Raw genomic sequence first — 72,089 nt, forward strand, 5'->3', positions numbered from 1 at the left:
CTACCCCATCTTTCGAGCGCGGACAGAGCGCGCCCTAGTGTGGTTATGAGCGAAATATCAAATTGCCTGCGTGATGTTTCGATGGAAGAGCGCCTGCACCATATTGCACGGACATACTGCTGGCTCATGCCGCGAAATGTATTTCACGCGTGGCGGGTCTACCTGCTGGATGCGGCGGCATACCTTGTCATCGACTGCCCAACACTGTTCGAGTCTGTTGCAGCCACCCTGCACGTTCCTGGCTACACCGTCACCACGTCGTGGAGCGTTCTTAATGGTGTCTACTATGCCTGTCTGCTCACCCAAGAAGAAGAGGCTAGGCACGTTGAGTATAAGGACGTCTTAATCGCGATGTGGTCCGGACTGCCGTTACTGGCAGCCCGTACGGAGGAAGCCAGTACTGAATATAGCTTTTGGGCCGCTCTGAATGCAGGGCTAGGTGGCAATCGTTTCACTATACTTGAGGGAATTCACGACAGCCTGGATGCCGCGTTTGCTGCCGGACGCACGCATCTGACACTCTTTGGCGACCATCGAAGCCGAGGGCACCAGCATTGAGTTGTGTTTCGGGAGGGGCCCTCTGACAAGGACCAACTGCCCACCGACAACGTTGGCCCAGAAAGCGGTAAGGGTTTTTTTATCTCTCCCTGCGGCACATTTTTCTTCTTCGGACAGGCTATGTTTCCTGGAGGGCAGTTACACCACTCGGCTTTCGGGACCTCATTTCAAGTGGTAGCGTTAAGGAGCTCGTGCCACAGGAAGTCTGGCGTCGCCGTCGGCGTCGCTGACTGTTAGTGAGAAATCCACGAACAGTCACCAGCGAAGCAACCTAGGAAACTGATGCGCCACCCAGGTTAAGCAGTCCTGTTGTGTCATCACAACTTATCCATCGGATTGCGAGCAAGCTGCGCACAATGAGAGGCGTTAGATAAATTAATTTTTGTTTGCTACAGCTGTATTTTCATATCCTGCACATAGTGCAACCCTGCCCCTATCCTTTCTTTTTTATTTATATTTATTTTATTTATTGATACTCCCATCTTTTACAAGACCTTAGCAGGTGGGCATGCAATATAAAAGCAAACAGGCGCTGGAGACAATAAACACGTTCTTGAGATGTTAACATACAATTATAATTTAATCACAGAAAAGAACAACACAATAAATAGAAATGCAAAACACACGATACAAATGCAACAACAGTATCATGTGGTACTATCTCTCCCCCTTTCATTCTCTCTCCCTGTCATTTTATTCATGCTAGCTCCAGCTCAGGTGCTTCAGGATTTGATGGCGGATGCCGTGGCTACCAACATCGTTTCTTTCCATTTTTATTTTGATTAAAAAATAGCCCCTAGCAACAACAACGCTAGGGTTGCTCGGCAAGAGCAACTTGGGTCGTATAAGCCTGCCATCGCAAGGCACTGGCGCATCGCTTAACCGCTGCACCATATCGTCAGGAGTGGTATGAGTACTCCTAGGGATCTGGAATATAAAGTATAGAACAAAATGTTCTGTATATATTGTACAGAAGACCCATTGTATCCATTGAACTATCGCGTCTGACCTTGAAGGCGGAGCTCATGTCTCCCCACAAGTTTTTATTTCAACGCCGACTCCGGGTAGTAGTTGCATTGAAGCCGGCCTAGGTTGGAGCATCACTGATGGTTGCTTCCCTCTTGTTTTGCGCTCTGCGACATGAGCGACCATGGTTTCTCGGGAGCTGCTAATGTTGCGCGAGGATTAATTACTGAAAACAAACTGCTATTATCAAAATGCATGCAGGGCGTTGAATATGAAGATGGTGTGTTTGAATGAGCTTGCTTACTAAAAGGCTAACAAATGAAACGCTCCTGACCGAGCAGACGCGTTTGTAGTAATATTCATCTCTGTGTGCTGGTGTGTTTTAAGTTTTCATGCTAAGAGACGATGCATGCATTATTAGCATAATAAAAAAACAATCATTTCAGTGTTAATTAGGGCTCGGCTCACGATCAGCAGTAAAATCGTGCGCGTTTGATGTCGCGTTTATTTTGTTGGGACCTTTTTATGGTGTCTGAATATAAAAGTTGCTTATCGTGGTCACAGGTCTGCGGTTCCGGGGTGTATCGAACTCTTGGAACTGTTGTTTGAGTATTTTTCGCAGGTGGGCATCGTTTGTTTCCTTATAAAAAAGCCATGCATGTATTGTAACATTTTTCCCTCACAAGTTAAACGCTATAGGGGCCATTTGAAAACTACTGTACCGTACACACACGAACACTTCAACGCCAGCGGTATTTTTTGTAAAGTTTCGTGCACTCATAAACCGCCAGAGACAGTGCCTTAGCCTTGATGGCTCTCCAGATGCTTTCAGTTGCAGTTCAATTGGTTGTTTTTTCTACCTAACGCAGGTGCAGCGTAAAAGCGGACAGTATTCCGACTGCCCTTTGACTTATTGGCATAACAGCTTGACATCACTTTTTCGCCCAGTCTTAATAACAGACGAACCCGTTTTACTGCTGAAGCAGTTGAATCGTAACTCGGCACCAATGCCGGCGTGAACTCCTGCGTGGTGAAGCCTCCTACGCAGCTGCAGCGCTATTAAGAGAGAGGGGATGTAGAGTATGAAACGGCACTTCAAGCGATGAGCGAGCGGTGCACGTTGGAGCACATCTTTTGTTTTATGACTGTGGGCATCTCATAAAAAGCACTTATATCTTTAGAGCAGAGGAACAATTTTGTGCATATATTTATATTTGAAATTCTGTACAGCATTATTTCAATTACTTAACGCCCGATGGGTACATTACGAGGATGGTGTCTGCAATTTCTCTGGAACTGGAACAACTAAACAAAACTTTAACGCAGCTCTGAAATTGGTATAAATGCTACATAGGAGTCATAAATTTAATACTTCACTTGCGATAATAGTGTTAATTGTAACGTTGCTCTTGTAAATAGCTATCCCATATGTCATGCCCCGTTACTATGCACCGCCTATTGCTCTATGTAGATCGCTAGAAGAAGGAAATTTTCCTGGTACACGGGAAAATTTAATTCTGTTGATTGCTTACTGCCTTTAGCTTTATTAGACTTCGCGCTGGGTCCCACCCATAAATATAATGCTATTAGACTTACTGTCGATCGCGACATACTGCGTTCTCTACTATGGTTTCGCCCGACCAGTACATATACTAGCGGCCCTGCTCCAAACGCAGAAAAAGGTGGTACTTATTTTAGTAACAATTAGCTTCCTATACTGTAGCAAAAAGTTTATCAATACGTTTCAGTAAAATGATGCTCCTATAATGCGTATTACATGAGAACCAATCCATTTTTACCAGCACTTCTGATTTTTAGATTTGTCGAATAAGAACAACGTCGTGTCTCTGCGAAGTAACGTTTATATTACATTTGAACCACTTTCCACAGACAACCTGGTCACTGGCTTTGTTTATGTTCTGGTGAACATTCTGACTGCAGGGAGGGGCTTATTATTTTTATTTCCTTTGGTTGCCCCAACCTATACTTTTTATCGAAGGCGAGACCGTAGTGCCAACCGGTGGTGCGGGCAGGGCATTTTTCTTTCTTTTTTTTTCTCCCTTTCTAATATATGTCCTGAATGCGTTCCCGGAATCTTGACTTTCGTATAGTGAGGTTAAACGTGGACGTGCAGCACCAACTCTGAATTTAAAGGCATTAAAAAACTAAAGGCCTTAATCATTCACTGTCATTTACGCATGTGGCAAGGACATAAAGTGCTTCGATACGGCATTCAAATCACTTTCGATTTCACCCATCATGGCGTTTTATATCTGAGGAGTATTACTTAGCAGGTGCTCGGCACAGCGCTCAGATTTAGTGGCTGTTGAGCTCAGAAGAGAGCTGCGGTTGATGATGCATATCAGCATTGTGTTTAAGTCGCGCGTGAAAGTAGCATGCCTCTTAGGCCGGGCATGAAATGATATGTTTTGCTATTGCGTAATGTCTTTTTTCCACATCAGCAAAATGGTTGCTTTCGCCACATATATCGCCATGGCCAATTTCGTGTACAGAAGTTGGCGACCCTTTACCGCACATTGGCAGGGTCCCCAGTTAAGTCGCTCCATTTTAAGCCTTTTCGCTTCTCTGTGAGCATTGCTTTCAGGTTTTCTGAGCCTGTTTGAAAGACTCGTGTCGTGCTTTATCTCCCCCTTATGTAATTTCCTGAGTGAGCACTTAGGGTATGTCAATGAAGAAATAACTCATCAATGAATAGTTCAATCTCAGCTGACGTGCTAGTTCTTGGCCATAATGGCCAGAAGTAGCGGTTTTTAAATATATCTGAAATTATATCTTAAAGACTTGTTCATTCGTTTTTATTGAAATAAACATTATTACGTTTCCTCTGATAGGTTAAATGATTATGTGGATTGCGACTGTCACGCTGCTTTGTAAATAATGCCAGCTCTCAGTACTCTCAGGCTCTCCAATATTTTACGAATAATCCGGATGCCGCTCAACGTCATCTTAATGGGCGATAATCTTATATCCGTAATTTTGCAGTGAATACCACCCACAAGGAGTTGCCCAGTGTTCTCCAAGAGGAGCACAACCAGTAACAGCGTTTGAGACTAAGTGGCAGCGACATAACTGCCCATGACAATTTTTGATAATCGGTCATAGTACAGCCTGTCGGAGTTCTCTGTGGCTCCGTCTGTGAAAACAGCGTCATTGTTTTGGTACATAGTGAAAGAAAACTTCCGCTTTGATGCTGTTCTGAAAGACAATAGTTTTCTCAAGAAGGCCTGTACGAAAGGATCTATGTGGACTGGGCAAATGGCAGTCTCCAGAGCGTGCCAAACACGCTCCTGACATTGATGCACTCCTTGTATGAGTAGCTGTATTGTGGATCTTGATAGCATGGGAATTGCTTCAAGTTGATTGCTTACAAAGAGAAAAAAGCATCTGCGTTTTTCTTTTTGTACGAAATCGCTGTCTAGACATGTACTCAGGGTTCTGCATCTTTCTTTCTCAGAAAATGCAGATTTTTAACATAAGAAATGGAGCCGTGACAGTGCAAATCAAACACGGATTAAGAAACCACAACAGTGTTATTTTTCTTAGTGTATTTCCCCTTCTTTCGCGGTGTAGTGACGTCCTCGTTTGTTTCTTTTTCAGCAGCACGCTCGCAAGGCAACAAAGTGGCGCAGTTTTAAAGCCTTGCTATTTTGAAGCCTACGGATGGGACTGCATCAATGTGACGCCATCCAGCGCTCGCTTCCGGGAAAAGTCATCTTTGCTGCAAAGTGAAGGAGTCATTTCACATCCCAGACACGTCCAAAACTGCTCATCGAGAAGAACTTGCAGTGAGATTCCTGTGCCAGGTATCCCAAATGGGCGTCATCGGTGAAAGAAACTGCTACTCTGAAGCCCGCCAAGGGCCATGGCACGGCTTGACTGCCCTTCCTCGCGTCCCAGAAATGCGAGATAAAACAAGACCTGTCACACTACGCGGCCATGATATCCGACTCTTACTCGACTAGCGTTCAAGCGCAAGAGTCAGTAATGAAGAAAGAAAAGCATGGCATTGTGTAACTGCGATTTCATGTGCTATGTATACATCATGTTTTTTAATGTTGTGAGTGACTGGATCTATCAGCGCACCTTGCATTAGTGTATCAGCATGCATGAGTGAATTTATCTGTGCATTTTTGTACAGTCCTATACATGTCAATACATGGAATGAGCACTGTAATTGCTATACTTTGCTTTGTATAAAGGCTGTTTGTTTATTTGTCACTAACAGGTACTTTGGTTCTGATTTCTTTTTTTTTCTGCGAGAAGTGTTTCTAGCTTGACTGCCCAGTCCATCTCACAAGATATCTTTGATTGCTCAAGCGGGCTGGGAATGACTCCACAAAATAGTGAGGAATAAAACATTCTTATTATTATTAAACTCAAGCGAAGACCTGTTTTTTACAGACGTATTTATTAGTCCTTAACTACTTGTTAGAGAGTTGGCACAAGGTGCTTCCTAACGTTTCGACAAGAGTATTTCTCTTTGTCTGGGCGAAGCGTTAATCACTTGCGGGTTTTAAAGGGAAACGGCATTTGTTTTAGAAAGCAACGAGCTTAAGAGGGTCGAATATCTGAAACTTGCAGGTAAAGCATGCCAAGTCATTTTGGGCTAGCACTTAAAGTAGTGAAGTAATCGCCGATTAAGATCCGGACGCCGTTAAGGCTTCTCCGCAGTGCACAACGCCAAGTGGGGGGCGCATGATGACGACATCGAATGTATGGGTACGTTTCCGGCGCACGGACGCCTGCTGTGAAGAAAAAAAAAAACCAATGCCAGGGAAGGAAAACCCTGCCGAGAGTTGTTCGGCAGCGTGCGAGTCAGGGCAAGGTGTGGCTGACAACAGCGGTAATTTGAAATCATATCTTCCGTGACGTAACGCCGAGGTTTCCCTGCACTCCTCTGTTGCATTGAGGAGAAGCGCTAAGTTGAATCTTCGATTATGTCACTATTTTGAAAGCTAGTGCAAAAACACTTTGCATACTTTATCTGCAGCCTATATAGATTTGAATACTTCAATATCGCGAAATTCTCAAAAAAGCGCTGCAGTTGCCCTTTAAGTGGGGCGTTCATTCTGAGGAGGAATGCCTGGCGAAGAGGAGTAGAGTGTCAGGTGGGGAGGATGTTAGGATGGGTAGTTTGAATGGTGCTCAAATATGATGGCAGGTAAAAAGGGTTAACAAGTTAACCTAGGTGAAAATAAATACATCAGCCCAGTACAAAAGGAATGGCAGGGCTTTGGAGGGCGGAAAGAGGGAGAACATTGGCTTAGCTGTAATTTTCTTCCCTATCTCTAGGTGCTGTTCAGAGGAAGATATAGTGACGGTGGTAAAATTATGTAAAACGTCTCCTAGGTTCGACTTGCTCGAACGCAAAACGCGAATGAAGTTCGGGAGACAACTTTTATTTTATACCTAAAAAAAGAAATAAAACTGTACGGAACAACAAGAAAACTATAAAAAGGTGACTGCCTTGCCGATAGACGGGACGAAACCAGGCATCGATTCCCCCAAAACAGCCTCATTTGTTCTCTTTGTCCCTGCCCTCAATGAGGACAACAACCGATTGGGTGACTTCCAAACACTCATTAATTTCAAGTTTTAGGCAATGGACGAAACAGCAGATCGAAAACATGGGAAAGAAGACGTCTTCCGCATTCAGTACTACACAAGTAAATTCACTTTCCACTAGATTAGCAAACACTCTCACATTGCCACGCTTTGCGTATTTGTGGATTCATAAAAGACATACACAGTATATATATAAATTCGTCGAAAACCAGTCCCCAAGGCCGACCTATTAAACTGCCATCTTCAGACACCTCAGGTATCCTCGCATGGACAGCCAACGGGCTAACACTGCGTGTCCTACAAAGCGTGTCTCCACTGTCTCTACCGCCTGTGAGCCTCACTTCAAAATGACACGAGCCAACGAGTGCTTATTGTCGCCAGCGAGGCTGTCGTAAGAGCCGACTTCTTGACAATAACATAGGGAGGAATGCCGCAAACAACACCAGAATTCAGCGGCAGCGCCTTCGAGCCGGGACATAAGGGAGTAACACGGATCACTCGTTGCGGCAGCGCTTGCGGTGGGGAGATTTTAACAAAGACTGCCGAATACTGCGCTCCTCGAAGGCGTCTCGACACAGCGCCAAGCACGCTGACCAACCCTGTCCTCAGTAGGGCCTGATGCTTGTCTCATTGTTCTCCTGTCAGAGTTGGCCAAGGTACCAAACACACAACTGGTAGAAATATCAACTCAGAGAGTGGACGACGCAAGGGCAATACCACAGCAAGTGCAGATCGTGGTGTGCGCAGCACCGGAGGAGCAAGGACATAAGGGAGAGGTTTAGGGTTGTGGTGTGAATCTCTCCCCTCCGTTTGTAGATTGTGTTTGCGGATGTGGTTTACACTAATGTTTGGTCATGCGTTCTTAATTCGTTGTCTTAGGTCGTTGTCTGAATGGGCGCCTCCGAAAGCATGAAATGTCACTGGACGGTGGTTCGCGGCGCATATGAAAGGACAGCATTAAAAAAAAGAAGTCCGTCTGTAGAGGACGTTGAAGCCTGGCAACCTCGAACTTGAAAACGGTAGCAATAATTTGCTCTTTTTATTTTTTGCGCAGCCCGCTACAATCCGGGATAGAAACTCAGCTGCTGGCTGGCTGCAATGGTCGTTGCTGGACCAATAGCCTGTTTTGCATCGATCTCGCAGCCGATGGCGCCTCGGGAGTCACCAGCGCAATAATAAAATGACTACTCTTGTTATCGCTCTGCTTTCAACAGCATCATTTTATAATGAAATCAAAACAAGGTTGATCTCCGCGACACCTTCGACAGCGGATGACAGGCAAGCCCCACTGCAACTCCAGGCAACCGGCAGCTGCAAGGCGGGTGCAGAAAGGAATTTCCTTCTATTACATTTGTTATGTCTACCAGCAACTAATTACTGGCCACCAATCCCCAAAAATGATACATTTTTCGCATTTGGCAATGCCAGGAGTTACTATTTACGTCCAGAACAAATTATAGCTCTTTTTTTTTTACTCCAGCGGACGGTTCACTTAGACTGGCAGGCAGGCCGACCACAAGGGCGCGCCGCTGGGCTTCTAGACGTTGACGCTCCCCGCGCTCGCATTGGCTGCTACCGCCCGCCGGTGCAACGCTCCATGCGTTGCTCCGGTGATAGCTACTCGTTTTGACGCTAGCGGTCAGGGTTGCCAGGTTTGGCTACTTTGCGCCAAATTGGCTACTTTTGGGACCTCTTGGCGACAAAAATTTTAATTTGGCTACTTGGCTACTTTTTGGCTACATTTCAATTCGAAGTTAGTACTGAACAATAGACCTATTTTTTCGCCGATGATCCCAGTGCATCTTTGCTGAAGTGAAGTAGAATGCCACACGTAACACTATTATTCTACGGTGCCTACCCTGTTGTTGCAAATTTACCTGCCATCATCTCCTACACATAAGATACTTCTCGCTCCTGTGTTCACTTAATGCTCTTCGGACTTGGTCTCCCAGCCGAGACTCCGAAACTCTGGCTCTGCTATGCAAAGCGGATATGTAGCTTCCTTAGAACTAGCAATAGATGTCATATCTCCAGTCACTGAATGCACCTCAGGTTAACAGGGAAGTGTCTCGCTACTTAGCTGATACACCTGTGTCCTCAGTTGACTACTGGTTCAAAGCAAGTTGATCGGCCGCACATTCCAGCCTCTCAAGTCACTTGCATGATGCTGAGAATTACAGTCCTGATTGAAATTTTTCAAGACAAATGGTTTTTTTTTAGCCGATTAGTGGCGAGCGGGGCAGACCAAAAAGTTTTGAAACGTGATGACGAAGGATCTTCGTATCGCATAGCGATGTAGAGCTGGGGAGCCATAAGTGGCTGAAAAGCAACTCATTTCACCTGATTTGGCCAAGGCCACGTGCTTTCTGTGCCTTCAATACATATGAACTGCACGTGGTGATCAGTCTGTTTCGCAATAGAAAGCTGAAAAAAGATCGCAGGAGAAAAACGGAACAAGAAATAGGCGCATATGAAATCATGCCCTTGTTTACAGAACAGTGAAGAAATTTCATTAAAAAAATGCCATGCATGCTATATTTATATGGGAATGCAGGGTGTTATGGCAGTGGCTTAGGAACCCAAATTATTTCTCCTCTGCAGAGAAGAAAAACCCTTCTGGTTACTTTTCCCACACTTTCACTCCCTTTAGAAATTCCTCGCGCGTTTCCGTGCTCTTGTCCCATGATGTTCATGTATTTCCTTTCATTTGATTTGATGCTTTCATACTTAAGTTATTCGCATGTTGCGCTGCTTTTCTGGAACTTTGGCGCTTTTTTATCTACTTTTGACACTCCGGCGACACGTTGGCTACTTTTTGGCTACTTTTGCAATTTTTGTGGCGCTTTTTTGAGTTTAGGACCTGGCAACCCTGCTAGCGGTAATCATCTGTCGGCCGGCGCAAAGTTGCGCACGCGGCGCGCCGGGGTGGATTCGCAGCGATCCCGGCACATGTGTTCCCGCTGTAAGGAGGCGCAACCGGTGGGTGCTTGCAAAGGTAACCACAAGGACCCTAAGGCCGCCTCATGATTCATTAAGGACTCGCTAATTGTTTTTTAAAGGCGCACCGCGATGCTTTCATGAGCTTCAATTAATATAATTAATGTCATTCCTTTCAGAGACCATTGCAAAGGGAATTATTGAAATCTGAACATTCAAAGTTATCCCGCTTTGAAAATTAGAAATAAAAAGTTCAGACGAAAAAGCGTTTCACTCAGCCATTTTACTCAACCAGGACCGAGAATGGGCGCCACCAATCGGAACCGCGCCTTGCACACACGCATCGGAAGCTTGTATGCAATTCTTGCTTTGCCCGAACAGCCCACTGCCGCGAATTTTGACAGTGTCGTACACCTGTTTACGCGGCGCCGTAGAGAGGGTAGGGGTGACTAACACCAAAGGAAGCTCCCACAATGTTTCTTTGTTGATAGGAGTGGCGGGCGCGCACCCCTCCCCCCAATCTTGCCTCCCGTTTCCAGTCCAACCTTTGTCTTCACATTTTTTTGGGCAAAGTGCTTCGACTGGCTTCTTTTTTTGTTCGCTGCTTTGGTGGGGCTTGGGCAGCGCTCGCCCCCACCAAGGCTTGAAGCGGAATGAAAAGTATCGGCCCATGCTGTTAGTTTTCGTTTGATTTCACTGCTTTTTTACAGTCTGTGTGGCATGCGAAAAGCTTCCATTAGTCAGAGACATAAAATATTGCTTCCATTTCGCGTGCGTAAAGGAAGGGAATTCAAACCGGACGCCCAACTAATAAGAAAGGCAGCGCCCAATCTGGATGCCACCTCATTACAGCTGCCGAAATGGGCTGCTGCGTCGAGATACCATCAGCTCGAAACGAGCATTTCTGGAGATTAGCATATTAAATACTACGATTTCAGCGATCTGTTTGGGCGTTGAAGCGTCATAACGTTGTTTACTCTGCATACAAAGAATAAAATTCTCATGCTTTATCTACGTCGCAGGGCCCCTTTAAATTTCTTCAGCTTGAGGTCACTGCACGCCTCCACTCAACGCTAAGAGTTATCGAAGCTCCCCGCCCGCGCGTCAAACTGCAAACATACACAAATGTGCGGAAGTCATCGTCGGCCTAAACGGACTCTGCAACGAATTAAATGCCGCTTGTAAACTTCTTCAGGGCTTAGAAATGATGCTAAGAAGCATTCACACCAAGCATAAGTCTTCCGAACTGCGCCGGCAATTTAATATGAATTCTTAAAAGAAACCGTGCTTTTGAAATTCGCGGGCGATCATTGTCTTCGTAGTGACCGATTTTTAAACTGGAATCGTGAAAATAGACGCCACTAGTCCCGTGACGTCGGCAGGCCACCACACGCTGTCATTCGCTGGAGCCACGGTAGCCAAGACGTCACGGGCACATTTCCGGTAGCCGTGAAAATCGTCTGCTCCGGCGATAACGCGACCTCTTCGGCAAAGCACAAGCCAGGCCATTGCCTTCGCGCATATGGTTTCAGTTTGCGAAACTCTAGTCTGAACCACTCCGAAGCAAGATAACTTTTTACTAGGACGGTAGTAACCCTTAGAGAAGGAGAGTATGGCGGACCGCCTGCCAACCGAACCAGGTGCGGCTGCGAATGCCGACGCCGGAGTTGAAAAGGACGGCGCGCAGTGGTAGAACTAGCTGATGAGAGCTAACTCTGTAAGAAACAGGTGGCATATAAGCAAAAATCCAATGGCGCATAGGATGGCGTTATCAAACAGACGTATTGGATACTGCCTGCTTCCTAAAGTTGATAGTTCTGTTATAAGTAATAATGATAGAGTCTGACGTACTCATAACAGATTTTGGAGATATGGGAAATCCCAATCAGTTGGTATTAGCTCCTGCAACTGCGCTTTGAAACGTATCAATCTCGTGTAAAGTGAATCACGTGGAGAAGTTCACTAAGTAGGTCTCAGAAGTTATCTGCGAGATACCTCTATCTTGCGGGTTCGGTCAAACGTGCCGATGCGGGAGGAAATGGGCACGCGAAGAAAAAAGGCGATTTCTTTGCAGCGATTCCCGCCCTTATCTGCCTGTGCACTAGAAAAGCGGGGAAAGCTGGAGCTGTCATCAATGTTTTTAGAAAGCTGAAGTTACTGAGGCTCAGATGAGGACCAAAAGAGAAGTGAATGAAGATGGAGAAGCTCATAAGTCCCAGAAGTTATCTACGAGATATCTCCTCTATCTTGCGGACGCGTATATCTAGGTCAAACGTGTCAATGAGTCAGGAAACGGGAACACGAAAAAAAAGCGATTTCTTCGCTAAGATTCTCGGACTAATCTGCCTGGGCAGTGCAAAAGCTGCAGTTCTAGAAATGAATACTGAAATTACTCATTAACTGTCTCACATATCTCAGTAGACACTAGTCGAAAATTGTATTTGAGGAAAGGAAGTTGCGCAGTAACTGTCTCACATATTTCGGTGGACACCCGTCAAATCTCGCGCGCGGTGACGTCACGACAACTTGGGTTAATCTGGAACGCGGACAAATACGCCTTGCTCTTCGGTGAATTGGTTTTTGATGAAAGGAAATGTATCTGTCTCTCATATCTCGGCGCACACATAAACCTCGCCGTAACGGGAAGGGAGGAAGATGGGAGTGAACGAAGACACCGTGTTCACTAGACGCACCTTTGTTCATTCCAAACCATCGAGCTGGCATGGCGGGCTCCTATTAAGCAGCTCGGTAACTTGAGACGCGAACCAGTCTGATTGAGGTTTTCCTTCTTTCTACGGAAGTTCTTCCATGCAATAAAGAAAAAAAAAGAGCTGGCAAGGATTTCTTTTTACCGTGGGGATCGTACTGCTTAATTTGTAAACAGCCTGAAACAATAGACCATGTTTTTTTGCATTGCTGGGAAGGGGTTTACTTTTATGACGTGTTACAAAGGACCATAAAGAAAGAGCTACCACTTGACGAGCACGGAATTCGCTATTTAAGCACTGATAATGAGGATGGGGCACCTTTTGATCTCATAATGCTCTTGGGCCTCCGTTGTATATGGCGCTCCAGAATGGCAGGCTACCATTGTGACAGAGACACACAACCGGCCCGAATTTATTTTCGGGAAAGCATGGACTGGTTTCTTGCAATCCAAAAATTAGCTGCGGAGCCTCCCGAGTGGATCTCAAGACTAGAGCCGTTGTGTATGTTGCGGGAATTCTAAGCTGACGAAGCCAGTCTCGTGCTGGCTGACCACGACAGTGTCGTATGTATATAGCGTTATTTTTATTTTTGTTGTGCAATGTCATGAGCCAAAGCCAGGCAATAAAGAAAAAAAAACCTGGCATCGCGGGGTGGTAGCGTGCTCGACTCGCACTCAGGAGACCGGGGTTCGATTCCCAAGCTCGGCAAATTTCTTACTGTGTTTTGTTTATTTATCTGGTCTGAATAGAAAGTTATGACTAAATGGGTAAGTAGGGAATTAATTAAACTCAGTCAAACTTAATTGGAGCATCACTAAACGATTCCCTTTAATTGGTTGCATGGTTAGTAGCCAAAGTACAATTGGCCCCGTTTGAAATTCGCGCACTGTGACGTCGCGACCGTTTCGACCAATTGAAAAGCGTGACATTTCTGCCGACAGCTCCTGCTTACAACGATGAGGCATTAAAGGCTTCCGCCTTAAAAGCGCGCTTTGATCGCGGAGTCCACGTCGTGGTGGCACCGCCGCGGCTTGCGACGGCGCGAGTCGGTCGCCCTTCTCTTCGGCGTGACGTCACAAAGCACCTGTTGCGGTCCTAGCGGAGAGCGCAGGCGTTAGGCGCCGGTGGTGGTGGCACCGCCGCGCCACGCCAAAGGCTGAATGTGCAAGTAGTGAAGCTTTCGCTTTAAAATAGAAAATCAATATCTCGTCACGCGTAACAGTTACAAGCGAGCTCTCACGCTGAGGGGTTAAATACCACATAAAGTGCCGCCGCGGTGGCTTAGTGGCTATGGTGCTCGGCTGCTGGCCCGAAAGACGCGGGTTCGATCCCGGCCGCGGCGGCTGAATTTCTTTGGAGGAGAAATTCGAGGCCCGTGTACTGTGCGATGTCAGTGCACGTTAAAGAACCCCAGGTGGTCGAAATTTCCTGAGCCCTCCACTACGGCGTCTCTCATAACCTTAGTCTCTTTGGGGCGTTAAACCCCATAAAACCAAACCAACCTCATAAAGTTTCTTTTAATGAAGTTTCATCACTGTAGCTTAAATATAGCGTTTAACCTGCGCGATGAGATATGGTCGCATGAAGCCTATGGCGAGGTCGCGAAAAAAACCCCACTTGTCCTCACTTGATCACTCACCGCTGCCATGATTTTTAATATATCGGCCTGCTCTAGGAGCTTTAGGCAGCGAAATGTTCCATCTTTTAATAGATGTAAAGAATTTTACATTTGAAAGAGGCAAATTTTTTTCTGGCTATTTTCCCTGGCTATTTTTCTATTCATCATGCCTCCGCAGCATCGCCAAGAAACGTGTGGCGCCCTCTCTCGGAGCGTTTGGCTAGGCGCACGTCTACGCTTTATTTGCTTGCTTTAGGGAGATCAAGTCATGCCTTGTGAATGCGCGCTTTTATTAAAAGTGTCTCCACCGGATGTAGGCACACAAACATGGGCCGCTACAAAAAAGCGCTCGCCATGTATGGGTATTAGAGAGGATTATAAGGAAACTCTGCAGCTTTACAGATACATTTACTATTGCAAACGTATACAGTGGCTACTTGTGGATGAGTGATAGCGGAATTGCGCGCGCATTAACAATACAAACCACGAAACTTGGGTATTAGCGCAATAATTGCTACATCTTAAAGCTCAATAGCGGTCAGCTCTTCTAAAGTTTATTTATTTTATTTATTTATTTTTATTTATTTGGAATAATGCCAACCCCGGAGGGGTCATTACTGGAGTGGGATGAAAAAACGAGAAAAAAAAGAGAAAAAAATAGAATACAAATATACATGATGAAACAGGGTCAACAATGCGTATAAGAAAGAACTGCCTTTTCAGCGAGCGCAATAAATTTTTCAAATGTTGGCTGTGCGGTAATACATGGTTGCAAAGCGTTCGCGTACGGACAACGGAAAATAAGAATACCAGAACGAGTTGTTATTGCAAGAAAATTCCTGTATCATATTTGAGTGTATTTGTCTGGTTTGGCGCGTTTGTCTTAGATCTAGAAAGTCTGAAAAATTTAGTTGGAATGAGTTGTGAAGAAGATAGAGAAATTTCAAACGCTGCAGTTTTGCTCTACTTGTCAGAGTATGACGACCAGCGCGCTGTAAAAGCTCTGTGGCTGAATCGAAACGTCGTGAAGGTGTAGGTTGCGCAATCACAGGACAAACCACGAAGAAAGACACAGAGACACACACAAGAGCACTAACGACTGTGACACGTCCGTGGCTCTGTACGTAGCCGAAATCAATTTTTTGCGTTCGCGACTGCGTTAGCAGCCCTTGGCATGACTATTCTTGTTAAAGATTGCATTTGAGCATGCGTGGCCAGGTGTATAAGTATGCCTTCCCAGGAAGAAGTAAACAGTTGTTAGTGCGCTCGTGTGTGTCTCTGTGTCTTTCTTCGTGGTTTGTCCTGTGGTTGCGCAACCTACACCTTCACAACATCATGTACCAACTAGGCCCAACGCAAGTTTTATTGATTCGAAACGACCGCAGCGGTTAAATAAAAAACGTGCAGCTTTTCTTTGGACCATTTCCAGTGAGTAGATAGTCTTTTGTGTGTGGGAGCCATATAATATTTGCATATTATAAGGTAGGTCTGATAAGTGTGACGTAAGCAAGGCGTTTGGTTTCAGTAGTCGCTTGTCTCAGAACTCTCTTGATAAAAAACAATTTCTGCATCGCCGTGCGCACATGCGCATGTGCGCACCTTTCGCACATGCGCTTTCCAGGTAAGGTCTGAGGAGATTAGAACACCAAGATATTGATGTGAAGTGACACGGGATAGTGTGGTCCTGTTTAGGGAGTATGGAAAATCTAGTTTCTTTTTAAGCATGAAATGCTTTTAGCTCCCGTTGTCGGCAGTGTGGTGAAGTCACGCCGAGACCGAGAGCCATCATCCGGGCACTGAAATCCACTCATCCGGGCACTGAAATCCACTCATCCGGGCACTGAATTTCAGTCATCCGGGCTCTGAAACGAGAACATCCGGGCACCGTACGAGACTTAACGAGATTTAACGAGACTCCCTAAGCCCTCCTACGCGACCGGCATGCAAGCGCCGGTTGGTCTCCAAACGAGACAAAAAATAACTGCTGCCAGTGCCTTCTCAATGTTTATCAAGATATCAGTGGAGCTGTGGGTTTGATAATGCACGGAATTATAATTTCCGATTTCTAATAACGCGTGCAAAAAGCACATAAATGCCACGTTACACTTCGTTGTGATACGTGATATCTTAGGGGCTTCGCGCATCGAAGCAAAGCCGCGCAGGCGCACAGGGGCCCGGGGAAGAAGCGCTGCGTTCAAAGGGCAAGGCATCGCGCCAACTGGTAGTGGCGTTCCTCCGTTCCTTTACGGTGAGGTTCGGGTGTCCACCGAGATGGCAGAGAATTACTGCGCCATTTCCTTTCCTCAAAAAACCTTGCGTTCAAATGGCAAGGCATCGCGCTGAACGGGTGGTGGCGTTCTTCCCTTCCTGTACGGTGCGGTTCGGGTGTCCACCGAGATGACATTAGGCCCCTCGTAAACATTTCATGCTTACTCTACTCTCGTTTACGGGAGAGGCAGAGCTTTTTTTCTTCGTAACACACATTGACACTGTTTTATCTGCATTAATACACATATTCCATGTGTCGCACCATTGTACAACTTTCTTCGGAGCACTATTAAGCTTAATTTGGTCATTGATATCTTTGACTTCTTGGTAGAGCACGCAGTCATCTGCAAATAGTCGGATTTTAACGTGAACTTCATTTGCTAGATCATTTATGTATAGTAAGAATAGAAGCGGAGCTAAGACGGTGCCCTGTGGCACACCGGAAATAACTTTAACTGTATCAGAAGTATGGCTGCCAAGCTGTACAAATTGCATCCGATTGCTAAGATAATCGCTTATCCAGCGTATGATGGGCCCGTTTCCGAGGATATGGGTAAGTTTGAAAAGCAGTTTTGTGTGAGAGACCCGATCAAATGCTTTTGACAAATCAAGAAAGATCATATCAATTTGCGACTGGTTGTTAAGAGTCTGAGCTAGGTCGTGTACAATTTCCACTAGCTGTATAACGGTGGAAAGTCCGCGTCGGAAGCCATGCTGATTTTGGTGAAGTATATGGTTAGTTTCTACAAATTCTGTAATCAACTTTAAACTTACATGTTCTAACATTTTGCAGCAGCTACAGGTTAATGAGATTGGTCGGTAGTTAGTCACGCATGATTTGTCACCAGATTTGTGAACTGGGATAACTTTGGCTAATTTCCACTCATCTGGAAGGCGGCAGTCATGTATTGATTTCGAGAAAATGAGGTGTACGTATTTACTGACTGCTTCCGCGTATCGCTTTAGGAAAGCGTTCGGTATTCCGTCTGGCCCGGCACACTTCTCTGGATTGATATTTATTAACATGGACAGTAAACCAGATTCTGACACTCTAGGCAAACCTAATAGCTTTTACAAGGCAGTCAAGGCAGTATTAGCGCATTAATTGTTACATCTTAAAGCACAATAGTGGTCAGCTCTTCTAAAGTTTAGGTGATGTGGTCAAAATGCAGCAGGGATACGTTGAAGTCAGTGTACCTCTGTAGTCTCGTTATTGAATATAAAGCTATTTTTGTGAGGGTACAAGCCCAATCAAGCCGAATTCGTTTGGCTTCTTGCTGTACTCCTGTCATCTGTACATATATAGATGCCCAAAAACATGTACGTTGCAAGTGCTGCAGGATTCTATGCAAGGAATCTGGTGCTCCGTTTCGTGCCTGTTTCACTAACTGATTGTGCGCATTAGGCAATTTGTCCAGTGTAACAATTCGTAGTGTGGTAATTCACAGCATTTCTTCTAGGTTGTTAAAGTGCCTCCAATTATTCGATCATTCGCCGTCGCTAAGAGCCTTGCCATTGCCGTAATCGCTGCTAATTTCCGCGTTCATGTCAAAAGTGTGTGCAAACTATGAAGCGATAACGAATAGTTCATAGAACGGCATGTTGTGAGCTATTCTGACAAATTTTGTCATTTGCTGTGCAGGAAGCTACGCCTTTGCCCAAAGCTGCAACCCAGAGGCAAATCCAATTTAAATGTTATGATTATAATGTCTATTTAATTGAGAAGTAAACGCCAGCCAAATAAGTTCTTGTAGGATAACACGACGTTTCAAACTGGCTCTGTTTCTGCTTTAAGGCGGCAGATGGGCGCTCCAACCGGGCCACTTGCGCAATGCGCCGCTCGCGCTGTCCATTAGCGACAGGACGCTACGTGCACGCGGCCTTGAATATGCAGTGAATTTACGCGTGCTGTAAATGTGCACAAGAATGCTTAGGCACTAGCCTGCGAGCGGCACGAACTTGATACTTTTTTGTATTTTGTGAATAGGCCTCTCCCTGAAGTAAACAGTGTGACATCAAAAAGGTGTGCCCCGATGGGCAAAATCGTCGACTTTCGGTTCTGATTGAGAGGACATAGTAGTAGCGCTAGTAGCGCTATATCAGGCCCTGGACACTTGGCGGCACATTGCAAACGATGTAAGCATGATGACAAAAAATGTACCCTTTGTTTGAGCAGACACGTGTGATTTATGCCAGTGCAGATCAGAAAGAGCGGGAAGTATTGGAAGACTTTCTCATTCACTTGTAAAGGCAAACGTGCGTGACCAAACCAAATGTTTATCTGTGCACTAAAGATCTGAGGTTCTTGTATCGGGAAGTGCCATCACGCATGCGATTCAAATGTTGAATTTTTTTATGCTCCTGATTGTCGCCTGTAAATTCGTTGTTGTTCTCGTGAATAAAGTCAGTTGATGTCTAGCGCCTGTGTTGTCTTTCTCTACCCTGTCCTCCTTGTATTTTTTTAGCGCTACTACTATGTCCTCTGAATCCAAACACCAGCTAGCCCAGCTTTCTGCCTTAAAGGGGTAGAGACACCACATTTTTGTGCAGTACCTCTGGGTTGTAAATAATGCGTAGCGATTCAGTGAGCAAGAAACACCATATTAGAAGCATGAACTCGCACTATATAATTAATATTCATATTATTTGTACCCAGCAGTTTCGGTTTCGTTTTGCAGTTGCCAGGTTTTGCCAGGCTATTGCATAACGTCAAAAACCAGACAATGCGTTGTCACGTGGGTCTGGAAAGCCGTGACGTCGTTGTAGGCACGTCGTCTGCTTGACACGCACGTGGTGCGCGTAAACACAGAGAGCCGGGTGGAGGGCAAGTCGCAATGCCGAATAGCTCCGGGTCGGACGCTGAAGGAGAGTTTTATTTCGGCGCAGACACCGATTATGAGGAATCGCGGGATGACCCAGAAGAGGAAGAAGACGCCGCGGTTCGATCCCCGACAACCACTTCATTTTTGTTCCGCTGGCCAGCGATTCCGAAGAGGAGGCAGGCGTCAGGCCCGACTCAGCTCAGATTGTGCCAGCGAACGCCGATCGTTTAGGCAACGTCAACTGGTAAAGGCGCGTTCACACAAGGCCGACGATCGGCCGATTTCAGTCTGGCGATGGTCGGCGGCAGCAATTTTCGTGCCGTCGGCGCGCCTTGTTATCACAACAACAACAACAAGATCGCATTGTTAACAAGATCGCCTTTTTATCAGAAATACTGCTCGAGCAGCGACAAAGCATGCCTGCTTATGTTTCGAGCTTTCGGCAACGGCATCGCTCGCGGGCGCTCCGGTCGACGAGCTCTTCTGCTGCCTGGTTGCCGTGGTCGTCGCTAGGCCTATAGCCTCTTTCGCATCGAAGCCGCAGCGGCCGGCGCTTCGGAAGTAGTCTGCGCTATAATAAAAGGCCTACTCTACACATCGCTTTACTGTCAACAGCATCATCTCACAATAAATAATAGCATGGTAAATCTCCGCGACGCCTTCAGCAGCGAAGCGAGCGGGCGCCAGGCAAGCCGGACCCCTACGTCGGGCCAGCGGCAGCTGCGAGGCGGTTGTGGCAAAAAGTTTGCTCGTATCACCGTCGTTACCATTGCCAGCAGCTCAGTATTGGTCAGCGATCCTCAAAAATGACACATTTTTCACATTTCTTGTCCCAGGGTTTATTATTTACGTCAAGAACACACTTCAGCTCGTTTTTATGACGCCGGCAGACGGGATCCAGCTGGGCTGGCCGGCCGGCATGCTCGGCGCACTTCACGTTCGCACAAGAAAATACATAACATCCATGATACCAGAGAATGCTTCCTAGATTAGGGCACCGGCAATATGCCTGTGCAAAAGTGGATCTTTCGGAAACGGCACCGCCTGCGGCAACGCCGGGCGTAAAGCATCGTCGCACTCGCGAGCGTGCAGAAAAAAAAAGACTCGTGAGCACTCGTAACCAAGGTTGCTAGGCCGCGAAACCGCAAAACTTGGTCCCGTACTACGTCAGAAAACTGTGCAATGACGTAGGAAATACTTGCTTGTGTTTTCTTCTCTGTTCCTACGTCACATTGATGCACTAGCGATGGCTCAGACTTCAAGAGTAAGCATTTTCACAAACTTTAAAATGAGATTAAAATATGTTCTAGACCACCCTTAAATTTAATACTTCGCTCTTATGGTCCTCACATACAAAGGAAACATATGGCAGCCTTTGTACAACCTTGGAATTTGATGTCTCTACGCCTTTAAATTCGGTTCTGAACCGGTTTTTCTGGTGCCGAGCGCTCCCCCGCCACCTTTGTTCTCCGATTCAAAACTCCTCGCAGCCTTTCTTCTCTCGGTGTGAGCCTTCTAGGTACGGCGCATGTTTTCCCCATCGGACCAGAAACACGTGCGCTGATGACGCAGGTCGGGAGAGGGATATTGTGTACAAAGCTTTCCTGTCTTTTCTGCTAGTCGCTTTCCTCCGCACTTTTCCTCGCTACCCTCTCCCTGTAGCCTTATTTACATGGAGCCCGATGTTGCGGGTTGGGTCGGGGAGCGCCAGATGTCGGGCTAACCAGCCCAACCCCACACCCCACCGCGTTTTCATGAACCGGTTTTCTGTCGGGTAGAGATCGTCGCTACCCCTAGCGTCGAGCAAGCAAACCACACGCATGCTAGACGAGGAGGAACGTCCACCCGAAGAGTTCCCTTTCCCGACTGCTGCTCTTTCCGGTCGCTTGGTTCGCCCGTTCACGTGCGCGGTCTCTTCGAGGCCGGCAGCGGTTCGCTTTGATTTCCAATGGATGTCTCCGCTGCTGCGTTGAGCTTCATGTTATGTTTGAGTCAGCTGTATTTCATGGCGATTTTAGTTTCATGGATGAATGTGCACAACATGATGCTTGGCGTGCAGATGTACCGTCAAAACGTTCGCTTCCGCCGCTTCCGAAGCCTCACGTCAAAATGGTCTCGTTCAAGACTGATGAGCGACGACTGGTCCGATCCGAACAGCTCCTAAAATCCGCGAATAAATTACACGGGAGGTAACACAAGGACGACTTTTTCAATATTTACAAGCGTAAACCTTTTCGTCATGTTCTTCCAGCAGGTGCGCAGCTGTTCCCATGTAAAATTATTACCCACACAGCGCATCTCCCGCTCCAATTCTTTATATACGTCTTGATTTTGCTGTCACTTGCTGTCGAGTGCTTCGCGCACGCTTTTAGCCTCTATAGACCTTTCTCAGGTGCGCGCGGCCATGTTTCGACAGCAGCGCCATCTTGCGTCTGGCCGATTTCTCCGCCATGTTCGCTTGGGTAGCAGCCGCTGCAATATAGGCAGCGAGTACTCACCGCGCTGCTCAGCCTTATCCGAGTGCTGATTTTTGCATGATTTTGACCTGCAAAGTGTTGCACTCTATGCACTGAGCAACTGTGAGCAAAATGGCCCGTGCTTCGGCGAGCGGCGACGCAGATGTTTCCCTGCAAGTTGTGCCGAAAATCGACATTGGAGGTGCGCTTCTACGCAAGTGTGCGCAACGGCTTTCTGGTATCTATAAAGGAGACATTTATCAATGCGAGCACGAAACTTGCTGAGCGCTTCTATGTTGCTGAGCGCTTGCTGAAACTTGCTGAGCGCTCCGTTCCGAGCTAACAGCAGTGTTGCTGTCATGCGCTCACGTGATCTGCTCTGCGTTGCGCCGGTGACACCAACAGATTGAAACTGCGTTCGACCGCGTCTTTCAATACATTTTCCTTCTGCACTGTCCTAAAAAACGGTACTTCCTGTAGTGCTACATGGAGAAGGCACCGCTGGAGCGCATAAGCGCACAGAATTCTGTTGCGGCTTTTGGCTTTGCATAAATTTCTTGATTACTTCGCACTAACGGTAAAATAACTGGTGAAGCGTGCAAATGTAGGGTGGTCCACTCTTAGCGTGAACATGCGAGTGTGTGGCAGAGCTCTTCGGAGCGCCAGTGCATCCGTTGGCGCAGCGCGTCGAAGCAAAGTGTCGCAGGAACAGAGGAAACTGGATGTGGAGCTTCGCGTCGTCTGACATTTCGCTAAACTCGGAAAAAGATGTAGTAGAGAGGCATCTGGCCTTCGAACGCGGTGTAATTTATATAATCGAAACTGGTGCACATGTTGTGACAGTTCCTGAGGGGTGTATCTATTTGGTCCGTCTCGGGTGCGGCCTCTAATTAATGCCGAAAGAGCGAGAAAGCGCGTGCGTGTGGTCGGGTGTGCACTGCGTTCCTGCTGATTGCACGTCCCTAATAGGCACATTTTCTTTTAAACAATCGGCAATTTGCATTATGGCGTCAGTTGCAAATAGTATTTGGTCGAAGCATGAGGTGTCACGATGTCAGGAGGTTGAAGTAGCAGTAAGAGTCTAAATTCTCGGTGGACAGCGCAACCGCTCTTGAGTGAAGGGAGGCAGATGGGAGTGAAATAATGACGAGAGAAAGAGGTGTTGCAGTAGAGGCCTACGGAATAATTTCCAACGCTGAGCAGCCATGGCGCTGGAATGAGGGACGGAGAACAGAGGAAACTCGAAATAGCGCTTGTACATGACGTATAAACCACTCGGATTGAATTCTCAAAATCTAAAAGCAGATTGCTCAATTATATCACTAGAGCTAAAAAATGTTCACCTTTTTTTTACACAAGCACTGTTATTGCGTTGTCACCCTTGCTTGCGGAACTCACACGCATGGTATCTGGCACGCAGTTTACTGGCATGTCTTAAGTGTCCCAAGCCGGATGCTGAGGTAGATCTTGGCCACCTCTTGCGGACTTGGTCAGGAACGTAGGACTCAAGAAGACGACGATTACTGGAAGTTCAAGTTACGGCTGCAAGTGAGGAATACTGTTCTTTGTGGTTACCGGTGGTCCGAGGTTCGAACCCCGGACCACCGCTTCACCGGAGCAGTCGCTCTACCATTGCTTTTTCCTTTCAAGCGGCAGCCAGGAAGTATTTTCATTGGTCGAAATTATTTCAAACTTCAAATAATCTCCAAAATAAAATCATCTCGGATCCGAAACCCCGGACCAGGACGAATTTTTCTTTAACTGCGAAGTTTCTGAGCAAGCTGCATATCTTTCCTTTGTATCCGTATGGTTGCACTCGGGTGGACGTCAATGAGTAATAACTCCCTTATTAAAAAGCAATGTTTACTAATGCGTCCATGATTTTTCCCTAGGTGTTCTGCTATGTAATTTTGATGTAGTTCAGGTCGTTTTTCTAAAGCGGGGCTGTCATGCCTTCTGTGTAGAGCTTTGCAAGGATTATGAACAGGGGAGCGCCAGGTCTAAGACGGTCCACTGACGTGCTTGCGAATATCTCGAGGGCTAAATTATTTGCTCAGTTTCAGTCGATAAAATGGTCCAGATAAAAAAAATTGGACCACCATGCTTTGTCGCCAAGGTTGCGCCACATAGACCTTCATTTATCAGAGCTTAGAAACATTAAGAAAGACGTGGCATGGTGTGTCTTTTCATCCCACTGCACTGCTATTATAACCTGGAGCCGGACACTACATTGGAGCCATGTTTTCACTGGCCCCAAAAAAGCTGGTGTCAGGTTCACATTGAGAAGACTAAGGAACAAGCGGCTACAGAAAGCGACGGCGCTTTCAGGGCGTTCTGTACGTGAAGCTTTTTATCTTTTATTTTGTCTATCAGCTATAAAATTTTTATCCATCAGCCGCAAAACATTGAATGAGATAAGACATTATACTTTTTAATATATGCAAATACTTTTTTGTTTGTATTGTTTTTATTTTTGTTTCCTGCAAAGCGGCCTCTAATCTGAAGCAAAAATTTTTTTAGACTCGTTGATTGAGTTTTGTGAACTAAAATAACTTCTTGAAGTGAACGTGGAGGAAGTGAGACGCAAGTAGAGACAAAAACACACCGAGTAATCTTTCATGTTATTTGATTTCATGAAAACTGCGACGCTAATAAAGTCCAATATGAATGAAAACAAAGCCACAATAACATTAGTAACAAGTCCTGGATGATTGAGTAACAAAAATCGAGCATGCAAATGCCTTCATAACAACTGGTTAAAAAATTGAGCGTGTTTTTCTGAAGATTTCAGATCTTTTAGTGGATCTGATAATAAGGGTGATCGTGTCTACATGTCACCCATTGTAGACACATACAAAACCTGAATAGCTTCTCTTTTTGTTCTGTTTTTGACCTTAAAAAGAACTCAAGTACGTTAAAAAAATCCTTAGACAAAGCTGACAGAGATTTTTGAAAAGTTATCTGCTAGATATCTCAATCTTGCGGGCGGGTGTATGGAAGCCACACGAGTCCATGTTTCGGCGAGCATCTCCTTGAAGATAAATGATATCACCAGAGCGGTATTGATAATGATCTCCGCCTTCAATGCGATAGCAGGGAAAGCTTGAGTTCCAGAGCAGCTTTTTTAAAAAAATCAAGTTGTTTAAGATTAGGAAGGAAATTGGTGTGATTAAGGCCAACGTATTTCCAGCGAGCTTTGTCAAGAAGGTCTGGTCCATGTCATATTTCCGCGCAAAGCACTCGACATATCCAGAAGTGCACGTTCAGGGTTTTAATCTGCTATGACGTGGTTAAGCAAACGAACTTCGTATTTTGCGTGGATGCCTTCGGTCGTGTTATCTTTGTGATTGTGCTTTTGCTTGTAGAGATACTAGGCTTTATAAATAAGCCCCCTGTTTTCAAGCAAAACAATCAGTCGGGAGTCTCCGCTTTTGTGCATGACTCGACTTGTGTGCCGCCCTGTCTCCGTTCAGCCAGCTACTGGTTATTAGTCCACGAAAATCAGTTTGCGGCCCACGTCCTGGACACTTGGAGTTTAGCATCCCTTGCACAGCAGTCGGCATCATCTCTACCACAGATCGCCATATTTCACTGCGCTGTTGTAAGCTGCGTCTGCCGCCATGATAGCCAGAGACTTGATGGCAATGCGTGGCCACCTGAAGCGGCTGAATGAAAGAGAACTTCTCGCTTACTTCGCCGCGCAGCTACCCCATCTTTCGAGCGCGGACAGAACGCGCCCTGATGTGGTTATGAGCGAAATATCAAATTGCCTGCGTGATGTTTCGATGGAAGAGCGCTTGCACCATATTGCACGGACATACTGCTGGCTCATGCCGCGAAATATATTTCGCGCGTGGCGGGTCTACCTGCTGAATGCCGAGGCATCACTTGTCATCGACTGCCCAACACTCTTCGAGTCTGTTGCAGCCACCCTACACGTGCCTGGCTACACCGTCACCACGACGTGGAGCGTTCTTAATGGTGTCTACTATGCCTGTCTGCTCACCCAAGAAGAAGAGACTAGACACGTTGAGTATAAGGACGTCTTAATCGCGATGTGGTCCGGACTGCCGTTACTGGCAGCCCGTACGGAGGAAGCCAGTACTGAACATAGCTTTAGGGCCGCTCTGAATGCAGGGCTAGGTGGCAATCGTTTCACTATACTTGAGGGAATTCACGACAGCCTGGATGCCGCGTTTGCTGCCGGACGCACGCATCTGACACTCTTTGGCGACCATCGAAGCCGAGGGCACCAGCATTGAGTTGTGTTTCGGGAGGGGCCCTCTGACAAGGACCAACTGCCCACCGACGACGTTGGCCCAGAAAGCGGTAAGGGTTTTTTTTATTTCTCTCTGCGGCAAATTTTTCTTCTTCGGATAGGCTATGTTTCCTGGAGGGCAGTTACACCACTCGGCTTTCGGGACCTCATTTCAAGTGGTAGCGTTAAGGAGCTCGTGCCACAGGAAGTCTGGCGTCGCCGTCGGCGTCGCTGACTGTTAGTGAGAAATCCACGAACAGTCACCAGGGAAGCAACCTAGGAAACTGATGGGCCGCCCAGGATAAGCAGTCCTGTTGTGTCATCATAACTTATCCTTCGGATTGCGAGCAAGCTGCGTTAGATAAATTAATTTTTGTTTGCTACAGCTGTATTTTCATATCCAGTACATAGTGCAACCCTGCCCCTATCCTTTCTTTTTTATTCATATTTATTTTATTTGTTGATACTCCCATCTTTTACAAGACCTTAGCAGGGTGGGCATGCAATATAAAAGCAAACAGGCGCTGGAGACAAGAAACGCGTTCTTGAGATGTTAAAATAAAGTTATAATTTAATCATAGAAAAGAATAAAACAATAAACAGAATTCAAAATACACGATACAAATGGAACAACAGTATCATGTGGTACTATCTCTCCGCCTTTCTTTCTCTCTCCCTGTCATTTTATTCATGCTAGCCCCAGCTCAGGTGCTTCAGGATTTGATGGCGGATGCCGTGGCTACCAACATGTTTGCTTTGCATTTTTATTTTGATTAATAAATATCCCCTAGCAACAACAACGCTAGGGTTGCTCGGCAAGAGCAACTTGGGTCGTACAAGCCTGCCATCGCAAGGCAGTGGCGCATCGCTTAACCGCTGCACCATATCGTCAGGAGTGGTATGAGTACTCCTAGGGATCTGGAATGTAAAGTATAGAACAAAATGTTCTGTATATATTGTACAGAAGACCCATTGTATCCATTGAACTATCGCGTCTGACCTTTAAGGCGGAGCTCATGTCTCCCCACAAGTTTTTATTTCAACGCCGACTCCAGGTAGTAGTTGTATTGAAGCTGGCCTAGGTTTTAGCATCAGTGATGGTTGCTTCCCTCTTGTTTTGCGCTCTGCGACATGAGCGAGCATAGTTTCTCGGGAGCTGCTAAAGTTGCGCGAGGGTTAATTACTGAAAACAAACTGCAATTCTCAAAATGCATGCAGGACGTTGAAAATGAAGATGCTGTGTTTGAATGAGCGTGCTTACTAAAAGGCTAACAAATGAAACGCTCCTGACCGAGCACACGCGTTTGTAGTGATATTGATCTCTGTGTGCTGGTGTGTTTTAAGCTTTCACGCTAGGAGACGATGTATGCATTATTAGCATAATAAAACACAATCATTTCAGTGTTAATTAGGGCTCGGCTCACGATCAGCGATAAAATCATGCGCTTTTGATGTCGCGTTTATTTTGTTGGGACCTTTTTATGGTGTCTGAATATAAAAGTTGCTTATCGTGGTCACAGGTCTGCGGTGCCGGGGTGTATCGAACTCTTGGAACTGTTGTTTGAGTATTTTTCGCGGGTGGGCATCGTTTGTTTCCTTATACAAAAGCCATGCATGTATTGTAACATTTTTCCCTCACAAGTTAAGCGGTATAGGGGCCATTTGAAAACTACTGCACCGTACACACACGAAGACTTCAACGCCAGCGGTATTTCTTGTAAAGTTTCGTGCACTCATAAACCGCCAGAGGCAGTGCCTTAGCCTTGATGGTTCTTCAGATGTTTTCAGTTGCAGTTCAATTGGTTGTTTTTTCTACCTAACGCAGGTGCAGCGTAAAAGCGGACAGTATTCCGACTGCCCTTTGACTTATGGGCATAGCAGCTTGACATCACTTTTTCGCCCAGTCTAAATAACAGACGAACCCGTTTTACTGCTGAAGCAGTTGAATCGTAACTCGGTACCAATGCCGGCGTGAACTCCTGCGTTGTGAAGCCTCCTACGCAGCTGCAGCGCTACCAAGAGAGAGGTGATGTAGAGTATGAAACGGCACTTGAAGCGATGAGCGAGCGGTGCAAGTTGGAGCACATCTTTTGTTTTATGACTATGGGCATCTCAGAAAAAGCACTTATATCTTTAGAGCAGAGGAAAAATTTTGTGAATATATATATATTTGAAATTTTGTACAGCATTCTTTCAATTACTTAACGCCCGATGGGTACATTACGAGGATGGTATTTGCAATTTCTCTGGAACTGGAGCAGCTAAACAAAACTTAAACGTAACTCTGAAATTCGTATAAATGCTACATAGGAGTCATAAATTTAATACTTCACTTGCAATAATAGTGTTAATCGTAGCGCTGCTCTTGTAAATAGCTATCCCATATGTCATTCCCCGTTACTAAGCACCTCCTATTACTCTATGTAGATCGCTAGTAGAAGGAAATTTCCTTCATACACGGGCAAATTGAATGCTGTTGATTGCTTACTGCCTTTAGCTTTATTACACTTCGAGCTGGGTCCCACCCATAAATATAATGCTATTAGACTTACTGTCGATCGCGACCTACTGCGTTCTCTACTATGGTTTCGCCCGACCAGTACATATACTAGCGGCCCTGCTCCAAACGCAGAAAAAGGTGGTACTTATTTTAGTAACGATTAGCTTCCTATACTGTAGCAAAAAGTTTATCAATAAGATTCAGTAAAATGATGCTCCTATAATGCATATTCCATGAGAACCAATCCATTTTTACCAGCACTTCTGATTTTTAGATTTGTCGAATAAGAACAACGTCGTGTCTCTGCGAAATAACGTTTATATTACATTTGAACCACTTTGCACAGACAACCTGGTCACTGGCTTTGTTTATGTTCTGGCGAACATTCTGACTGCAGGCAGGCGCTTATTATTTTTATTTCCTTTTGGTTGCCCCAACCTACACTTTTTATCTAAGGCGAGACCGTTGTGCCAACCGGTGGTGCGGGCGGGGCATTTTTCTTTATTTTTTTCTCCCTTTCTAATATACAGGGTCTGTTCTGAAAGTAGTAGGACTGGTTTTTTCCTGGGCGAACGCGCGGATGAGAGGTGGTCTGCGCGTGCAGGGTCGTTGAAGAGGGATATTGGGAATGCTGGGGAAAATCGACAGTCGGCTCTCGGCCGTTGAAGAGAGGAAATCGCTTGTACTGTGAACCCCTGTCGAAACGTCTCGTCACGCAGAATCGTCGAGCGTTTACTGGATCAGCGATACGCGATGAAATTTTGAGTAAATCTCAGTAAAACGGGCAAAAAGACTCACTACTAGATTAAGGAGGCCTACGGTGACACTGGCATGGGTAGATCAGGTTTTTTTTTGAGTGGAACAAGCGGTTCCGTGAAGGTAAGGAAAGAGTGGAAGACGTCGACAGCTTCCGACGCCCTTCGACCAGCAAGGCCAACGAAAATGTGTAGCGAGGGAAACATTTACTTAACATTGATCGTAGAATGAGTATCGGAATGATTGCTGATGACTTGAGCATTCCTCAAACCAAAGTTTTTGAGATCGTGACAGAAAACTTATCCATGAGGACAGCGTGCGCGAAGTTGGTGCCGGGAGTGTTGTCAGAGGAGGAAATGGCCAACCGGTAGGATCTTCCTCATGTGAATGAGGACCCCGATTTTTTGCCCAGCAGAAGGCGGCAACGCTGCCTCAGGCCCCCTACAGCCTCGACTTGGCCGCGCCAGACTTTTTTCTATTCCCGAGAATAAAATCGACGCTCGAGGGGAAACATCACGGATCGGTAGAGGTGGTTCAAAAGGCCGTGACGAGGGAGCTAAACAGCATTCCGGTCCACGCGTTCCTGGAGGCGTACAAGAAATGTAAAACTCATAGGCAGCAGCGTGTAGGTGCGGAAGGGTAATACCTTGAAAAATTGTAATCGTTTGTACTATTCTCTTGAATAAATTTTGTTTAAAAAAATGAGTCCTACTACTTTCAGAACAGACCATGTATATCCTGAATGCGTTACCGTAATCTTGACTTTCGTATAGTGACGTTAAGCGTGGACGTGCAGCACCAACTCTGAATTTAAAGGCATTAAACAACTAAAGGCCTTAATCATTTAGTGTCATTTACGCATGCGGCAAGGATATAAAGCGCTTCGATACGTCATTCAAATCACTTTCGATTTCAGCCATCATGGCGTTTTATATCTGTGGAGTATTACTTAGCAAGTGCTCGGCACAGCGCTCAAATTTAGTGGCTGTTGAGCTCTGACGAGAGCTGCGGTTGGTGATGCATATCGGCATTCTGTTTATAGTCGCGCGTGAAAGTAGCACGCCTCTTAGGGCGGACATGAAATGATATGTTTGCTGTTGCGAAATGTCTTTTTTCCACAGCAGCAAAATGATTGCTTTCGCCACAAATATCCCCATGGCTAATTTTGTGTACAGAAGTTGGCGACACTTTACCGCACATTGGTAGAGTCACCGCTTAGGTCGCTCCATTTTAAGCCTTTTCGCTTCTGTGTGAGCATTGCTTTCAGGGTTTTTGAACCTGTTTGAAAGACTCGTGTTGTGCTTTATCTCCCCTTATGTAATTTCCTGAGTGGGCACTTAGGGTATTTGAATGATGAAATTCATCAATGAATTGTTTAATCTCAGCTGACGGGCTAGTTCTCTGCCATAATGGCCAGAAGTAGCGGTTTTTAATATATCTGAAATTGTTAGGAGAAGGTAAGTGACGCCAACCAAGTAAAATACAGGAAAAACACGACGTTTCGGGACCGGCTCGGCCCCTTCTTCACGGTGTGACTACGGGCGAGCGCAGCTTGGCTTTTTAAGCCCCTGTGTGGAGGACCTGCGGGTCAATGGCCGCAGCCCATGGACGTAGGATGAGGGGAGAGTCCCCAGGGAACGATTAACATTCTCTCGTGTTTGCTGTATGTGCCACGACTCGAGAAGAAGCCTCCTGCGTGGGTTAGCTTCCGTTTCCAATACAATGGTGCTGTCGAAGTCAATTGGGTGGTCACACCCTTCACAGTGTTCGGCCACGGCGCTGCGTTGACGATTCATGTGACGGACGTCCGCTTTGTGTTGGTTCATCCTTTCCGCGAAGTTCTTCGTTTCCCCTATGTACGACGCCGGGCAGACGGAACACGGAATTTTTTGTACACGACGCCCTGGGCCTTTTCTCTGGGCTGCCGGTTTTTTGGGCGGGGGAGAAGGCGACCGATAGTGCTGGTCGGTTTGTGCGTTGTCAGCACCCCTTCTTTTCCGAGAATGCGACCGAGCGTCTCGCTCACGCCTCTCACGTAGGGGATGCAAACACGTTTCCGCTTCTGGCATGCGTCTGAGGAAATAATAGACCGGATTTTGTTTTGCCTTTCTTGTTTCCTGATAATGCGCCGGATGAATGAGCTTGGGTAGCCGTTCTTTTGGAGGTCAGAAATGACTCGGTTCTTCTCCTTCCTTTTATCTTCACTTGAGGAACATATGGAGTCGGCTCTCTTCAGTAATGACGTCACGACAGATGCTTTGTGCGGGATGGGATGGTTCGAATCGAAATGTAGGTACCGTCCTGTGTGGGTTGGCTTCCTGTGCACCGAGGACTGCAGGCCTTTGTCGTGCCTTGTAAGTAGGACATCCAGAAAAGGCAGGCTGCCCTGCTGTTCGTGTTCAACAGTAAATTGTATGGCCGGTTCAACTGAATTTAGATGACTCTGGAGGTTTTCTATCTCTGAGGTTTTCACCACACAAAAGCAGTCGTCTACATAACGGAGGAATAACTTTGGCTTGGGATTAAAGGAGGAGAGGGCCCGGCTTTCGACGTCTTCCATGGTTAGGTTAGCCACTGTGACTGAAATTGATGCCCCCATAGCAGTTCCGGTTGTTTGCTTGAAAAATTCTCCGTTGTAGGTGAAAAAGGTACTGCGCAGACAGAGGTCGAGAAGGCGACATACCTCATCGACGTTGAGTGGAGTTCTCTCGTGCAGCGTTTGGTCGTTTTCGAGTGCGCGGCGAGCAACGGACACAGCAAGGGGAACCGGTACGCAGGTAAATAGCGACACCACGTCAAACGAGACTAGGCTTTCGTCTTCCTCCACGGTAAGGTTCGAGACAAGTTGGACGAAATGCCGCGAATTCTGTACATGCGTGGGTGTTCTGCCGGCGAGCGGCGCCAGTACCTTGTGCAGGTAGTCAGAGAGACGTCGCAGAGGAGACAGGGTGAAGTCTACAATTGGCCGAAGGGGGACGCCAGGTTTGTGAGTTTTAGGTAGCCCGTAAAAAACCTGGAGCTGAGCCGTTTCTGGAGATGAGGCGGAGGTAAAGCCATTTGAAATCAGGATGCCGCTTGAACATCTCTGCCAGGGTTTTGTTGAGTGTTGCCTGAGTGTTTGAAGTCGGATCCTTGCGAACCTTCTCATACGCCCCACTGCTCAAAAGGGCTGACGCCTTCTCCTCGTAGTCGCGTCGGTCCATCACCACTGTAGAGTTGCCCTTGTCTGCCGGGAGTATGACGATGTCGGTGTCGTCCCTGAGACCGCGTAGGGCTTTTCGTTCCAGTTGAGACAGATTGCTCGGAAATTTGGGGGGTACCTTGGCGATGACACCAATCGCTTTCAGGCGGACCTCTTCCCTGACGTGCGGCTCCAGGTGCTGGATCGCATCTTCAACAGCCGCGACTAGTTTTGGGAGGGCGGGACCAGATGATATGTTGAACCCATGTCCTTTTGCGAGAACAGAGGATTCGGGCGGTGTTAAGCGACGGGAGGAGAGGTTCTTTACAAAGCCAGAGTTATGGGGGTCAGGCTGTTTCTTCTGCCGCTGCTGTAGGGCAAACAACTTCTTGTTTTGACACTCACGATGTTTGTTGGCTGCAGTGGAGGCCGCTTCCATGGCAAAGGCGTCCACCCGCGGGAAGAGCTCAGGCATCCTGTGTTCTAGTTGGCGGCGCGCGAAGAACCGGTCCAGCTCCTTTTTGCGGAGAACGGAATGGCACTCGTGTATCCGCGCACTTAATAACTGTTGCTCCGTTTTGGACACCAGCCGTAGGCCTTCTGCGGTGGTTACAGGGCGCTTTAGGCGAAGGCTCACGGGTATCACATCCTTTTCCTTGCAGGTCTTGTTGAAGTTTAGATGTGTCCGGAAGACAGCAATACTCTTGGTGATGTTGACGTATCGCTTCACTAGCTGCATGGTCTCGATGCCGAAGTCTTGGCGTATAGACTCAAAAGAAAACATTCGACAGAAGTCTGTCTGGTTGGGAAATTTAATGTTAGGAGAAGGTAAGTGACGCCAACCAAGTAAAATACAGGAAAAACACGACGTTTCGGGACCGGCTCGGCCCCTTCTTCACGGTGTGACTACGGGCGAGCGCAGCTTGGCTTTTTAAGCCCCTGTGTGGAGGACCTGCGAGTCGTGGCACATACAGCAAACACGAGAGAATGTTAATCGTTCCCTGGGGACTCTCCCCTCATCCTACGTCCATGGGCTGCGGCCATTGACCCGCAGGTCCTCCACACAGGGGCTTAAAAAGCCAAGCTGCGCTCGCCCGTAGTCACACCGTGAAGAAGGGGCCGAGCCGGTCCCGAAACGTCGTGTTTTTCCTGTATTTTACTTGGTTGGCGTCACTTACCTTCTCCTAACATTAAATTTCCCAACCAGACAGACTTCTGTCGAATGTTTTCTTTTGAGTATATCTGAAATTATGTCTTAAAGACTTGTTCATTCGTTTTTATTGAAATAAACATTATTACGTCTTTCCGATAGGTTCAATGATTACGTGGAATTGTGACTGCCACGCTGCTTTGTAAATAATCCCAGGTCTCAGTACTCTCAGACTCTGCAACATTTTACGTATAATCCGGATACCGCACAACACCATCTATAAGGGCCGATAATCTTATGTCCGTAATTTCGCAGAGACGACCACCCACAAGGAGTTGCGCAGTTTTCTCCAAGAGGTGCATAACTAATAACAGCGCTTGAGACTAAGTGGCAGCGACGTAACTGCCCATGACAATTTTTGATAATCGGTCATAGTACAGCGTGTCGGAGTTCTTTGTGAAAGAAAGCTTCCGCTTTGATGTTGTTCGTAAAGAAAATAGTTTTCGCAAGAGGCCCTTGTACAGAAGGATGTATTTGGACTGGGCAAATGGCGGTCTTCAAAGCGCGCCAAACACTCCCCTGACATTGATCCACGCCTTGTATCAGTAGCTGTATTGTGGAAATTGAAAGCATGGGAATTACTACAAGTTGATTGCTTACAAAGAAAAAAAGCATTTGCGTTTTTCTTTTTATACTGAATCGCTGTCTAGACATGTACTCAGGTCTGTGAATCTTTCTATTTCAGAACATGCAAATTTGTAACACAAAAATGCAGCCGTGACAATGCACATTAAACACCGATTAAGGAACCACAACAGTGTTATTTTCTGAGTGCTATTTCCCCTTCTTTCTCGGTGTAGTGACGTTCTAATTTGTTTCATTTTCAGCAGCACGCTCGCAAGGCAACAAAGTGGCGCAGTTTTAAAGCCCTGCTATTTTGAAGCCTACGGATGGGACTGCATCAATGTGACGCCATCCAGCGCTCGCTTCCGGGAAAAGTCATCTTTGCTGCAAAGTGAAGGAGTCAGTTCACATCACAGACACGTCCAAAACTGCTCATCGGGAAGAACATGCAGTGAGATTCCTGTGCCAGGTATCCCAAATGGGCGTCATCGGTAAAAGAAACTGCCGCTCCGAAGCCCGCCAAGGGCCACGGCACGGCTTGACTTCCATTCCTCGCGTCCCAGAAATGCGAGATATAACAAGACCTCTCACACTACGCGGCCATGATATCCGACTCATACTCGACTAGCGTTCAAGCGCAAGAGTCAGTAATGAAGAAAGAAAAGCATGGCATTGTGTAACTGCGATTTCATGTGCTATGTATACATCATGTTTTTTAGTGTTGTGAGTGACTGTATCTATCAGTGCACCTTGCAGTAGTGTATTAGCATGCATGAGTGAATTTATCTGTGGATTTTTGTACAGTCCTATACATGTCAATACATGGAATGAGCATTGTAATTGGTATACTTTGGTTTGTATAAAGGCTGTTCATTTATTTGTCACTAACAGGTACTTTGGTTCTGATTTCTTTTTTTTTTTTCAGCGAGAAGTGTTTCTAGCTTGACTGCACAGTCCATCTCACAAGATATCTTTGATTGCTCAAGCGGGCTGGGAATGACTCCACAAAATAGTGAGGAAAAAAACATTCTTATTATTATTAAACTCAAGCGAAGACCTGTTTTTTACAGACGTATTTATTAGTCAACTACTTTTTAGAGAGTGGGCACAAGGTGCTTCCCAACGTTTCGACAAGAGTATTTCTCTTTGTATTAGTATTGTATTTGTCTTTGTCTGGGCGAAGCGTTCATCACTTGTCGGTTTTAAAGTGAAACTGCAGGGGTTTTAGAAAGCAACGAGCTTAAGAGGGTCGAATATGTGAAACTTGCAGGTAAAGCATGCGAAGTCATTTTGGGCTAGCACTTAAAGTAGTGAAGTAATCGCCGATTAAAATCCGGACGCCGTTAAGGCTTCTCCGCAGTGCACAACACCAAGTGGGGGGCGCATGATGATGTCATCGAATGTATCGGTACGTTTCCAGCGCACGAACACCTGCTTTGAAGAAAAAAGAAACCAACGCCAGGGAAGGCAAACCCTGCCGAGAGTTTTCGGCAGCGTATGAATCAGGGCAGGGTGTGGCAGACAACAGCGGTAATTTGAAATCATACCTTCCGTGACGTCACTCTGGGGTTTCCCTGCACTCCTTCGGTGCATTGAGGAGAAGCGCAAAGTTCAATCTTCGATTATGTCACTATTTTGAAAGCTACTGCAAAAACACTTGGCATACTTTATCTGCAGCCTATATAGATTTGAATACTTGAATATGGCTAAATTCTCAAAAAGGTGCTGCAGTTGCCCTTTAAGTCAGGCCTTCACTCTGAGGCGGAATGCCTGGCGAAGAGGAGTAGGGTGTGGGGTGGGAAGGATGTTAGGATGGGTAGTTTGAAAGCTGTCCAAACATGATAGCAGCTAAGAAGGGTTAACAAGTAAACCTAGGTGAAAATAAATACATCAGCCCAGTACAAAAGGAATGCCAGGGCTTTGAAGGCGGAAAGAGGGAGAACATTGGCTTAGCTGTAATTTTCTTCCTTATCTCTAGGTGCTGTTGAGAGGAAGATATAATGACGGTGATAAAGGGATGATAAACGCCTCCTAGGTTCGACTTGCTCGAACACATAACGTGAATGAAGTTCGCGAGGCAAGTTTTATTTTATACCTAAAAAAAGAAATAAAACTGTACGGAACAACAAGAAAACTATAGAAAGGTGACTGCCTTGCCGATAAACGGGACGAAACCAGGCATCGATTCCTCCAAAACAGCCTCATTTGTTCTCTTTGTCCCTGCCCTCATGAGGACAACAAACGATTGGGTAACTTCCAAACGCTCATTCGTTTTAAGTTTGGGCAAAGGACGAAACAGCAGATCGAAAACATGGGAAAGCAGACAAGACTTCAGCATTCAGTACTACACAAGCAAATTCCTTTTCCACTAGCTTAGCAAACACTTTCGCATTCCCATGCTTTGCGCATTTCCAGATTCAAAAATGACGAACATAATATATACATAAATTTGTGGAAAACCAGTCCCTAGGCGAGACCTATTAAACTTCCATCTTCAGAAACCTCAGGGATCCTCGCACGGACAGCCAGCCAGCCAGGCTAACAATGCGTGTCCTACAAAGCGTGTCTCCACTGGCTACCACCTGTGAGCCTGCCTTCAAAATGACACACCCCAGCGAACGCTTATTGTCACATGCGAGGCTGTCGTAAGATCCGACTTCTCTACGATAACGTAGAGAGGAATGCCGCAAACAACACCAGAATCCTGCGGTAGCGCCTTCGAGCCGGGACATAAGGGAGTAACACGGATCACTCGTTGCGGCAGCTGTCACGGTGGGGCGATTTTAACAAAGACTGCCGAATACTGCGCACCTCGAAGGCGTCTCGATACAGCGCCAAGCACGCTGACCAACTCTGTCCTTAGTAGGGCCCGATGCTTGTCTCATTGTTCTGCTGTCAGTGTTGGCCAAGGTACCACACACACAACTGGTAGAAATGTCAGCTCAGAGAGTGGACGACGCAAGGGCAATTGCACAGCAAATGCAGTTCATGGTGTGCGCAGCATCGGAGGAGTAAGGACATAAGGGAGAGGTTTAGGGGTTGTGGTGTGAATGTCTCCCCTCCGTTTGTAGATTGTGTTTCGGACGTGGTTTACACTAATGTTTGGTCATGCGTTCTTATTTCGTTGTCTTAGGTCGTTGTCTCAATGGGCGCCTCCGAAAGCATGAAATGTCACCGGACGTTTCTTCGTGGCCCATGTGAAAGGACAGTCCTAAAAAAAAAAGTCAGTCTGTAGCGGACGTTGAAGCCTGGCAACCACGAACTTGAAAACGGTAGCAATAATTTTCTCTCTTTTTTCTTGCGCAGCCCGTCACCATCCGGGATAGAAACTGAGCTGCTGGTTGGCTGCAATGGTCGTTGCTAGACCAATAGCCTATATTGCATCGATCCCGCAGCCGACGGCGCCTCGGGAGTCACCAGCGCCATAATAACATGTCCACACTTGATGCCGCTCTACATTCCACAACATCATTTTATAATGAAATCTAAACAAGGTTAATCTCCGCGGCACCTTCGACAGCGGATGACAGGCAAGCCACACTGCAACTGCAGTGAATCGGAATATGCAAGGCGAATGCAGAAAAGAATTTCCGTGTATTACATTTCTTATCTCAACCAGCAACTAAGTACTGGTCACCGATCCGCAAAAATGCCAAATTTTTCACACTTGGCAGCGCCAGGAGTTACTGATTACGTCCAGAACAACTTTTAGCTTTTTGTTTTTTTTACTCTAGCAGGCTGTTTACTTAGCCTGGCCGGCCGGCCTACCCCAGGGTCGAGCACATACACCTTTAGACGTTGACGCTTTCCGCGCTCGCATTGGCTGCTACCGCCCGCCGGTGCAACGCTGAATGCGTTGCTCCGGTGATAGCTACTCGTTTTGACGCAAGCATCGGCCCGCCGGGGCCGACGCAAAGTTGCGCACACGGCGCGCCGGGGTGGGTTCATAGCAATCCCGGCACATGTGTTCGAGCTGTAAGAAGGCGCAACCGGTGGCTGCTTGCAATGGTAACCACAAGGACCCTAAGGCCGCCTCAGGCCTCATTAAGGACTCGTTAGTTTTTTCTTTGAAGGGGCATCGCGATGCTTTCCTCATCTCCGATTAATATTCTTAAATATCATTTATATCGTTTCCAGACACTATTCCAACGGGAATTATTGAAATCATAGCATGCAGAGTTATTCCGCATTGAAAATTTCAAATAAAAAGTTGAGACGAAAAAACGTTTCACTCAGCCATTTTAATCAACCAGTACCGAGAATGGGCGCCACTAATCGGAACCGCGCCTAGCGCACACGCATCGGAAGCTTGTATGCCATTGTTGCTTAGCCCGACCAGCCCACTGCCGCACATTTTGACAGTGTCGTCCACCTGTGTACGCGGCGCTGTAGAGAGGGTAGGGGTGAAAAACACCAAAGCAAGCTCCCACAACGTATCTTTGTTGATAGGAGTGGTGGGCGCGCACCCTTCCCCTCACCCCAATCTTGCCTCCCGTTTCCTGTCCATCCTTTCTCTTCACATTTTTTGGGCAAAGTGCTTCGACTGGCTTTTTTTTTGTTCGCAGCTTTGCTGTGGCTTGGGCAGCGCTCGCCCCCACCAAGGCCTGAAGCGGAATGAAGAGTGTCGGGCCTTGAGATATTATTATTAGTTTTCGTTCGCTTTCACTGCTTCTTTACAGTTTGTGTGGCATCCGAAAAGCTTCTAGTACTCAGAGACATAATATATTGGTTTCATTTCGAGTGTATAAAGGAAGAGTATAGAAATCGGACGCCCAACTAATAAAAAAGGCAGTGGTATTCGCTCCTGCAACTGCGCTTCGAAACGTATCTATCTCGTGTAAAGTGAATCACGTTGAGAAGTTCACTAACTAGGTCTCAATAGTTATCTGCGAGATACCTCTATCTGGCGGGTTCGGTCAAACGTGCCGATGCGAGAGGAAATGGGCCCCACGCGAAAAAAAAAGCGATTTTTTTGCAGATATTCCCGCCCTTATCTGCCAGTGTACTGGAAAAGCTGGAGCTGTCATCAAGGTTTCCGAAAGCCGAAGTTACTGAGGCTCAGATGAGGACAAAAAGAGAAGTGATTGAAGATGGAGAAGCTCATAAGTCCCAGAAGTTATCTACGGGATATCTCCTCTATCTTGCGGACGCGTATATCTAGGTCAAACGTGCCAGAGTCAGGAAACAGGAACACGAAAAAAAAAAAGCGATTTCTTCGCTAAGATTCTCAGACTAATCTGCCTGGGCAGTGCAAAAGCTGCAGTTGTAGAAATGAATACTGAAATAAATAGTCAGTGAGGCTAGGGTGGTGGTGTAAACTTTATTGGCCATGACAAATTACAGGTGGGGGGCAGAGCCCCCCTCATAGATTGCGGGAGGGGCCCACACTGTGGGTTTCCCCCTTACAAATGGTGTACCAGACCCTGGAGGGCCAGCCTGTTAGAGGCACTGGTGAAGGCGGGTCGTTGGTCTTGGAGTGCTGAACTGGACATCAGCTGTTCCCAGTAAGCGAGTGCCACCCCTGGGAGGGGGGGGGGGGGGGAGGGTGCGGGTAAGTGGAACAGGTGAGCAGAAGATGCAGAAAGTCGCCTGGTTTGCCGCATAGTCGACAGGAGGAGGAGAATAGGTCAGGGAAACGTCCCTGCAAGCCGAGGACAAAAAGAGAAATGGTTGAAGCTTGAGGTCAAGTGTTTAGATTGAATTGTTCAGGCTTTCAGTCAGATCTGGCTCGTGGAAGTGCACCCGCGCTTGATGATTCATGCATGCTTCGGGGTGTGTCAGCTTTGTGACCCTGCATTCCGCTCTTTTGTTGCTGGGTTTATAAGTTTTCCGTCTGCTTCCAGCACGGCCAGTCGGAATTTTACGGTGATGTGTGTGGATCTGCGTCTCTGGTTCTTTTGGAAGAAAATTTTCTTGTCTCTACAAAATTCCAAGTTATTTAGATTCTGGCAGCTTTTGCGCAGCCATTCTGCATCGCCTTCGGCACAGATCCCCTAAATTCACTGCGTTCCTTCAGCTGCTTTTGCCGCCATGACAGCAAGAGACTTGCTCACACTACGTGAACATCTGAGCCTGGTGAGCGGAAGCGAATTGGCCGCCTTGCGAGACAAACTGATACCACAGTTTTCAAGCGTGCGCCTACTGCCACCCAACATGGTCAATAGCGAGATATTCAATTTCCTGGAGGATGACCCTTTCATCGACGAGCGCCTGTTGCGCATGGCCGGAACATACTGCTGGCTTATGCCACGCGACGTACTACGCGTGTGGCGGCTGTGTCACCTGAGTTCACCTGCAGGCTTGAAGTTCGACTGCCCATCATTCATCGAGCGCCTTGCAGCAGCTCTATGCTCTCCTCACTACACCGTAACAGTGCCATGGGGAACTCTGTCTGGTGCTTTCTACGCTGCGCTGCTCACTGAGGACGAAGAGAGTGGGAAGTTGGAGCAAAAGGCTTTGTGTATTACAGTGTGGGCCGGACTACCATTGCTGGCCGTTAGAATGGAGGGAGCCAGCATTGAAAGTCGCTTTTTGGCCGCTGTGAGTACGGCACTTGTCGGTAATTACTTCGGCATCCTGGATGGGCGTTACGGCAGCCTAAATTCCGCCTTTGTTGCCGGACGCCCGTATGTGACACCCATTAACGGGTATTGAAGCCTAGGACAGGAGCATTGTGGTGCGTTTCGAGAAGTGGAGAGTGATGCAGACCTGCTGCCAGCTGACGAGGTTGGCCGGAACGGCGGTAAGTGCTTTTCTTTTTTTTCCTGCCCCAATAAATATTAGCTTTTTTATGTCAAATGTTTTCTAAAGTGCAAATACACTCCTTGCATTAGTGGAACTAATTTCAAGGGATGCGGACAATGTTGTAGTTCTAATGAAGGTTGTATACTCCTTTTCGCTCGGCGTCATAAAAGTTCATAAAGTATAGGAAGCCGTTATATTTGTATTAGAACTACGAATTAAAAATGAAGTCTAACAGTTGAAACACGAAAGGAATTGAAAATGCCTGTGGCAATCCGCTTCTGTGGTCAAGTCGAATGTGACCAACGAATGAAACGCTGCATTTGGAATAGACGCAGCTTTTTTTTATTTAGATGCGTGTGCGGAAATGTTTTTGAAATTTGCTGTGCTAACAGAGAGTCCTTACACAATTAGCGTTAGATGCCAGTACTTGTGTTTCAGACCGCATTTCTTTCGCTTGAACCTGGAGTCTGCTTGTGAATAGAAATTACGCATAGCGCTGAGACAAAACTGCTGTGCCGGGTAATCTTGCAGATAAAATGGGGAGACTTCTAGCATTTTTTTTACCCTAAACCTTTTCTAAATTGTTTTCGATGTGAGCCAGTTATACTCTAGTCTGTGAATTCCGCTCTAGCTTTGCGCCTTCCTAGTGACGAATTGCGGCATTAAGTGTAAAAGGGGAAAAGGCGGCAAAAGATATTATCAAGTGCACAAATGTCGTGGGTAAATGCAAGGTTAGCGCTCCTTTGTTTAAATGCCGTGATTGTTTTTTTTATTGCGGTTAACCTGTTTGGACATTCTGGTTACTGTTGATTATCAGCAAGAAATACTGCATACGTTACATAAATGTGTGATGTGTTTGTGATCAAAAGCCATTGATTTTAGACATCACGTATATCACGTGCACGTGAGGACTTCTGCATTTAGTCTCTGATTCATTGATAACTTGCAAAGCTGCAGGAAAGCTGACTTACAGCAAGATGTTTTCCAACCAAAAACCGCCGTTCACACACGTGTTTTCGCTTCCTACCCTGCTGCCTGATGGTATAGTGCCTAGAATATACTGTATATTCTAGGAACTATACTGAAAGGGTTAGCGCGAGGGGAGATGAGTCAGCAGCCCTCCGTTGTATCCTTCTTCGAAAAGGTGTGCAGGGCTGCCCACAAAATCTGCCTGAACCTGAAGTTGCTCCTGACATTACCAGCTTTCGAGATAGAGGGAAAGGAATGTTGTGCGAAGGTTACAACTAATGCATTCCTTTGACGAGTACGTGCCTCGACCCGCTCCTTGGGTTCGCGCCCCGGCTCTACTGTGCCCTTCAACAATTTCCCCCTCACACAGATAAAGGGAGATTTCCCCCCTCCCTTTTCGAAGAAGAATGCGAGATTGCCATCTGGGAACGAGGGTGTTTTTGGTTGGAAAACTGTAGAGGGCCGTCCTCCTGTGGTTAGATAAGCGGTTAGAATGGACAAATTGCGAAATTGCGGCAAAGCTGACTTACAGGACGATGTTTTCCAACCAAAAACCCTCATTTACAGACACGTTTTCGCTTCCTGCCCTGCTGCCTGAAGGGGTTAGCGCGAGGGGAAATGAGTCAGCAGCCCTGCACTGCGTCCTTCTTCGAAAAGGTGTGCAGGGCTGCCCCCAAATCTGCGTGAACCTGAAGCCCCGCCGGACATTACCAGCTTTCCAGGTAGAGTGTAAAGGAAAGTTGTGCAAAGGTTACAATGGGCTTCTTCGATTATCCGCCTCTGGCAGCCCGTGGGTTGCTTGCGGGCTGCCCGAGCGCGCTCGATTTTCTAGGATTGCTCCGCCCACTTCCGGTGGCTGCCCGGAACACGTTCGTTTTTCTCTTGCTAGGCAGTTTCGGGCTGCCAGCCGGCGGCCAGACTCGCCAGGACGATTTTGTGCTGGCAGCGCTCGGGCAGCTAGCAGACGACAGAGCGGGAAGCTCGCGCGGCCAGAGCTAGCAGACGGCGAGCGGGAAGCTCGCGCGGCCATTTTTATAAGGACTAGAAGGACCGCGGTTCTTCATGCGATGTTTTGCGCGATGCAGGCGCTTTTTTCGACTAGGCCACGGTGCATATCGACTGTGTCGCCTGCAATGACATCTTTTGCGGTAGTTCTCGCTGTTTATTGATATGTTTTGCGCGCGTATGCGCGATCATATTTCGATCGTCTCACCACCTCGCAAGCACAATTGCTCGCTTCATATTATGATCGCATACTTCTGATTCACAAAATATTTCGGCTGTTAATTTCGTGCGCCCGGCGGTTATTGCGATGGTGTTCGAGGCCTTTCACGAGAGCAGCCGGATTCCAGTTCCGAGTACGCGTTCAGACGCGCGCATATATGCATGTGCTGAACTTGTTTTACGAAGTGTTGGTTGAGCGCGATACGGGAGCGTATGCATCTTCATTGCGTTTGGCGCAGTGCAAAAGTGGATATGCTTTGAAAAACGCTTGACTGAAACATGTCCTTTATTAAGAGGAGCACGGCACGGCACCTGGACAATCGGCAACATGTCTAAGCCTCCGATCCTGCTGTTGCAGGTCCTGCCGTGGATTGTTGCCGCAAGCATTTCCACCTGTGGAACGGATGAAGCACCATTTTTCTACGCGACCCATCACGACAGCGATATCGGTGATAACCTGTTCAAGGGGCGTCTTCCGTCGATGACAGCGACGTCACCAGTGGCTAGCCTACAAAAGGAACTGCGCGACGCCGGAGCATTCAGAGGGCACAGCACCTGGACAATCGGCAACATGTCTAAGCCTCCGATCCTGCTGTTACAGGTTCGTTATTTGACTAATATTGGAAGTGTTAGGAGTGACAACCGCTTTCTGTTAGTTCTGCCGTGCCCTGGAAGATTGTTGACTGCTTTGACTGTTTTGAGTGACACTTGGTCTATGTTATTGTCTTTGTTGGTTTCTGGGGCTATTGAGAAAAACCCGGGGCCAAACACTTCTGAAATGTTGCAGTTAATTCTAGAAAACCAGGCCAAGTCGGATGCTAAAATAGATAAACTGAGAACAGAAATGACCGAACTTAATGCAAAATGCGATAGGATGACTGGATTTCTTGATATTATCGATGAAATGAACAAACGAATGCAAACTTTAGATACCCTTGTTCGTCAGCAGGCAGATAAGTTGACTGAATACGAGAACAGGAGCAGAAGTAATAATCTTTTGGTTTTTGGTGTCAAAGAAGCAAAAGACGAATCAGATTCCGATCTGAGGGACGCTGTGGTTCAGAAGATATTTAATGAAAAATTGGGCGTTCAGGCGAAAACTATAGACAGAATTCATCGTATAGGCAAGAAAAAAACTGGTAGCTATAGACCTGTCATTATGCACTTTTTCGACTCTAGAGAAAGAGAGTTGGTATTTAAGAATTGCGGGAAGTTGAAAGGCGGCCCGATAAGTGTAAGCCCAGACTATGCGAAGGAAACAGTAGCAGTACGAAAAAAACTGTGGCAAAGTAGTAAAGCCGAAAGAGATAACGGAACAAAGGTCAAACTGATACATGATAAACTTAAGATTAACAACACCATTTACGCATGGGATCATGAAGAGCGTTGTCTGTACCGAACCCACCAAGATAAGATAGGACGACCCAAAGTTAACGATGAGTCTGCTGGTCACAGTTCGCTATCCCCGACCAAATCAACTGCAGATTCTGATGATCATAGCGATTGCTCGCAAATATAGCTCAGAATTATTCTGTTAAACGCCCGCAGTGTAGCAAACAAAACAACTGATTTAGAACATTTGCTAATTTTCGAGAATCCTGACTTATTGTTAATAACCGAGACCTGGTTACATGAGGGAATTAGTAACGATAGCATTTTCCCACCAGGCTACCATGTTTTTAGATGGGATAGAAATTCTAAAGAAAGGGGGGGTGGCTATTGTTATGAAAAGCACAGTATCTGCAGTCGCTCTTAACTGCAGCCTTTCTGAAATGGTGTGGTGCAAGGTTTCTTGTGGGAACCTTGTACATTTAGTAGGTGTTGTGTACAGGCCGCCTTCTACATCTCCTGAATTTTTGGATGAATTGTTTTTGTTCCTTAACTCTCATGTAAATAAGAGCACCAGACTGATAATGGCTGGCGACTTCAATTTGCCACATATTAATTGGGAAGCTTTGTCAACAGGTAATGTAGAAATAAGCAGTGCGAATAAAGTAATGGAAATTATGTTTACTCATAACCTTAAGCAAATAGTAAAAGATTTTACAAGGGTTACATCAAAGCCCAGTCATTGTTGGACTTGGTTTTCTTATCCCCTAAAGTGGCAGACCACACTATATCTGTCGAGCCGGGTTTATCTGACCACAAGATGATCTGTTTGAATGTGCGATTGAACACACAAGTCCGCAAAAAATCGCATGTTTTAATACGGGTCAAAGATTACAGCCGGGCAGACGATACGTCTATCTTAGACGTCTTAGAAGAAAACTTGAATCAGTTTGAAACTGCATCACACCATGAAAGTGTCGAGGAATTGTCGCAACGTTTTAAGGGCACACTAAAATATTGCATTGATAGGTTTGTTCCCACTCGCTCAAAGAAATCGAAGCAGCTCAATCCTTGGATCACTAGAGAGATCATTCAGCTAAAGCGCAAGGTAAAAAGGCTACAAAAGCAATAAAATAGAGCGACAGAACTTTCAAACACCAAAAAGAAGCTCAAAAAAGTGTTATTAGATTCGAAAAAAACTTTCTTCAATACAACACTGACTAATTTTCTCACAAGCTCACCACAAAAGTTCTGGCGATATTTTACAGCGAAAATGAACGCAATCACACAGGTAATGGATGGGGACGATGAGGTGACTGATAAAAACGATATTGCAAATCTGTTTAATGATTTCTTCCAGTCGGTCTTTAGTAGGGATGACAATGACATTGAGAGTGATCATACAACAATTTACACGTTGCCATACTCAATGCACGAGATTCGCATCAATAGGGAGGGCATCTGTCAGCAGCTGCTGTCTCTGGACCCGAAGAAATAGAGCGGTCGCGATTAAATACCCACGGAATTCCTTAAACGGTATGCTGAGTGGTTATCATATTATTTGCAAATTTTATTTGAAAAGTCATTGCGGGATCATTCTTTACCTCGTGACTGGCGCAGCGCAATAGTAGTTCCGGTATTTAAAGGCGGTAATCGACTTCTTGTAAAAAACTACAGGCCAGTTTCACTCACTTCCGTATGTTGCAAGGTTTTTGAACACATAATAGCTAAAAACATCCTTCATTTTTTGGAAATAAATGACCTATTGTGTCCATTTCAGCATGGTTTTCGGACCGGCCTTTCGACAGTGACGCAGTTAATTGAAACAGTGAACGACTTTTGCAAGGCTATAGATGAACGTCAGCAGGTAGATGTGGTCTGTGTAGACTTCTCGAAGGCTTTCGACAATGTTCCGCATCATAAGCTTCTTTTTAAACTACGCAGATTAGGAATCGCAGAAAATATAGTACTATGGATTCAGGCATATCTAAGTAACCGCTGTCAAGTCGTTAAAATAGAAAGTGCAGTATCGAAGAGGCGTGAAGTTCTGTCGGGGGTGCCACAGGGCTCCGTTTTAGGTCCGCTTTTGTTTTTATTGTATATAAATGATATTTCTGCTATCGTCGAATCGCCTGTCAGAATGAAACTTTTTGCCGATGATTGCTTAATTTACTCTCCTGTGGCTTCCCCGGCAGATCAGATGAACATAAATAGGTGTCTTCAGTCGTTAAACTCGTGGTGCCTGAAATGGGGTATGGAAATAAACTACCAAAAATCTACTTACATGCAAGTAACAAGGAGGCAGAATGTTATGATGTTTCGATACAATATCGATGAAAATTCCTTAGATCAAGTAAAGTGTCTCAGGTACTTGGGAGTGACATTAACAAGTAATCTTGACTGGCGCACCCATATTGAAAATGTCTATTTAAAAGCCTACCAGAAGCTCTGTTTCCTGAGGAGGAAGTTGCCGAATGCGACTAGAGAAATTAAATTAATTGCGTACAAGACATTCGTGCGGCCAATCATAGAGTACGCAAGTGCAGTGTGGAGTCCTCATCAAAAGGGTTTAAAACGGAAACTGGAAAGATTGCAAAGGATGTCAGCACGTTTTATATGCTCTAAATACCGCCGCACTGATTCAGTCACAGCAATGCTAAAAGAGTGTCAGTTAGAATCACTAGAAGTAAGAAGAACAAAGCAGAAATTGAAAGTTTTTTTTCTGATAATGAATGATAAAGTCAAAGTTAATAAACATCACTATGTTACACCTCCCCTGAAGCGTTGCCCTCGGAAAAAATCACAGTAAGGTATTACAGCCTATTATTACACGTACTGATGTCTATCGCTACTCCTTTTTTCCCGATGCTGTAGAAATTTGGAATCAACTACCAAGTGACGTTGTGGACCAAACAGATGTAGACAAATTTGTGATAGGTGTGAATGCGTTCCTGGAAGATTGCTGTGCAAATCTGTAATTCTGTGCATTTGAGTGTTTCTTTTTTTAGCGAAGAGAATTGCACTTGTGTCTGTATATGTTTCCCTCCCTGTAATGACCCTCATGCAGAGGGTTAACAGTATGAATAAATAAAAAAAATAAAAAAACCATCACGAGCACATTGCTCGAGACATCTCTGCGGGCATATATGTGGCCACACAGAATTGTCGCGCCGACGAAGTGCTGATTCTGTCGTCGCCAACTGTTGTACAGCTTCATGCTCGGGCCTTCTGCCACATATGCTCAAAATATCTGAGAAGTACCGCAGGCATGCACCTCCTCGCGTTTGGATCATTTAAAAAAAATAGATAAAAATGAGCTCTAGCGCTGATCGTCATGCAAAGTGTCAGTCGCTGGTCGCCTTGATCGATCACACCCGTTACAACTGAACACGTTTATTGAAGGCATTTCTCGGATACATGATCTCCATCACATGACGGTCGGAGTCGCTCTCCTCCTGCTCCCCTCTTTCTCTGCCGCCCTCTCTCCAGTCCCGTCTCCGTTTTCACCCCGCCGCTCAGGTCACGCGCGCGCGCCGATCCAGGTGGCCGTGGTTCTCACCTTCTAGCTCTCGAGATATCGCCTAGCTGGCGCTTGGCGTCCGGTGATAGCGGGAGACTCGAAGGCTTACAAAACACACGCGGAACGTGAGGCGCCGACACAAAGGGCTTTATTGTAGCGCCTTTCATTCCAGTGCCAGTTCTCTGCTATAAAGCTGTATTATTACAGAAACGATACGCAGCTAAATTTATACAGTGCACCCGCTTGTTCTTGGTGGACGTTCAACAAGCTGATATGCGCTTTGCCGAGATTATGCGTTCCTTGCCCGCAGAAAAAGCCGGCGGCCGACAGACTACAGTTGAACGAACGTATGCCGATTCTGTTCTGCTTACAGCTTACAGGAAGCAGGTTACGAGCGTAGAAATCGCAACGACCACAGCAGAGTCCACCAGGGTTGATCGTCGGCGGTCATACTTACTGCGTAGTTAAAGCAAACACGCAATAATCCGAGAGTACGGCTTGTCGTTTGATAAACAACGCACGGGCAGTTTTTCCGTCCTATGTGGTGTCGACTGAAACACGTTAGATTGCGATTGCTCATCGCATGCTTTTGATGATTTCTTGAAGCTTACACAGTGCACCGAAGGCACACGCTCGCGTTGTCGTTGCCGATGTATACGAGTGCGAGCTTGATCAGCTGCATGTTCTGCAGTCTGCGGCACGCAGCCCTCAAAAACTGCAAGTCGTTGTTTTCGATACCAAGCAGCCTATTTCTACCGTACGCGTGCGTAGCAATGAGACGCAGAACGCGAAGCTAGAGAGAGCATCTGCCCTCCGTGATCCGCGACTTGCTTGCCGCCGTGATCGCCGGCCGGCTGGTTCGGGTGGCCGCCAGCCCACGTGACCATGATGCGTTTTCCTGTCAGAGACGAACTTGCGGGCCTCCAGCGGGCTGCCCGAGCGCGGTTAATCGAAGAAGCCCAATGATGCATTCCCTTGACGAGTACCTGTCTCGTCCCGCTCCTCTCGTTCGCGCTTCGGCTCTGTTGTGTCCTTTCAACAATTTCCCTCCAATTCAGATAAAGGGACGTCTCTCCTTTCCCTTTTCGAAGAAGAATGCGAGAGTGCCGTCTGCGTACGAGGGGTCTTGGTTGGAAATTCGTAGAGGGCGCTCGTTATTCTGCAAGGGTTCCATTGATGCGAGTGAATGGCAGTTAACGAATCACACAGACAATTTATGCTAATCGATTACAGTATAGCGCAGGGATGTTGAGCGATATTTCGCCAACAGTGTTTTTTTTCAACTGTTCTGATGAAAGTGGTACCTGTGACGTGTTGCATCGTCTCAAAACTACCGCCCTGACATTCAGCTTCAAGAAATGCGTGCTGGCCAAAAGTGCCGGGAAGAAAACGGACAGGTATTCTCAGCAGATTGCGTTCTTCAGGACGGGGTCCATGTTTTATTTCTTTTTTTATTTTAAGATTATTTTTCTCGATATCCTCCGAGCTGCACACCTTCGGTTTTAAATTAAAAAATACAGGAGGGGATACTTAAGCTCCACCTGAGGGTATTACGCATTATAGTCCGGGGTTAGACGGGACGTCGTTCCTTCCGCTACGTCCGAAAGGACAACTAACGTTTTGCTTGGTGAGTGCCCGAAGATTCATTATATTATACGATACTGTTAATGTGTTAATGCCATATTCTGAATAAATAACCAACTTGAATTAAAAGAAAGAAGCACGGACAACTCATGCATATTACTGAAAAAGAAACCAAGACAGGTATTTATTGAATTCATCGTGGCATCTTTCTTTGTCTGTCTTTTTTTTTCATGTTCGATGAGTGGGAATCCCTAAGCGTCTTTTTAGCTCTTCCTGTCTGTCTGCGAAGAGGCTTAGTTTTTTGTTATTTTTTTTCCGCAGGTGCAGTTTCGCAAGCCATCCCCAAACCTGCCCTCTATTGAAATTACTCTACTACCAAGGAAGCAAAAGCGACCCGACTCGAAGTAGCGCCCTGTACTGCTCAACGCTCAAACTTCTGCACGGCAGCATCCCAGGACAAGCCAGGCTGGCTGCTGTGTCGTGCTGTCAGTTCGCTCCCCGTACAGCTCAAGAACCGTTCAGTTCGAGCAGTTCGTGATCGTGGTTCCGGTCCTCACACGCCGATTGACAATGCCCAGAAAGAAAAAAAAAATGCTGCTGCTCCGAACACACCACAGTCCATGAAATGGCTTTCCACCTCTTCTTCGCTGACCTCAAGTGCCAAAAAGAAAAACAGCCACTGCTTTGTAAGAACATTGTTCCTGGCGCCTAAGATAGGCGTCCATATCTCTTTTTATTCCGAAATAAATGCTTTCGTTTCCGTAATTGCTGTGATACTTCATGAAAACGTTTTTTTTTGCATGCACTCGTATTTGGAATAGTTCACTAGTTACGCCTTCTCACTTCGGGGAGCGCATTCAACAAGTTTGAAGGGCAAATGAAACTATAGAATATAAAAAATTGATATCACTTTCACTGCACAGATAGACGCCAGCGTAAGAGAAAATAAATAGACTGCATAATGTGTGGCCGCTCTGCGTTTCGGTAATGTGCATGTGACTTGCAATCCTGATTACTGCATTTATGCTTTCCCACCACCAAGCTACCATGGTAGTTGTTTAGTTCCTTGGTAATGCCACTCTTGATTACCGTTTTGGGCCAGATGTTCATTCTTTACAATCTGAGTGTGTGAACGGACATCGCAAATTGGTTTCGAATTCTGCTCCCTACACACAACACATTAAAAAATATCAAGAAATTTTTGGTGGCTCACCTTTCCTTGTATTAAAATTTCATTCTTACAGCACCCTCCTGCGAATTATAATTATATCTCTTGCACAATTTTATTCTCCACTCATAGTTAGAATCGCACACTGATCACAAATTTTCCCACCTTAATGTCGTTTTTTTACGTGTTTCTGTATTTGGCGCTTCTTTTGCGAAGTTAGCTTTGCGCGTGCCGTTTTTACCGTGATTTATATGGCAGAATTTCGATTCCCACTGTGTTGTTCTAGAATTGGCTTTAATTCTCGCACTTACGTGAAAAAAAAAGCATGGTTCGCTTTTACTTTCACATTTCACATCTGTAAGGCCACGCTTCAATAACGTCCCCATTTTTCTTTACTTTATCTTGAGGCCACTGCGCACCTCCGGTCTACGCGGAGATTTCTCAGCAAAGCCAGTAGCTCCCCAATCGCGCGTCTCCCTCAAACATCCACAAAAATGCGGGAGTCTATTGTCCGCTTAGCACGGTCGTCAGGGTTGCCGACTCCTAGCATTGTTGACCGCAGGCATCCACCGGGGCTCAAGAAAGCCCACCAGCAGATCCCTGTAGCACTTCCAGGGAAACATGCAAACCTGCTGAAACTTCCGCGTATGGTCCTATTGTTTGCTGGCATTATTGCCAGCACCGAAGCGTCGCGGGGATCGTTTCCTACCTCTGCCACTAGACACTGCCGCGATAATTCAGAGAGAAACTAGCCCTGTCGTTTACATAGAATTCGTCATCCTTGGAGAGGCGACTCGCGGCTGCGGCGGCGAGAGTGAAAAGTGGAGAGTAATATGCGGAGAAGGTGTCCTGCATGTTCCATTTATATGTTTATTTTTTTTAAACCAGGCCATGGGCTCGAGGTTGTGCGTAACCTTGCACGGCTGCGGTTACTGTATATTAAAATTTCATTGGCTAGCGAAGTCTAGGGCGGGCCTTGAAACAGGGCCGCACTGACTTGTTTATGTGTGAAGCATATAAATATGCAAGCAACAGCACTGGATCGTAGTCTCGGGAAGGACTCCGTGCTTGGCAGATACTTCAACATTTTTTTTTATTTCATACCTCAAAGGTATGGGGCCTTAAATGAGGGATGGGCATGGCAGTTAAACAATAATGGTCTTGATGGCGTTCTTAAAATGGATGGCGTTGATGTGATGCATGGTGTCCTGTGGTAGATCATTCCAGTCCCGGTATGATGTGACGAAAAAAGATCGAGAATGAGCGGTGGTTATTGCGGTGGGGGCGCAGACGGCCTTATGGTGGTTAATACGGCTTGAGAGGCGATAAGCAGGTGATATGACCGATGACCTATTCCGGATCGATAAGTATGGTCAGGTAGAGTGCTTTCTCTGTTCGAGAATTACTGATTACCTTATAGTGCTATTGTGAGTTTGCTTCTGTAACTCAGTTTGCACTTGTATGTACATGTCAATATAACCCTTTCTTTGACCTTCAGCATCGGCTAATTTTTCTTAATGATTGTGGAATCATCGACGATTGGAAGGGTCTGACCGCTACCAAAGAACTCACCGAACCATCAAGAAATTGCTACATCATTGATCAAGTTGGCCGATCGGCTTGCTCTTTTAGGTGACTGCCCTGTGAATTGAATAAAAATAAAAAGTACATTTCAATGACGCTTTTACGAACAAATACGCTGCAGCTGCCGCAAATATCTACGAAAGTTGCGCTAAAAAAATCTCGCATAATTTTTACTAGCTTTACAGCAATATTTAGGTATAGTTTTGGATGTTCGTATGACCGGGCCCAGGTCATTCTGAGAAGGCGTCAGCGGCAGTTAGCAGGCAATTTTCCGAGATCGTTCTGCCTCTTTTCTACCTGGCTCACATTTGCATGCTCTGCCCTCCCTCTTCACTGCTGTGTTTCGAGAACGGCGCCTAGGGCTAGATTCCATGTCTTGTTCTTTGTGCATTCGGTCCATGGTCACTGAGGTATCTCCGCGGCTTTCAAGACTGTGTGGGAAGCGAGCCAGTCATTGGGCGGTTGGCAAGTGGACCTCGCTATTGGCTACACATGACAGCCAATGACAGGTAATGGTGAGATCCGGTTACCTGCCGTTGACAGAGCGTTGCTATGCGCCTTACCAGTGGCTACCATTGGCTACACATCGCGGCCAATGACAGCCAGTGGTGAGGTCGGGTCGATTCCCACAGACGCTTGATAGCCGGGGATATATGTGAATGCCCGATGACACCTTACCAGATCAGCAACGGACAGTGATATAATACAGCCCCCGGGGTCTGCTAAGTGCATGATCACCTTAACATCCAAGAGCGAGAAAACAGGAAGGCATCGGTTTAGAAGGGAAGAAACAGCTGTCCCGAGTCTCATCCATGCGACGGACACGACAGGGTTCTGCGATAAGCGCAGTGCACAGTAAGTGCGTGCAGTAATTTTTCTTACAGACACCGCATATCTCAGCGCGAGGATCAACAAGTAAACAAGGAACCGGCGATCAAATGGGAGGACGAGCACTTCCCAGTGTCACCCAGGAATGGAGATGACAAGCTAAGAAGCAGAGCGCCGAAAAGGCAGCGCAATAATTTTCCCTCTTGGAAGAGAAAGGTATTATGGTGATTTCCCACCAATATCCGCAGAAGGAAGCGACAAATTGCAGATGCATGTGTAAATATAAAACACACCGCAACAAGCAGTCGTCTTTCCCTTGTTCTTAATACAAGCGTCTTGCGGTAACCAACGTAGCACGCATGCAACAAAGCTTAGAGATGATGTGAGAGCAACAAAGTAAAGACTGCATACTGGTGTGAAGCTATAGTTAGGAATATGAACGTAGTTATTTAAAAATTCTAGTTATTTCTGTGAATAGAATAATGCGGGGCGATGTGACGCACTTCTCATTCCTTTAGGAGACAGAAATCTTCAATCACTGCTACTCGCCATTGCTCTTATCTTAATTAAAACCTATCAAGTGTAAATACAGTAATCATGCAAAGCCAGGGAGTATGTCTCAGAAGTTATCTACAATATACTTTTACCTTGGGGGCGGGTGCATAAAAGTCAAAGGAGCTGCTGCTTCGCCCAGCGTCCCTTGAACAGGACTGATCCCCCGGAGCTTTACTCATAGCGATCAGCGCCCGCTCTTCAAACACTGAATTTGCCGCCGCGGTGGCTCAGTGGCTATGGTGCTCGGCTGCTGGCCCGAAAGACGCGGGTTCGATCCCGGCCGCGGCGGCTGAATTTCTTTGGAGGAGAAATTCGAGGCCCGTGTACTGTGCGATGTCAGTGCACGTTAAAGAACCCCAGGTGGTCGAAATTTCCGGAGCCCTCCACTACGGAGTCTCTCATAGCCTTAGTCGCTTTGGGACGTTAAACCCCATAAACCAACCAAACCAACCAATCAAACACTGAATGGCGGTGCTCTTGAACAGCTTTTAAAAAACACGAAACTACTTTCTAAGCCTAAACGGTATAGGCAGATAAGCAATTAGTGCCTATAAATTTGGAAATAAAGCGATGTGTGTGAACTAACTGAGAGAGTTTTACACAGAGTTGGATTTTTTTATGGACCAGGATTTTTTTATGGCCACGCTCAGAGCTGTAATCAGCTGTGATTTCAGCGCGCTTGCCCTCTAATTGACGCCTCGTGACCTGTCAGCTTGGCGATTGTGCTCTGTCCTGTCGTGTTTTGAGCCTTATAAGTCGTCCGGTTTCATCAATATGATGAGTCGAAAATCTTCGATGTTGCGTGTTCCTTGACTCTCTCTCACTTTGTCCCCGTTTAGAGAGAGTAGTTTTATTAGTCCACAACAATACATTTTCCGCACAGCATCCTAGAGAATTTGAATATAGCGGCCCTTCCATAGCAGTATGCACTGTCTCTGCCACATATCGCCAAGGTCTGCTGCTTTATATCCCGTCACAGCTAGAGATGTGATGAACGCTAGAGGCTTGTTGAGAATGCGTGACTATCGGACACAGTTCAACCAGAGCTAACTACTTGCTCATTGAGTCATGCCACTACCCCAGCTTTCAAGCGCGGACAGAGTGTGCCCTGATTTTTTATTGAATGACATATGGAATTCCCCGTTCGACGTTGTTTAGACAGAAAAGCGCCTGCACCGCGTGTCACGGATATACTGCTGACTCATGCCACGCAACATTTTATGCGTTTGGCTGGAGTGTGTGCGTTAAGTGAAAGTGCAGACCTGAAGGTCGGCAGCCCAACGCTGTTAAAACGCTTTGTAGTTGCCCTAGCGTTTGGGACTACACAGTCAGGGACACACGAAATGTTCGCAAATGTGTGATATATGCGTGTCTGCTCACACCAGAAGAAGCGACACGGTTCTTCGTGCACAAGTTTTTCTAACACAGACCTAGACGATTAACGTGAGCTGATCGTCAGGGCAACCGAAACAGGTACGAACAAAGGGGCCTAGACTAAAGACTTCACCCTCTGGGAGCTTGCCACCATTCTTTGCTCAAAATAAGGTTTCTTCTCGCTCTCTCAAGTGCCCTGTCGTCTGTAATACCGTTGCTGGCAGTTCTAGCGGAGAGAACCAGTATTCAACGTCGTTTTAGGTCGCTCTGCAGGCGGGGCTAGTGGGTGATTCTTAAGCTTTTCTGACGGATTTAAGGAAAGCTTGGATAGTTGAACATAATGGCGGCTTCGCTAATGACCAGCATTGAAACCATCCGCGTTCCCCGTAGTGATTGGTTTTTTGGGTCCTGGCCACAAGGTTTGGTTATAAAAGACGCTTGTGTGGTGACAAATTTGCTGTGTCAGGGCGTCTCGCTACTGGAAGACTTGCTTGTGCATTGCTCTATTGTAGGCCTAGTTTGACTGCGCACGCAAAGCTTAGCTATGAGTCGTGACATCTTCTGCTCACATGCTATACGGTACGGAATAGATTTGAAAATATACTGTGCCGTACATAAAGCAACAGTTCATTCCTCAAGCACTGGTTTGGCTTGGCTTTGTTCCTACTTGTTTGCAGTGGGACTTTGAGGTTATTGCATTTCCTGTTGAATGCGGGTGCAACGTAAGGAATATAAGCCATTTTCCTCGCAACCACTTCACTGAATGGTACGCTAGCCTATGATTAATACTTCATCCCCCTATAATTTTGTAATTAAACTGTATAACTGCAGAAAAAGCATCCCCTCTTGCTGCCTCTATGGCTGTGCGAGAACAGTCGACGGAGCCGCCTCTTACTAAACGTGCGCTAAAACATGAATATTTTTCTTGCAGAGTGGAAAAGTGGTGCTGCCGCTGCTGGAACACCTTTACGGTGTTTAGTCCGTGTTTAGCTATGGCTTGGCCGATCTAATACTTTTTGTCTAATGTAACGAATCGAATATGACCGAAACTGAAGCAAAGCGAGAATTTGGGCATGTTGGTGCTGATTCATCTTGATTGAAGGAGAGCGCAGAAAAACATGAGACACTTGAAGAAACACACGACCAGCGCTAACTCAGTAAGCGCTCGTCGTGTGTTCCTTTAAGTGTCTTGTCTTCCTCTGCGCTGTCCTTCAATCAAGACGACCGAAGCTATCGTATGGATTTTTGTACTGAGCTGCGCATCTGAATTTCGTAGGCGGGCCTTGTAGGAAAACGTTTTACTTCGAACCATGCTGAAATTTTTTGAAGGTTTGGCGGGTTATTCCCTGGCTCCAGTGCCATGACTTCTAACCCTAAAGTCCGATGTCCAGTCGTGACCATCACGGCTGCGTGCTTACGGAAACAAAATCATGGCACTTCTCTGTACAGAGATTTTCGCACAGGGTGAAAGTAATTGTGTATTGCGCTAATGCATCCGGAGGCCTCTATGAACCTATGCTCCCAACTCACACCACTATTTTGGCGCTACAAAAGCCAACTTCAGTACATACTAAGCTTGCATGCGACTGAAGTCAAGAGCGTTCTTTTGAAACGTCGCTATAATGTAGCTGCAACAGCGTTGTAACCTGGACAAAAACTGCTCCGTTTTTTGTCGCTATCATTCGCAAGAGCTTGCGCTGTATAATGAAATAATCCCTCCACTATAATCATTCAGCAGTTTCTTTCTGCAGCCTTCATAAGTCGCTATTAAAATATTTTCTTTCTTTGGAGCAGCCTTCAGTTACGTTCTAAGACCCAGGAGTATTATTGTGGAGCGCCGGATATCTGCAGTTGCAGGGATTCATAGATGTAAAATTTTCTCAGTGACTAGACAAAGGATTAAACTAGCCATAATTGTAGTCACTTGGTGTGTTATCGAATCCTGCTCTCTAGTACTGATCTGTTACCTGAAGATGTACCTTTCTAACAGGCTCCTTAACAATGGTTATGCTTCCATTTTTGTTCCAAATCACCATTCATCAATGGCTGCAGGTTCCTTTGCCTGGACTTCTTCTCTTGGGCCACTTTTCTTTTAATGGTTTGCATCAACTTATATGTAATAAATCGAGAAGAACTCTTCAGGCTTGATTTCAGTTTGTCCTTGAGTTCCGGGCAGTTTACTTGCACTGAGCTTTTTTTTTTCTGAGGGGGTAGGGGGGGGGGGGTAACCTCTGTTACCTTGTTTAGTTCAGTGTAGAAAGAGCATCGGTACTGGCTGCAGCTGTGTTTCCAAGGATGTAGGGAAGTCACGGGCTATGCCACAGCTATTGTTCCAAAGCTGTAGCATGGAAAATGCGAGAAACGCACAACAAAGCAATGTGCATTTTATACATTCTTGCTGTTGTGCCCGAAAGTTATTTTCTCATGCTCTATTATTCAGCCCCAGTGTAACGAAGTACACCTGTCAAGAATGCCGCATACCTCGGGCTCTAAATTTCTTTTTTTTCCTCGGTCCCACAGCAGCGGCAAGAGCCCCTGATTAAACATGCTGTGCTGCATGTTGCATAATTGAGATTAATTGATGTAGACGACAGCTTTGAGCGAAAGTCGAAATAATTACTCGCTCCTTACACTGTGCCGGTTTCGATGGCTATTGCTTTTCTCAGAACTCTGACGTTAGGTATGCAGGGTGTACTTCAGGCATGTAATCAATCCAAGAGTGACACACAATGTATGCGGCACATCGTGAGTTAGGAGAAGGAGAGTCGGCGGCTATCTGTTTCGTCGCGATTATGCACGCCGACTCGAGAGGAAATTTATTTATTTACTTATGGAACACTGCAAGAATCGGCCCAAACAATAGCGGCGTACAATGCCAGAAAATAACCTATATATAAATAAAAGAGATGCTGTGAGCATTCTTAGTTGCTGAAAGTACAAGAAAACTTTTACTGATATTTTACGCTTTGATTCGGCCTGAAGCAAATACTGGATACCTTTAAAAGGGAACAAAGTGCAGTTTTCCAATACTGACATGATATGTTAAATCAACTAAGCCAGGTGTGTAGAAACACTTTTCTCCACAACACAGAAAAAGGAGGAATATGGAAAATTTCAAAAGAACGAGCACTTATTGTATGTTTCGAGACTAACATCGGCTTAGGTACTTTTTCCTCAAGATAAAATTTATTTATCGCGCTCATTGGTAAGCGTCATACTAAACCATAAGCTGTGCAAATATATAACAAGCTAAAGGATAAAGCCGATTTGATTACATGTCTGCCTAGGTCATTTGTATTGGTAAGTAGGGTCTAATCTCCCGAAGCGAAAACATTTGCTATGAGAGAAGGTGTAGTGGAGGGCCCATGAATGATTTCCACCCATGGAGTTGTTTAACGTGCTCTGGCATCGCACAGCACACAGGCATCTCTGCATTTCTCTTGCTTCAAAAATGCGGCCGCCACGGCCGAAATTCGATCGCGAGACAGAGATCAGATCCGACCACGAAAGTCACTGAGCGACCAAGGCTGGTCGTTATGTGTTAAAATTCAGGGTATGTGCGACTATTTTCTTTGAGGGGCATTATATTAGAACAGTCGATTGTTTTCACTGCGATGTTGGGCTGGCATTGTTCGGCCACTTGCCCAACACCACTTATATATTAAAGAACGTATTGCCATACAAGTGGGCTTAATAATTCTGATTGCATGATTGCTGATTTTTGGAGCTTGGTTTGAGCTAAAAAGCAATGATAGCAAGGTAAACTATAGCTTTCATTTCGTCTTTGGGCATCATCTGTGCTAGAAAGGACGTACAGAATGCTCAGAAACTTTGGTTGCAAGTTACAAACCCCCGTGAAGTTTGAGTTGTGTGCTCGATTTAAGTGACATTTGTTTTGAAACACGCCAAATGCCAGGAAATTTGAAACAAATTGCTAATGTGCTTCAGTCGCTATAATGTAGTACGGTGCACCTTCACTGAACAACGCATAATCAAAATAGAATGAGCACAAAAAAGCAGTGAGATTAACTGAAAATAAATATTGGCACACCTATTCCCCTACTGGTCTTCAAAATAGAGCTGGCACGCTTAAACTACAGACAAGAGACAGGCGAGTCCGCCTAAGATTCGTGCACCAGCTACATCATAACAAGTTTAAATCGAACCTCATAATGCATTTCTAGAACAGACAGTAGGCCTACGAATCATAAACACTCGGTCACACAAGGACTACTCATTCAAGACCGACTGCTTAAATACTCATTTTTCCCTGTTAGCACACGTGGGCGGAATGTTCTTGACCCGCTCACCACAAGTGGCCGATCACTAATTAACTTTGTAGCTCTAGTAGAACGCCCCTTATGGACTAATAATTTGAACTGATTTGTAGCTTTTGACCACATTACGGGACAATAAGCTGATCGTTATCTGTTATGCATATTTTAGTGCCCTTGTTATAACCTTTGTGTCATTGTCGTCTGGTTGTTTGTCATAACACTGATACATTTGCAGTCAGTATTTTGCTTGCAAAGCGCGTTAATAATATTTACATATACGGTCTGGGCCGTTGCTGTTAAATTTATCATAGGATTGACTGCACGTCTTGTAAATTAATAAAGGTATGCATGGACATTCGGCCTCGTATCTTGAGGAACACTAGCAATGTTGAAACTAACTGAGGTTGCGGCATAGGAGTAGCTCATTTTGCCAAATCACTCCTTGACACCTGGGCGCATCTAACACCGCCGTGCTACTTATATCTAGAGATGGCTCTGACCAAAGGAAAACAGACTAAAAACAACCTTAGTAGGAAGGGGGGAAAATATTCCATCAGCAAACGCGCATGCTCTAGTGCAATACAGATGTAAGAACCTTCTGTCGTGACTAAAAATAACCTCTTTACTTTCGGTCACACGACCGAAGGAATGGCAGATTACAATCGTTAATTAGTGTCTATTTCTGGAACATTCAATTACACGCTGGAACCGAACCTCGCGTAAACAAGGCGCCTGATGAATTACGCGGAGAACCGGAAGCAAAACGAGGGGAGCAGTTCCATCGAAAGGAATCACATGCGGGCGTGGCAAGAATACAAGGGGCATGAACGAACCCAATTACATACGGAAAATTTACAAAATTTAATGCCGGAATGAACTACGAAACTGTGTTGTGCACTGCGTATGTGAGCACATTGCCCATACAACTAAAAAAGAATAAAAGGCAACAGTGGGATGCGAACTCCTGACCTCCGTATTTTGCGTCCAGTGCTCTCCCAACTCAGCTATGGCGATGGATGTCGAATCATCTGGTTTCGGTGGTTTTTATGTGCAGTGTAACTGAACCCTGAGAGTGTTCACCAGCGCCTCTGTCGCCCATAGCGGATGACGCAGTACATGCTGTATAACCGCGGGTGCCACTTTGGAACGTTGTCGAACAGTGGGGGCGAAAACTGTGCGACAAAGTACTTATGCGCCCTATGGCATCGAGACTGCCAGAACCGAGACCGTCGTTAGCTGTTGCGTAGGCAAGGCACGAAAAAGGAGGAGCTCGTTATGACATACATGACGGACGTGTTAAGAGCACCGGACTTGAAATTCGGAGGTCGTAGGTTCGCATTCTACCTGCTGCATATGGTTAATTAAAAGACTAGCGCATAAAACTAGCACAAAGACAGAGAAGGAGGAATTAACTATGAGACACCAACTAGCCCAGCTTTCCGCCTTGATTGCATGTGGTTGTTTTTCTGCTACTTTCTAATCAATTATGTTTGAGAGAATATCAGAAAATAATTATCATATTATTCTCCCATTGACGAACGCCACAAGTTAACAAAAACCATCCCTTAGGTTCCTTGGTTTCAGTCACTGTTGGCTTCCGTCATGATTGCTACACAGAAGAGGAGTAGATAAAGTCTGCGGGCCCACATTCCCAGCGTCAAAGTGAAATTGTACAAAGTATGCTCGTTGTGGAGGTACCTATTGAGCGAATACTTCCTCGTGTGCAGGAGTAATTGTACGTTCTGACGCCTTTGGACTACCATGAGGAATAGAAACTCAGAAAAATAAAGCACGCCGCAAGCGCCTGGCTTTTATTACGCATTTGGATTTCTATCGCTTTGGGCGCTAGAAGACATCGCTAACCAGTGTACACACTGCTACGCTATATTTACTTTTCAGGACTGTCACAGATAGGGGACATACATACAAGGTGACAAAACTGTAGCAAGAGGTACAATAAATAGCAAACCTGATCCCTGCCAAATCGAAGGTGTGTTTCTTTTTAAGAAGGAAGTAGAGAAGAATAACTAAAATAAGAACCACGGACTAAATGAAAAGCTTTCAGGTATGCAACCTGGAGATGGGAAGAAATGTGCAATTACAATGAAGGAATGGAGGGAACTGATCAGGGAAGGATAAAATAAAAAAAAACATAAACAAGCTCTTATACTTGCTTGGGCAGGAAGCGCTTTCCGGAAGAGATTTCTCACACAAAGCAGTATTGATCTGATCGAAGAAACATTCCGTAGCCACCGACGTGCAGGAAGTGTCTGAGCGAAGCGCTTCCTGTCATGTGGGTGGTGAGACAGAAGGATAAAATGTTTACCTGCGAAAAAGCAGAGCAGATACGCTGGCAGGTCGATAGCTAAGAGCAGTTCGCTTTAGGCGACTCACTGCTTGTGATGTTTTTGCCTTGCGCTGCTCTGTTACTTCGCTTTACTCTTTTTTATTAAAATATTACGGATACACTGCTCGCTGCATTAAGATGTTTGGTTACCCTCAACTTGAACATGTTGGAAATTTTTAAATGAAGTGAATTCAGAATTCCTCACGGGATGGTCGCCTTCTATATCTCGGTCGTAAGGGGAACAATTTTTCGAGGAAATATTCGCGTCCGCACTCACTGCATTCCTTCTCTTTTTATCGTCTTTGAAACCAGATATTGTAAACGAATAGCTGAAGAAAAGAGGGATATTTTATTTCAATGACTGCTTATTTCGCAAATGAGGTGTCGCAAAGCGAAATCCAGGATAAAGCGAGCTTGTGTCTCAAGTACTTTTTACTGGAAAAATGGGCGCGGTATTGTAATCTGCTGAGGCGCACTGGGGATGTCTCTGGAGGCATGCTGTCATGCTGGCCGTGCTGGACACAACTTTAGGCTGGTGATATCAAGACTCAAACACTGTTTCACACATATCTTTTCGATTGTCCTGGCGTACTATCTTAGGTGTCGCATGATAACGAGTCTTGACCTAATCCGGCAAAGTCAACAAGCAGCTGGCTCCCGGAGTTGCCCTGTTGTTATGTTGTCTTGTTTCCGTAATTCAACCGGACTGCGAGCAGTGGTCGTGATTGCCTGAATATATTCCTTGAAAAAGCCTCCATTCGCTAAATCCACTGCTGGTAAAAGTTCTTAAGGGAGATTTCTTCGTTGCTATTGGCTCGAGGATGCGTGCGGGAACCGCTTTGATGACAGGGCAGAACTAAAGGAGATGGTGAGAGAGAAGTTTGTGTTGATAATTCCGGTAATGTGTGTACAAGAATTAATTATATCGACCAATAATAACTAGTTGGGAAAGCAGACGGTGCTGTCGTTTATCTACCATTGACAGCTGCGGGATGGCGGGGAAGACGAGGTTTCCTATTTGGCGTGGCCACTTTTGGCAATGAAACGTGGATTGAATCATAACAATGCGACCCCATCTATGAGAAACCTCGAAAAAATGCTGTGAAGGCTTCGATACCTGCATAACACTTGTCTTATCGTTAACGAAAATGTGAAGACTGCACTCATAATAAATTAATATGCGCGGAGAGGAGAGAACCGTGGCCAAGCACAGGTACACATCGGTGACGCTGCCAGTCTGAGGCGGAATCCATAAATTCGGCCCAACAATTTCCAAGCCGTATAGGAAGCCTCGTCTTCCGGCATTCCCGTGGTGAATTTAGTGCTTTTTGCGAAACTCGCAAAGATGACGGCGCCATCTTTCTCTGCAAATAATACTGGCAAGCTGGATGTTATGGACAACTCAAGCGGTGAGGGTTCCTCGGCATTTTGTACTTGCTTCCTTGCATGGACCAACTACGAGATTATCCCCGTTCTCAGGCACTCTAGCAGATCAAGACAAAGGTGCGGTGATGGTCAGTAAACTAGCCTTTTCACCATTAGTTGCGTGTACACTCATGTATCGTGATATCGTGGTATCTACCTCGCATCTCTCGGTGGACAACTTAACCTCGCCGTAAGGGCAGGGAGGAAAATGGGAATGAACGAAGGTCCCGTATTCGCTAGACTCGCCTTTGTTCATTCCAAACCATCGAGCTGGCATGGCGGAGTGGTTAGAGTGCTCGTCTCGCACTCCGGATGCTCTGGTTCGATTCCCCAACTCGACCAATTTTCGACTCGGTTTTATTTATTTATGTGGTCCAACTAGAAAGGTTAATTGTGGCTAAATGGTCTTTACCATTGTTGTAATGCCATCCATCACGTCTTGTCACTCACCTGTCAAGTGATCGAACTCTCTAGAAAGTTCGACACAATGTCTATGAAAAGTCTATTAGTGATGGTTAATGGTAGTTAAGCATGACTTGCATTTTTCGTGATACTAGTTAATGTATGGTTAGCGATAGTTAACGCGACGTTAAATAGTACGTGTGAATAATTAGTGTTAGTAAAGGTACAGGCGCAGCGCACAGTCCCACATGCCACTTCTTAATTACTACTAATTATCAACTAGTCATTTAGTCATTAAGTGCAATGACATAATCACGAAATCCCTTTATATCATGTTCCGGTGTCTTTCGATTGCACCCGATTAAGTATCGATTGGCTATTGATTGGCATATGCCCATATAAGGCATGCATCCGAAACGCGGACACATTTGCTAACACGTCTTGGTCACGACAATATGAGGCCTTAAAGGCTTTCGCCTTAATAATGAATGAATGAATGAATGAATGAATGAATGAATGAATGAATGAATGAATGAATGAATGAATGAATGAATGAATCTGCGAACCAGCCCCCCCCCCCCTAAAACTTTATCCATTCGGAAGCTCGTATCTTTCGCCGAATACTATTGAATACGATCCATACACAAGCCGAAACTGATCTCTACTGGCACACGTAGTTGTCTAAACTGTTCGCGCACCTAATAAGTTACGTAAAACTGGCTTTCACAGTAGAACACAGCTTTAAAATGTCCTGTATATGTTTAACGCACCCCCCCCCCCCCCCCTCATGGCCCATGTCACCTTGGCCCATGGCCCATGGCCCTTTGTCACCTTGGCCCAGGGCCTTAGTAGGTCCTGGGCCAGATATAAATACTTCAAAAAAACGTGTCACATGAGAATTACACGTGCCCTGTCCTTACGGCGCTGATGTCACAGGACCAGGAATTGAATGTTTGGCCGTCATGCAAGCAAACGTATTCAATACTGCAAAATAAATAACATTTACCCTTACAATGAACTCAATACATGAATTAACATGGACACGCGATTGACTGGTGTGAGACCAGTTTAGATGGGGACAGCAACATGTCGTCAGTGGAAGCATTAAAACCAATCGCGACGCTTCCTGTGACGTCCTAACTCATGTGGTTCTGTAATCCACGCACAAAATTATTTTAGACAATAAGCGGTGAATCGAAGTGCCGCTCTATTTATTTCTTAATGCGCCGTGATATAGAGCATCTAGTAGAAATGGACTGAATTTAGTTCTTGCGAAGTTTATTAGCAAAATAAACAAGCTGCAGTAAAGAACACGTTTGCATCATTGTAGGCTCTCTAAAGCGCTTGCTGAAGTGTCCTGGAACCCTCCTCAGTTCATAAGAATAAATTTAACAGCACTTTTTAAGATCTACATCTTACACCACACACTAAAAAAATAACATAAAAATGAAAAAAAAATGCTTTTTATTTAAATCTGAGACCACTTTGCAGATCGGTTCAGGAAGCAGCAAAACACTGCGATGAATGCCAAAAATAAGGTAAAATCCATAATTACTTCAGAAAAGAGCCCTAACACTTTAAGTAAAATAAATCACAATAACCACGCTTTTCCAAAAATAAAAGCCTTTGGAAGCCAACGAAATAAAGTGCTAAAATGACGCTCGGTATTCCCCCAAAGCATCAAAATCTCCGCTTCAGTTGCAGAAAATCCTCTTTTATCGTACGTGATTAATTATGCCCGGCATGAACGGACTCTTACTCTCCCAGTATGCCTTACTCTCCCAGTTTTACGGCTTCTCTCGTTCGCACGCGTTTTGCAAGCACTCTGTAAGCGCGTGTTCTTTTTTCTCTTGTGCTGGTTTAACATCAAAAGCTGTCTACCGACAGCGCCGACGAAAGAAAGCAGCGTACGTGGAATTCATTCCCCTCTGATTAAACCCTTTCTTTGTTTACTCTCGTAAATGTTTATCCTTCGATCAAAGCAACGTCAGTAGCAGAACTAAGTGCTGAAAACTGACACAGGCAAGAGCAGCCAAGGAGCCGTTGACACGGCAGCCCTGCCACACGTGCGAAGGTCGTCAGGACAGAAGGTTCATGATGGAAAGGACTAAGGAAAAAAATGGGGACGAGAACAGCTCTCACCCGGCATGGTTTTACGCAGTGATACGACAGTGACAGCGGCAGAATAGAGAAGTTTGTAGCCCTTGGCCCAAACCTTGGCCTGTTTCAGGGGGCGCAAGAATAAAATTGAGTCGCACGTGGGCGAGTTGTCCTTACACAAGCAACACAAAATAAAATCAGCATTGCCCCCTGTTCACTAGAAATTTTGCTGCTCCTTCTAATGTTTTTGAGTTAAGGTTTTCATGGCGAGAAATTCCGCACGGAATCACCATTAACTTTTCTCTGATTTTAACCTGATCGCCAAACCTGGTCGTCAGCTTTCTTCTGTAGAAGGCATTACATTTTAGTGAACTTTTATTATAATCAATATTTTTTAAGCATACATCAGTTAAGCTGTAAAAAAAAGTGGTAGGGTTTTAACGGTCATGATGTAACAATAGCGCAAAAGGAACACGAGGGACGGAAAGGAAACGACGCATACAAGCGCTAACTCGCAACTGGGGTTCATTGCTGAAACACGGAATTTATAGAGGTCACTTTCAAAACACAATAAAACATACACGCAGCCCCTCCTCGGAAGCCTAAGTCAGGGGAAAAAAAAGGAATTGTGAGCATCAGGCGTCACTCATCGCTGTGGAAGAATCAGCTAAGAAATCCATTATGAAAAAAGGATGTCATTGCAATGCGAAGGCTAAGATATGAATTTCACAGTCTGCCATGGTAACAGAGGGCTCACTGACACACAGATTCTGTCATTTCCTAATATGATATGCCTCGATTACCTCGCGTACGCACTGATCGTGATGTCTGAAAAGTAAGGCTATGTCGCTATTGCGGTATTGTTACATCATACACTTTATCCAACTTGTACAACTTTCGGTTTTGCTTAGGGTTTTAACGGGATTAAACAGAGTAGACTTGCAAAAGTATGTGTTTAGTCTGGTTGGCTTGTGTTTTTGCTTTCTACTTAGCCGGTGTTTAGTTAAGCACGGGGCGTGATCGGCTGCGGCAAAAGCATAGTGCTCGCATGCAGTGGCTAGTGAAGCTGATCTGTTCGCACAGCCACAGGTTGAAAACCTACACGCGGCAAACTTCATTTTATTTTTCGAGGCTGACTAAGGTCACACGTAAGGTCAAGCTTCATAGGAGATTCTTGGTTGGAACCACGATAATAGTGGTTTCGCATTAAAAGCTGTGCCCATAAACAATATGATTGGCGTGTAAAGCGAAAAATATTACGAATAAAATATGAGACATCTTTTTTTGTCTACACGCGCCTCTTCAGAACTCATTAAGTTTGCAGTTGTGAAGAAGGCATCTGCTGCCTTAGATGAAAGAAATCACGACGCATTTTAACTGAAAGACTAAAAACATAAAAAAGGTGGATACTTCTCGCAACGGTGAATTATTCATATCTAGTAGAAAGAAAGGCATGTTCCGGCCTTATAATGCATGTTCAGGGTTCAATTTTTTAAAACTGATAGACACTAAAAAATTTTTGAAGTGCCTGTGCTCATATGTTCTGTGGGAAGATTTTAGTGGACAAGCAATAAAGAAGTGCATTCCTGCTTTAAAAAGTTTAGAGCGATGTTTTTTAAATGAAGCGAGTTGAACCATAAGCTTCTGTACTGCAAATATTGCTGCTCTAGGTAGAAATATGTGTAATTTTAAAGGGAAACTGCATACATTTTAGAAATCAACGAGCTTCAGAGCGTCGAATGTGTGAAACTTGCAGGTAATGCATGCGAAGTCTTTTTGGCCTATCACTTGAAATAGTGAACTAATCACCGATTAAACTCAGGACACCCTTCAAACTTCTACGCAGCGCAAAATGCCAAGTTGGGGGGGGGGGGGGGGGGCGCATGATGACGTCATCGAAGGTATCGGTACATTTCCAACGCACAAACGCCTGCTTTGAAGGAAAAAACTAAGGCCACCGAAGGCAAACCCTGCCGACGGTCAGGGCAGGGTGTGGCTGACGACAGCGGTAATTTGAAATCATACCGTCCGTGACATCACGCTGAGTTTCCCTGCACTCCTTCTCTGCATTCAGGAGAAGCGCAAAATTGAATCATCGATTATATCACTATTTTAAACGCCAGTGCAAAAACACTTGGCACGCTTTACCTACAGCCTATAGAGATTTGTATCGTTGAATATCGCGAAGTTCTCAAAAATGTTCTGCAGTTGCCCTTTAAGGAAACAGCTCTGTAAGTTTTACTTTGCTACGTTAGTTGCAAATATGAGCGCCTTATGGAATTATATAGGATGAGAAACATCAACTTGCGGCATTTCCGTTGCAAAACGAAACCACGTTGCGTCAGCGAACAGGTCCATTCCTGATTCACGGCTTCATCAGTGCGGAACTACCGGTTTGAACTTTCATATAACAACGCCACCCCGCCTCTCAACAGGGTGTACTGTTGATAAGTTCTTTCCTTCTAAGACCCCGCAGTCTTTCCAGAGACGGTTCGTGATTTTTACAGACCACTTGCTACAGATTCATTTCCATAAAATGCTAAATATACCTGTTATGGTGTCTTTCAGGGAACACATTACATTAGTTGAAATAAAAATTATTTCGCGTCTTGAAAGAATGGCTTTGAAGAAAGCGTCAAATTTGATGTCCACTGCTACTTTTTTGTTTTTGATGCAACTCAGAACTTCTCTCAGTAGCATTTTAAATGAAAACAAGCGGCCTATTTTAGTCACTTTCCTTTCGACTTAATACGAAACAAATCTTGGGGATGTGACAAAATTTACAGCCCGTGTGTAGCATAAACGAAGAGTCTGTGTAAGAAGCAGATGTTGACAGATTTTTCCTGGCTCTTGATACGTATTGTCAATAAAAGAAACATCTCCGGAATGACGTTTGGAACTAATAAGCTTCAGGATGACACTGTAACATAGAACAACAACTTGTTGCGCAATGGAAAACGAATGAAATAATAACTCCTACCAGGCCTTGTACACATTTCAAAGCTTAATAAGCGCTTTTATGAGCAGTGCCATGCATTTCCTGCTGTGTTGCAGTCGGTATCCGTCCATTATTAAAAGTAGTACTCCTTAAACCGAACGCAAAAAATATAATTATTTGGTTGGAAAATACTTTATACACAATACTCGAATTTCTCGCAGCTTGTTCACATCTGTATGAATTCTTTTCAAGAGGTAAGGGGTTGATGTTCTGAAAATACGCGCCTCAAACAATCGTCACCCCGTGGTATACAACACTAAGAATGGAGATTTTGCCCCAATTGGCACCTTGTAATTTTGGCTTCATGCACACTTGTTTGCAAATGTTATTCTTCCTCTGAAGTTTTCTGCGCGGCAGTGAAAAGCGTCGCACGGTAGAGTTAAGATGGCGCGATTTAACATCCCTAGCTCCGATGCATGAAGTATAAGTTTCTCGATTATTTTGTAACCAAACTGGACTTTATTACAGCAAACTAACATCACACGGGCGAAGCATGTTTCTTCTTGTGACAGCACGGAGAAGCGGCCGCCAAGGCGGTAATTTATGCCGGTATCTCGTACACAACAGAACAAGGAAGCTTAAAGATGTATGTAGGATATTCGAATCCCGTAGCCCCATTCATCTTATTTTGTCCTGTCTAATTTAGTGTATTTATATGCATGTTTCCTTCTATTAGACCGCATACACTTCCTGCCCAGGAACATTCTTACTCATTTAAGAAAGCGAACTGGAATTGTTGGTTGTAGTGCCGGAGCTCCCATTTAGCTGGCTAGCTTCTCTGAAAACAAGCGCTGCGCGCCCGCCGGCGCTCAAAGCAGTCCCAGAATCTCGGACAAGTCGCGACATGCAGCGTGACTCATCCCGCCGCCGCGGCGCCGACACGGACCCTTCCTCCTCTCCTCCTCTCCGTCGGTGCGAATTCCTCCGACGCTCGCCGGCTCTCGACCATTGGTCTAATTTGAACGGTGGCCAGTGATTGGAGGATTTGAACGGCTGGCTGCCGTAACCGTTACCAGCGGCTAGAAAAACGGAGCCGCGCTGAACCCGAGCAGCAGACGGGCAGCAGAAGAGCCATCACGCCGGAGCTACGCTCGCCGCCGGGGCCGCCCTTCTGTGTGCCTGCCCGTGGTGCTCTTGACCCTTGTATCATGTAAAAGCCCTATGTACATACTGTACATAAACGTCCTATTACTCACCGTCGCCTCGACCGTTTCATGGCTCGGACTTCCAGTCCCAACAGTGGATGGCAGCTGCGGGATCGACCGGCATCAGCTACCTCGGCGCGGTGAGTGCCTGATGTTTTCCCCTCAATTCGCCAGACTGCTCTAGCACACGTGATTGTAGTCTAGAGTAGGGCTGGGTGTGTAGCACTGTAGAGAGCTTTGCTGTTTCGAGCCAAGTCGGAGCGCTTTGAAACGAAAGCTGGTGCAGAGGGAGTAAACAAGGCGTTTTGGAAAGAATTACTTGCGCGTGTCATACTAGTAGCGCTATAGTAGTGAACGGCAAGGGAATTCTAAGAAAAGGGCAAACTACAAGAGGCTATTGTGTGCGATAGAGAACTTCAAAGTGAAGGAACTCATCGAAATTTGTGAAGAGTTGGGCATTGATTTGGGCCCCGCAAAACGAAAGCATGCGATTCTCGAGATCATGCGAAAGGAGAATGTAACGTCTGAGGAAGCCAATGAGACCTTGGATGAGATCAAAGAACGCTGTGAGCGCGAGGAGGCCAAAGAACGCCGTGAACGCGAGGAGGCGAAAAGACGCTTTGAGCTCGAACAGGCAGAACGTGAGCGCGAGGAGGCAGAAAAACAGAAACAGCTTGAACTCGAAGAGGCTGAAAAACAGAAGCAGCTTGAGCGCGAACAGGCAGAACGTGAGCGCGAGGAGGCAGAAAAACGGAGGCAGCTTGAGATAAAACGGCATGCCCGCGCTAAGAAACTGATGGACCTGGAGCTTGAAGCGCATGAGCTCGATTTCGAGAGATATAAAACATTGTCCGCTCTGCATGAGACTAACGGTCAGAAGCTGAGAGACAGGCCGCAGCCCTTCGTGATCGCCGAAGATATGGCGAAATATTTGGCGGAGTTCGAGCGCGTCTGCGAGAGAAAGCGCGTTGAGCGGAATGGTTGGGCACAGAAGTTGGTAACCCTGCTTTCCAGCGAAGCGTATGACGTTGTCAAGCGCCTGTTGGACGACGGCTTGGCGGATTACGATGAGCTGAAAAGCTTCTTACTGGCGAGATATAACGTGTCACCGCTGGACCTTCGCCAAAGGTACCTGCGAGAGAATAGCACCCCATCGTTTAACGATTTTCCTTACCAGTTTAAAGCCGACATTTTAGAGTGGCTCGAAAATGCTGAAGGGTCGGAAGATCGTGACGCAGAGGTAGAGTGCGTAGCTGTAGAGCAGAGCTGCCAGTGCGGCACAGAGGAAGGTAGTCCGTACGTGGCAGATGTAACTGCTGCTGTAACATTGGGAATTGCCCCGCATTCGCCAACTGAGAAAAACCTCTACACCATCGGATAAGGTAGTCACAGCATCGGACGATGCACTAACAGAGGTCTCGCCCATTGAGATTGTGGCGGAGTTACCGGAAAGCGAATCTCCTAGCGTGTCGAAAGCAGGAGAAGTTGCCGAACAGGGCAGAGAGGACGTCCGTCTGGACATTAGTGAAAACACTTGCGCCGACGCAAGCGAAGTAGATGAGGACGGCACACCGTGTTGTTCAGCGCGTTCGGCAGAGATGCAGAAACCCGAAACTTACGATCAACGGAAGCAGGCGCATGGAGAGTTTGCGGACGCTGAGTTGTGCGTTGGTGTCTCTGGCGAGGAATGCAAAACGAGTCCCGTGCTTTCGCTCTGCTCTGAGCTTTGCGACTTTCCAGAAAGCAGCTGCAGTAGCGGGAACACCGCGACTGAGTGCAGAGCCGACCCTCATCCGCTATCAGCTGAAACGCGCCAGGAGCACGACGCGAGCTGCGTGTCAACACTAATGTCAGGAGAAAACACTGGTTCGTCTGCGCCTGAAGAAGCTAAGGCGCTGGGCGACAGTGGAGAACAGAACGTTCCAGACGACATAGGGGCGGTAGACGTCAACCCGTCCGAAAAAGATGAGGACGAATGCGCACTCAAAGACGCTGAGCAGGAAGAGCGCAGCTTTGAGGAACTTAGTGAAGGCGCCAAAGACAGGTCTGATCTAGGTAGCGCACGTGAATCGGCTGAGAATCATAGTGACATTGTCAGAGAACAGGAACCTAGGCGACGAAAGCAGCA

At 46.0% G+C, this 72,089-nt stretch overlaps 1 pseudogene; it reads left to right on the plus strand.

Annotated features, from left to right (window-relative positions):
- Positions 1-25,704: 25,704 nt before the first annotated feature.
- On the plus strand, positions 25,705-39,006 carry LOC149328865 (uncharacterized; annotated as a pseudogene).
- The last annotated feature ends 33,083 nt before the right edge of the window (positions 39,007-72,089 follow it).

The sequence above is a fragment of the Amblyomma mixtum genome, chromosome 9, assembly GCF_055824585.1.
Source record: "Amblyomma mixtum isolate Tamu chromosome 9, ASM5582458v1, whole genome shotgun sequence".
NCBI lineage: Eukaryota > Metazoa > Arthropoda > Arachnida > Ixodida > Ixodidae > Amblyomma > Amblyomma mixtum.